The sequence below is a fragment of the Aegilops tauschii genome, chromosome 5 (genome assembly GCF_002575655.3).
Source record: "Aegilops tauschii subsp. strangulata cultivar AL8/78 chromosome 5, Aet v6.0, whole genome shotgun sequence".
In the NCBI taxonomy this organism is placed as follows: Eukaryota; Viridiplantae; Streptophyta; class Magnoliopsida; order Poales; family Poaceae; genus Aegilops; species Aegilops tauschii.
In genome coordinates, this window is record NC_053039.3 from 486,257,478 (window position 1) to 486,329,566 (window position 72,089).

Here is a 72,089-nt window from a genome sequence, read left to right on the forward strand (position 1 = left end):
TTTGACTCGGGGTGCATTGTGAAGCAAGTCACTCGGAAGCATAGCTTCAGCCCCATAGACTAAGAAGAATGGAGTTTGGCTAGTCGACCGATTAGGAGTTGGCCTCAATCCCCAAAGCACTGATGGAAGTTCATTGACCTAGGCGCCTGTTGCATGCTTGAGGTCACGCATCAATCGGGGTTTCAGTCCTTTGAGAATCAATCCGTTTGCTCTTTCAACTTGTCCATTCAACTGGGGATGGGCGACTGAAGCGTATAGTCGACCCGAGTGCCTTGGGAAGCGCAAAAGGCTCTGAACTCATCAGAATTGAAGTTCGACCCATTATCTATGATGATGCTGTGCGGGACACCATATCTGAATGTTAACTCTCTGATGAAGCTGACAGCAGTACTTGCTTCGAGGTTTTTGATAGGCTTGGCTTCAATCCATTTGGTGAAATTGTCGACTGCTATGAGCACATGAGTGAAGCCACTCCTGCCAGTCCTCAGAGGTCCAACCATATCTAATCCCCAGACAGCAAAAGGCCAGACGAGTGGAATGGTCTTCAGGGCAGATGCAGGCTTGTGAGACATGTTGGAGTAGAACTGGCAACCTTCACATTTGTCGACTATATCTTTTGCCATTTCATTCGCTCGTGGCCAATAAAACCCCGCTGGGTATGCTTTGGCCACAATGGTCCGAGAGGACGCATGGTGACCACAGGTCCCCGAGTGGATGTCGTTGAGGATCACTCGACCTTCTTCCGGTGTTATGCACTTCTGAGCGACTCCGGTAACACTTTCTCTGTAAAGCTGTCCACCCATTACTGTGAAGGCTTTAGATCGACGGACAATCTGAGGGGCCTCTTCTTCATCCTCTGGGAGCTCTTTCCTGAGAATATATGCAATGTACGGCACTGTCCAATCGGGTATGACGACCAAAACTTCCATGACCAAGTCGACCACGGCTGGGATTTCAACTTCAGTCGGATCAGTAGGGCTCTTAGGTTGTGGGGGCTCCTCCGTGAAGGGATCCTCTTGGACAGACATCGTGTGAATATGCTCCAAGAACACATTACTGGGAATAGGCTCATGCTTGGAGCCTATCTTTGCCAAATCATCAGCTGCTTTATTTTTCAGTCGGGGTATATGATGGAGCTCTAACCCCTCAAACTTCTTCTCTAACTTTCTCACTGCATTGCAATAGCCAGTCATAGCCGGGCTCCTGACGTCCCACTCCTTCATCACTTGATTAACCACCAAATCCGAGTCGCCAGACCATTAGGCGACGGACGCCGAGTGAAATGGCCATCCGCAACCCGTACAAAAGTGCTTCGTATTCAGCCTCATTGTTGGAGGAATCAAAATGAATCTAAAGAACATAACTGAGCCTGTCTCCTCGGGGGGATACCAATACCACCGCAGCACCAGAACCATTTAACATCTTGGATCCGTCAAAGAACATGGTCCAATGCTCCGAGTGAATCTGAGTCGGTTGTTGCTGCTCAACCCACTCGGCGAGGAAATCCGCTATTGCTTGGGACTTGATAGCTTTCTTTGCCTCAAACTTGATATCCAATGGAAGGAGTTCAATTGCCCGCTTTGCCACTCGACCAGTTGCATCTCTATTGTTCAGAATTTCTGACAATGGTGCGTCACTGACGACTGTAATGGAATGATCTAAAAAATAATGTGCAACCTTCTTCGTGGTCATGTAAATTCCATAAACAAGCTTCTGATAATGCGGATATCTCTGCTTGGACGGAGTCAAGACTTCAGAAATATAGTACACTAGGCGCTTAACTTTATAGGCTTTTCCTTCTTCTTCCCGCTCGACCGTGAGTACTGTATTGACAACTTGTCCAGTGGCTGCAATATAAAGCAGTAAAGGCTCTTTGCTGATTGGGGCAGTAAGCACCGGCTGGGTGGAAAGCAGGGTTTTGAGCTCTGCAAACGCTGCATCAGCTTCAGGAATCCACTCAAACTTATCAGATTTCTTCATCAGTCGGTAAAGAGGCAATGCCTTTTCACCGAGGCGAGAGATGAATCGACTCAAGGTGGCCAAACAACCAGTAAGCTTCTGAACGTCATGCACACACACAGGGCGTCTCATCTGGAGTATGGCCCCAACTTTCTCTGGGTTCGCGTCGATCCCTCGTTCGGAAACAAGGAAACCGAGTAACTTTCCTCCTGGAACTCCAAATGTGCATTTTGACGGATTAAGCTTGATATCATACCTTCTCAGGTTGGCAAAGGTTTCAGCAAGGTCAGTCAGCAGGTCAGAACCTTTACGCGACTTGACCACAATGTCATCCATATATGCTTCCACATTCTGACTGATTTGAGTGAGCAGGCACTTCTAAATCATCCTCATAAATGTGGCATCAACGTTCTTGAGACCGAATGGTATGGTGACATCACAAAAGCACCCGAATGGAGTAATGAAAGCTGTTTTTATCTCATCGGGTCCATATAGTTGGATCTGATGATACCCGGAATAGGCGTCCAGAAAAGACAAACGCCCACACCCTGCAGTTGAGTCGACGATTTGGTCGATACGGGAGAGGGAAATGATCTTTCAGGCAGGCCCGATTGATATGCTTGAAGTCAATGCACATAAGAAGCGAGTCGTCCTTCTTGGGGACCATGACAACATTGGCGAGCCACTCGGAGTGGTAAATCTCTCGGATGAACTCAGCTGGCAGGAGCCGAGCCACTTCCTCGCCAATTGCCTTTCTCTTCTGTACGGTGGACCGTCGAAGATGTTCCTTGACTGGTTTCACTTTCGGGTCGACTCGCAAACGGTGCTCAGCCAGTCCCCTGGGTACACCCGGCATGTCAGAAGGTTTCCATGCAAAGATGTCCCAGTTCTCACGGAGGAACTAGATGAGCGCTTCTTCCTATTTGCTGTCGAGTGATGTCGAGATATGTGTAGGAGCAGCATTAGGATCGGTCGGGTGAATATGAATCGGCTTTGTTTCACCGGATGACTGAAATGCTGAATCTGTGGCTGGCTCCTTGGCTCGCAACAAATCACTCGGATCTGCATTTTTCTGATACTCTTGCATTTCAACTACTGCCATTTGTGCATCGGCAATTTTAGAACCCTTCTGGAAGCATTCCTCTGCCTTCTGCCGATTGCCAGTGACCATGATCACTCCTCTGGGACCAGGCATTTTCAGTTTGAGATACACGTAACATGGTCGAGCCATAAAGCGTGCATATGCAGGCCTCCCCAAAATAGCATGATAAGCACTCTGGAAATCCACTACTTCAAATGTCAACTTTTCCTTACGGTAATTCTTTGAATCACCGAAAACCACGTCAAGGGTTATCTGGCCGAGTGATTCAGCCTTCTTGCCAGGGATGACGCCGTGAAAGCTCATGTTGCTCTCACTAAGCTTGGACATCGGAATACCCATCCCCTTCAAGGTTTCAGCGTAAAGGATATTCAAACCGCTACCACCATCCATCAACACTTTAGTCAATCAAGTGCCCCCAACGACTGGGTCGACCACCAACGCTTGCCTCCCTGGAGTGGCTATGCGAGCAGGATGATCAGACTGGTCGAATGTGATAGCTGTTTGTGACCACTTCAGGTATGTTGTCGTTGCCGAAGCAACCATATTCACTTCTCTATTTTATCACTTTCAGTAAAATTTTGCTCTCAACATCAGCAAAAATCACCAGGGTGGAATTGACGTTGGGAAAACCATCATCTTCCTCTTTGTCCTCATCTTTGTCCGACTCCTTTTCCTTCTCATTAGGTTGCTTCTCTCGGAACTGCTGGATCAGAACTCGACACCGTCGAGTGGTATGTTTAGGATAAATCAGATTACCTTCTTCATCCTTCTTGGTGTGAATGTGGCATGGTAAATCCAACACATCATTTCCGGCTTGATCTTTCACTTTATTGGGGGTCCAGGGCCCCATAGGATTCCCTTTAAACTTCCCTCGAATCACTGTCGTAGTTTCACCAGGCCCTGGAGGCTCGGCTTTACGCTTCTGTTTCTGTTTGGAATTGCCTCCACCGGTGTCCTGACTAACTGGTTTGCTCTTTCCACTGCGGAGTCGATCCTCTTCTTCTCCGTTAGCGTACCGAGTGGCTATTTCCATCATCCGAGTCAGAGACATATCTCCCGTCCGACCGAATTTCAGGACCAGCTCTCGATACTTAACGCCTTCCTTGAAGGCACAAACTGCTTGATGCTGGGACACAGTTTCCACTGTGTGATGCAAAGTGGTCCACCTCTGAATGTAATCTCTCAGAGTCTCATTTGGTTTTTGCACGCAATGCTAAAATTCCGTCAATCCTGCTGGCCGCTTGCAAGTACCCTCAAAAGTTCTGACAAACACTCGGGCAAGTTCCTCCCAACGGAATATACTGCATGGGGTCAGTTGATTCAGCCATGCTCTGGCCGAACCTTCCAACATCAGAGGAAGATGCTTCATGGCCACTTCATCATTGCCGCCACCAATGTGCACAGCCACTCGGTAATCCTCAAGCCAAGTGTCAGGCTTGGACTCACCAGTGAACTTGCTGACTCCATTCGCCAACCTGAAGTTGGGAGGAATCTCCGTGGCCCTAATGGCTCTGTTGAAACACTCTGGACCTGAAGCATGGACTCTGCTGCCAGTCGGGTGATCTCTGTCAAGGCTCTCTCTGTGTGCTCTGTTCCTGTCGACTAGACCTTGAACGAGAATAGATCTCGCATCAAAGCCTGGCTCTCTTGGGTCGACCGGTATCCTTTGTTCGCCACTGTGCGGGCGTCTGTCATCATACTGCCGGGACACATATGACCCACTCTTCGGAGGAGGTGTGGGCACTCGACGACAGTCATCACGACCGAGTCGGTGATCGTGCTGCTCGTGGTTCCGTCCCATGTACTGATCCTGCCGGCCCACTTCCCTCACGCTGCGGAGGCGATCTTGGGCCATGGGCCGACTGAACTGTATCTGCCATCACAAATCTGCTATGAATCCTATTCCGTGACTGAGACACCGCTGAGTTCTGCTCTCCAGCTGCCCGGAGTAAGGCCCGGATCTGCATCAAACCCCTACCAGCCTCCGACTGGGAAGGTTGAATTGACTCCGCTATACGGGCCGCAGCTGTGAGATTCTGAATTGGAGTGCGGTATACCTGAGGTTGAGGCGGAAAAAGCTGTCGTCGACTGGACTCGGGAATCCGCTGCCGAGCATGCTCGTCGAGTGCATGCTGAAGGTTCTCCAGCCGAGTGCGCTCAGCCAAATTGGCCAGGCGCACCTCCTCTAATGCCCGAGCCTCGGAGGTTTCCCCAATGATGGGCGTGTGGAGCGCATCCATGTTGTGGCGGCGAAGCTCTTCTCTCTGCTGCGAAGAAAGGGGTTCGGGGCGGTACTCCTCGTGAACGCGTGACGGATCACCGCCACCATCACCGCCGTCGTCGCGGCGGAAGTGTCACATCCCTAGTTCTGGTAATGCCTAGTGCTAGCATCTGGTGTTGCATCATGTCTACTTTACTCAGAAAGTTGAAATGGGGACTAATAAACCCTAGCAGCAAATGAAATTCAACTAGGGTCAAAACAAAATCATTTTCAATGAACCCAAAATGCCCTATGAAAATGTTTATAATTTCTGATAAAGGTGAAAACCTCTACCAAAAATGATGAACATATTTCTAGGTCATTCCTAGATTTTTGAATTAAATCATAAGTATTTGAATTTGGACATTTAAATTATATAAAATATTTTAATTGTCCAAATAATCTTGAAAGCATTTGAGGGCTATTAGAGATATTTTCAAAGTGCCCACAATTATTTTCAGGATTTTACAAAATGAATTGGTATTTTTGCTAATTCAAAATAGAACAAAATAAATAGAAAACATGAAATAAAAGAGAGAGAGAGAGAGAGAGAGAGAGACTTACCTGGCCTCACCTGCGCGGACCACCTGGCCGGCCCAGCTGGCAGCCCAGCCAACTGGCCCAGCCCACCACCGCACTGTCTCCTTCCTCCTCGCACCAGTAGGCAAGGGCGCGCGACCGGCGTGCGAAGCCACACGCCGCGCCACCTCCTGCTTCCCGCCGCTTCCCCAACGCGGCTATAAACGCCACGCACTCTCCCTCGACCCCCTCGACCTCTCTCGCTCTCCCAGTGCCTCTCCCCCTCCCCTGGCTCTCTCCCTCGCATCACCCGAGAGCCACCGTCGCCGTCGCTCACCGTTGCCGCGCCCAAAGCCACCCCCTCGCCCCTCTGACGTGCCCATGAGCTCCGCCTCCGTCGTCTACGCCTCCTTGACGAGCCAAGCAACCGAGGATGCGCCGTATCGCTGCCATCAACATCATCTTCAACCTCGGGCGCCACCGATCGCCGTCACCGATTCGTCGTCCACAACCCGTCCCCGAGCCCACTGAGACCGCCGTCCGACTCCCTGTTAGCTCCGTCGTTGCTACCCACTCTTCCCCGCGTCGATTCCTTGCTCTAGCACCGTTCCCCGCCGTGACCGAAGCTTATCGCCGCCGGCCATGTCGGCACCGCGGCTACGGCCGTGCAAGGACGCGTCTGAGCTCACCACTGAACTGACTGCACTCCCAGGAGCATAACGCACACATCCATTCATCTCCCCGTGCTCTGTAGCTCCGTCTCTCTCAACACCCGAACGCTGGCTGCCGGCACGAGCTCGACTCCGGCGAGATCGCTCCACCCCAGCTCCTCCCACTTGCACTACCAGATGTGCATGACCCCCAGCTACGCGTAGCACCAATCCGCCGTCCAAATGGTCATCTGTGGGCGAAAACCGATGCGCTCCGCCGCCACTGACCTCGCCGGCGACGAGCCGCCGGCCTAATTCCGGTTTAGTTAGCACTTATGACCCCGCTAAACCCCCCAGAGCCACTGCCATGTGGGCCCCTGTGCCTATTTAGGTTAGTTTAATTCCTGTTAAGATTAGTGCTAATCTTGCGAACCCCACGTGTCAGCTTTGACTTTGACCAAGTCAGTACTGGCCGGTCCCACCTGTCATCCACCCAAACCAGCCCTGAGACACTGACATGCGGGACCCACATGTCAGGTTTGACCTGGGACGGTTAGTTGACCGCTGACGTCACAGTGATGCAATGCTGACGCAGTAATGCATTTTCTGGATTTATTCTTATTCAGAAAATTCCAGAAATTGTTACAAACTTCAAAAATTCATAGAAATTAATCTGTAACTCAAAATGCATAGTGTTATATATGAAAAATGATCAGAAAAATCCAATCTATCCATCTGTACTGGTTTCATGCATGTTAAAGCAACTTAACCCTGCTGTTTATAGCAAAACATGATAAAGCACTATTTGAATTCATAGTTTGAGTTTGGGGTTGAACCTTTGGTTCAAAATGACCCAAACCCATCTGGTTGTAGTTGCATTAGCCCAACACACTCATATTGCCATGTCATGATCATGCATCATATTATGCATTGCATTGATTGTGTTCTTCCTTGTTTTCCGCTGTTTGTCCCCTCTCAGTAGACGACGTACCGACGATGAGTTCGATGACACCGATGAAGAACTATACTATCTTCAGAAGTGGCAGGCAAGCAAAACCCCCTTGTTCATTCTGATACAATCCCACTCTCTCGCTCCTGCTCTCTTTTACTGCATTAGGACAACAACGATTCAACTGTTACATGCTGCGGTAGTTGAACCCCTTTCCTCTGCATGACCTGTCATTGCCACAGTAAATAGATGAAACCCACTAGTATGAGTAGGAGTTGTTTGAGCCCTGATGTGCCTACTCATTCATGCTTGTTTGTCATGCCTGCTACTACTTAGAGTTGAGTCAGGTCCGATTCATCGGGAATGAATTGGAATGTGGTGAACATGTCCTACTGTTGAGAGCTAAGTGTGTGAACACGATTTGGTAAAGGTAGCGGTGAGAGGCCATGGAGGAGTACATGGTGGGTTGTCTCATTGAAACCGTCCTCAGGAACTGAGTTCCGTGTTTGTGATCCACGAACAACTACTACCACACATTGGGATCCTTAATTGACTCTCTCGACTTATTAATCGCCTTGATCTCTATCCAGGAGTTGCAACTAGTTTCTGGTGTTTGTAGGATATGTGTTGGAGGCCGTGCGTAGTGCTGACCTTAGGGGTGGGCTATGATGCGGTAGATACACCGTGGCCCGGTGTACCGGGCGCCCGTTTGGTGTCTCGGGAACCCTGCACACATCATTTGGGGCTGTGAGCGAAACCCCGGCCGGATCTCCTCGCGGATGGAACCCGAATAGGCGATAAACCCGGACTAGAGACTTGTGTGGTTAGTCAGGTCGTGGCCGACTCCCTCGCCAGGCTTCCGCTTGATGGTTGCCGAGATACACGATGTGTACATGGTGGTAAGTGGCGAGAGCGTGTGTGAAGAAGTGCACCCCTGCAGGGTTATAAATGATCTATTCGAATAGCCATGTCCGCGGTAAAGGACTTCTGGGTTGCATGTACAGTTCATAGACAAGTGAAAGTGGATACTCTAAAATATGCAAGATAAGCGTGAGTGCTATGGATGGCGTCCTCGTAAGGAGACGGGAGCGGATCCATAGTGGTGTATTGATATGGTGAATATGTGGACTCGTGTGCGCCACCTTAAAAGAGTTATTTGCAGTCGTAGTTCAGGATAGCCACCGAGTCAAAGCTGGCGTGCTGCAGTCAAACTCCACCACCCCTTTATTGATACCGATGCATATGTAGTTAGTTCTGATGTAAGTCTTGCTGGGTACATTTGTACTCACGTTTGCTTATTTTATGTTTTGCAGAGAGACTTCAGTCTCACTAGTAGTTCCGCGTGGACTTTGACGTTTAGCTTGTTACCTCAGCTACGATCTTGTGCCCTTGGCAGGATCTGGTAGATAGTCAGGCTTCTCAGCCTTTTTCATTTGTAGATGTCCGTACTCAGACATGTTAAGCTTCCGCATGTGCTTTGACTTGTATGCTCTGAATGTTGGGTCATGAGACCCATGTTTGTAATATCTCGCTCCTCGGAGCCTAATGAATAAATACTTGAGTCGTAGAGTTATGCTGTGATGCCATGTTGTATTTACACATATCGAGCATATTGTGTGTATGATTGAAATGCTTGGTATGTGTGGGATCCGACAACCTAGTTGTTTATCCTTGGTAGCCTCTCTTATGGGGAAATGTAGTCTTGTGCTTCCATGAGCCATAGTAGTCCGCTACAGCCCGGTTCACCGGAGTCTTGCTAGCCCAGCACTACTGCTCCAAAACACTTGACTAGACGGCATGTGATTCACTTCGTTCCTGTGTCTGTCCCTTCGGGGAAATGTCACGCGGTGACATCCGGAGTCCTGCCTAGCCTGCTACAGCCCGGTTCACCGGAGTCCTGTTAGCCCAGTGCTACAGCCCGGATTTGCACGCTGCTGACCGACATGTTCGATGTTGATTCATGTATGCCTGTCCCCGTAAGTTAGTGCCACTTTGGGTTCACGACTAGTCATGTCGGCCCGGTTTCTCTGTCATATGGATGCTAGCGACACTACCATATACGTGAGCCAAAAGGCGCAAACGGTCCCGGGCCATGGTAAGGCGACACCCGTGGGAATACCGTGCGTGAGGCCGCAAAGTGATATGAGGTGTTACCGGCTAGATCGATGTGACTTGGAATCGGGGTCCTGACAGCTTTGGTATCAGAGCCTGACTGCCTGTAGGATTACCAAGCCAAACTGGTCGAAGTTGTGTCTAGAAATGCTTTAGTTATGTAAGGGAATTGATTGGGGAAGGGAACGTAAGGCTCTTTTTACTCCTTATACCTTATGCCCTTCTGATCTGAGTCAGCCTCTTGTTTTCTACGGGGATTAAGAACTAGGCTTCTCGTCTTTCTATCAGGATCACGTGTTACTAATCTGTAGACTCTTAGGATTGTTGGAATTAAGCCTCGGTTCAGTTCCTACTACTTCCGTATGTTAACTATTGATCTCGAAACCTTGGTATTGTGCTTCTGAGTGGTTATGCCAACATTTTTGTAGCATGTCTCAAATCTTTTTGAGCATTTACAGCCGTTATGCTATCCGAATCATCCCAGGCTTCTAGTAGTCTGATGCACTTGCAAATCTTTCTCCATGTTCCCGTTGTCCTTTTGGGCCAGATTAAGCACACTAATCGGTGTGTTGAGGTACTCCATTGCCTCGGCATATATGTTGAAGCCATTATTATGACTCTAGGTGTCTTAGAGGACCACCTAGTAATCCAGCCATATTTTGTGTTCCCCGTGTGATGATTCTGGCCATCATTCTGGAAAGCATCCCGTGAAGTTATTAGTTAGTAGGTATTCTATTCCTGGGTTCTTGAACCCGAGATTCACCCTACTTACCTCATGTTGATAGTGTTGCTAGTTCCTTTAGGATATTAGTAACCTTTGCGATAGTCCTTGAGGTCCGTGGTATTTCCTTCTTCGAAATACTATGAACCACTTATGGCAGAAGTTTATTGGATCAAAGGATCACAACAGGAGTGCTCTCGATGAGTTCTCCATGCTATATTGTGAGTCTGCCAGTTCAACCTTTCTGCATGGGTTATCCGGAAGAAATATGTTGAACTCCTTCGACATGCTAATCCATGCCTCCATAACTCAGAAAATTATATGTTCTTTGAGTTGTCCCTCTTTAGTTTTATTCTGACCCTCGTGTATCAGTTGATAGTTAGGAGTAGTCGTGCATTCGAGTTCATCGATGCCTATTATTCTTGTGGTCCATCAAGTCGTTCTATTCCGGAATGACTAGGAGAAACAAACTCCAGTACCTCGTCCATTTCCAGGATTTGGTCAAAGTAGTTGTGCTCTGCAAATCAAATGCCAATCCAGCTTTTGCTCTGTTCCACCCTGGAGTATTACCCCCTTTATGTCAGGATTGTCATGAGCATTGCACCATCTCTTATGAATTCTTGACGCAGTGATACTTCTCGCCATCATTGTTTCATTCCTTGGTTCCGTGTTATTGTAACTGGAATGCCGACAAGTGGACTGTGATGCGTGAATTCAATATTCCTAGCAACTCTATTGCTTGGTAGCTAATGGACAATAATTTCATTCTTAGAGTGTTGGTTATTGAATCATCATCCTAAGATTGATCGTGCTACCTAGTCCATATTTCCCGGTGCACTCTCCGATCAATGAGTTTGGATTATGTTAATTCCTTGCTCTTTTGATCATATCGTCTTGCCTGAAGAGCAAGATTGTTCTCGAGCTTAATAACATATCGGTGGTTCGTGATTTTCTGAATATCCTCCCGGAAGTATCACCAGGTTGTCCCCTGACCGTTATGTTGAGCTCGTGATCAAGTTGGTTTATCCCTCTAAACCACCCTTTCTCCAAGAATCTGTGTCGGATACCCTGAGCTAGTTGGTTAAGCTAAACAACAACTTGGAGAGTTGGAAGATAAAAGCTTGTCCGACTTAGCTCATGTTAAGGGATATCTTGTATGTGTCTTGAAGAAAGATGGTATTTTCATTGACTGACCCTCATGATCAGTTAATGGACCTGTCATCTTCTGCAAACTTTGATTTGAGTATGGGCTATCACCGAATCAAATCAGTACCAACGATGTTCGTAATGTTGTCTTACTCGTGGTTGATCCCTCAAGCATACATCATTACATCTTTTGGTCTGACCAATGCTATCATCTTGTTCACATAATCATGTAACCCCATCCGATGGAAATCTTGATAAATTGTTGTTGAGCCCATCAGCAACATTTTTATCTTGTCCATGATTCATGTTGAACATTTAAGTTAGTATTGGAAACTTTTGTAAGCATTTATTCATGTTAGCTCATGAACCATATGTCTGGATGAAAGTAGTGACTTCCTCTGATTCATGTGCATTCGATGCAAGTTGCCGCCGTGAATTTGAGAAAGTGTATTTCTGCCTCCTCTGGAATCATCCCAAGTCAGTCATGCAGGTGCGAAGTATACATCGGTTTGTGAGATTAGCTACCTCCGTTCCACATGTATTTCCTAGCACACCAAGCCACTGACTGATTTGTTCAAGGAAGAGAAGTCTATGCTTGGGATCTAATCCATGGACTTGCGTAAAGACTTCGAAATCCTTGATGATGGATCCTAACCAGAAGTCGGTAGTGTTTTGTTGTAAGACTACCTTGTGGTCATGCTTGTTTGCTACAGTGCGTTCACATGTGTGTAGCAGAACCAGCTCATGTTTTGGAGCTTGCTATCATAGTTCATCTCCCGAGAATCTCACAACTTCATCTCGTCGGTTTGTGATGCAAACTTTCTTTCAAGACATGCTGTCTGAAATATGATGTTATCAACCAGATCTGAATCTCAGGCAGATATGATGGTTGGAACATTCCCAATATTTGCATTTTGTTCCTAGCTTGCACCGCCTTGTGCCAATTTCCCATGGGCTGCCCTTCTCAGCAACTGCTGCTCAGGATCATCTTCAAAAGTGGTCCTACCATGGGTCCCATCCATTTCTGATGATAAGCAAAAATCATCCATTACGTTGTCTTCAACAAGGTAGTCCACATCATCCACTCTAGTATGGGTATGCCATTCCTTCAAACTCTTTCAAACAACCGATTGTGAATTGCCTTAGGTGGTATGAAGAGTTTCAATGATCTTTGTATCAAAAGTAATTCTTTTTACCACTTAAGAGAATAATTTTACGAGTCACCTTCCCTAAGGTGCCCGTTTACGGAATCATGGCAATCAACTCCTCGCTGCTCTGAAACTCATTCACCATCTTTTTAAGCATGGAATTGTTGTCTACCAAATTGAACCTTCGTCATCTGTTTCTTCCATCACCCTGATGTGTGTTTTGTGTCTCAACTCGCGAGATGTTACCATGTCTCACTCTATGAGTTGATCGTAAGTCGATCTTCGAGGAGATCGTTCCTTTTAGAGTTTTCCTTTCCTCTCATTGTCATGTTGGTTGGAGTTCTCAGAGAAAGACATCGAGACAAAGATGGTGATCGAATCAATGTTCTTATGAAGTGCAACCTGGATCGTGAAGATTGTGTTAGCTTTGTGCCCCCTATGTCTTCTTACCTCACGTCTTGAATCTCGGGACGAGATTCTTGTTTAGTGGGGGTGAGTTGCCACATCCCTAGTTCTGGTAATGCCTAGTGCTAGCATTTGGTGTTGCATCATGTCTACTTTACTCAGAAAGTTGAAATAGGGACTAATAAACCCTAGCAGCAAATGAAATTCAACTAGGGTCAAAACAAAATCATTTTCTATGAACCCAAAATGCCCTTTGAAAATGTTCATAATTTCTGATAAAGGTGAAAACATCTGCCAAAAATGATGAACATATTTCTAGGTCATTCCTGGATTTTTGAATTAAATCATACGTATTTGAATTTGGAATTTAAATTCTATAAAATATTTTAACTGTCCAAATAATCTTGAAAGCATTTGAGGGCTATTAGAGATATTTTAAAGTGCCCACAATTATTTTCAGGATTTTACAAAATGAATTGGTATTTTTACTAATTCAAAACAGAACAAAATAAATAGAAAACAGGAAATAAAAGAGAGAGAGAGACTTATCTGGCCTCACCTGCGCGGACCACCTGGCTGGCCCAGCTGGCAGCCCAGCCAACTGGCCCAGCCCACCACCGCACTGTTACCTTCCTCCTCGCACCAGTAGGTAAGGGCGCGTGCCCGACGCGAGAAGCCACCCGCTGCGCCACCTCCTGCTTCCCGCCACTTCCCCGACGCGGCTGTGAACGCCACGCACTCTCCCTCGACCCCCTCGACCCTCTCTCACTGTCCCAGTGCCTCTCCCCCTCCTCTGGCTCTCTCCCTCGCATCACCCGAGAGCCGTCGTCGCCGTCGCTCACCGTTGCCGCGCCCAAAGCCACCCGCTCGCCCCTCTGACGTGCCCATGAGCTCCGCCTCCATCGTCTAAGCATCCTCGATGAGCCAAGCAACCGGGGACGCGCCGTCGCCGCCATCGACATCATCTTCAACCTCGGGCGCCGCCGATCGCCGTCACCGATTCATCGTCCGCAGCCCGTTCCCGAGCCCGCTGAGACCGCCGTCCGATTCCCTGTGAGCTCCGCCGTCGCTACCCACTCTTCCCCGCGTCGATTCCTTGCCGTAGCGTCGTTCCCCGCCGTGACCGAAGCTCATCGCCGCCGGCCAGGTCGCCACCGCAGCTACGGCCGTGCGAGGACACGTCTGAGCTCACCACTGAACTGACTGCACTCCCAGGAGCAAAACGCACACACCCATTCATCTCCCCTTGCTCTATAGCTCCGTCTCGCTCAACACCCGAACGCCGGCCGCCGCCACGAGCTCGACTCCGGTGAGATCGCTGCACCCCGGCTCCACCCACTTGCACTACCAGATGCGCGTGACCCCCAGCTACGCGTAGCACCAATCCGCCGTCCAAATGGTCGTCTGTGGGCGAAACCTGATGCGCTCCGCCGCCACTGACCTCGCCGGCGACGAGCCACCGGCCTAATTCCGGTTTAGTTAGCACTTATGACCCCGCTAACTCCCCCAGAGCCACTGCCATGTGGGCCCCTGTGCCTGTTTAGGTTAGTTTAATTCCTGTTTAGATTAGTACTAATCTTGCGGACCCCACGTGTCAGCTTTGACTTTGACCAAGTCAGCGCTGGCCGGTCCCACCTGTCATCCACCCAAACCAGCCCTGAGATACTGACGTGCGGGACCCACACGTCAGGTTTGACCTGGCACGGTCAGTTGACCGCTGACATCACAGTGATGCAATGCTGACGAAGTAATGCATTTTCTGGCTTTATTCTTATTCAGAAAATTCCAAAAATTGTTACAAACTTCAAAAATTCATAGAAATTCATCTGTAACTCCAAATGCAAAGTGTTATTTATGAAAAATGATCAGAAAAATCCAATCTATCCATCTGTACTGGTTTCATGCATGTTAAAGCAACTTAACCCTGCTGTTTATAGCAAAACATGATAAAGCACTATTTGAATTCATAGTTTGAGTTTGGGGTTGAACCTTTGGTTCAAAATGACCCAAACCCATCTGGTTGTAGTTGCATTACCCAACACACTCATATTGCCATGTCATGATCGTGCATCATATTGTGCATTGCATTGATTGTGTTCTTCCTTGTTTTCCGGTGTTTGTCCCCTCTCAGTAGACGACGTACCGACGATGAGTTCGATGACACCAATAAAGAACTATACTATCTTCAGAAGTGGCAGGCAAGCAAAACCACCTTGTTCATTCCGATACAATCCCACTCTCTCGCTCCTGCTCTCTTTTACTGTATTAGTACAACAACGATTCAACTGTTACATGCTGCGGTAGTTGAACCCCTTTCCTCTGCATGACCTGTCATTGCCACAGTAAATAGATGAAACCCACTAGCATGAGTAGGAGTTGTTTGAGCCCTGATGTGCCTACTCATTCATGCTTGTTTGTCATGCCTGCTACTACTTAGAGTTGAGTCAGGTCCGATTCATCGGGAATGAATTGGAATGTGGTGAACATGTCCTACTGTTGAGAGCTAAGTGTGTGAACACGATTTGGTAAAGGTAGCGGTGAGAGGCCATGGAGGAGTACATGGTGGGTTGTCTCATTGAAACCGTCCTCAGGAACTGAGTTCCGTGTTTGTGATCCACGAACAACTACTACCACACATTGGGATCCTTAATTGACTCTCTCGACTTATTAATCGCCTTGATCTCTATCCAGGAGTTGCAACTAGTTTCTGGTGTTTGTAGGATATGTGTTGGAGGCCGTGCGTAGCGCTGACCTTAGGGGTGGGCTATGATGCGGTAGATACACCGTGGCCCGGTGTACCGGGCGCCCGTTTGGTGTCTCGGGAACCCTGCACACATCATTTGGGGTTGTGAGCGAAACCCCGGCCGGATCTCCTCGCGGATGGAACCCGAATAGGCGATAAACCCGGACTAGAGACTTGTGTGGTTAGTCAGGTCGTGGCCGACTCCCTCGCCAGGCTTCCGCTTGATGGTTGCCGAGATACACGACGTGTACATGGTGGTAAGTGGCGAGAGCGTGTGTGAAGAAGTACACCCCTGGAGGGTTATAAATGATCTATTCGAATAGCCGTGTCCGCGGTAAAGGACTTCTGGGTTGCCTGTACAATTCATAGACAAGTGAAAGTGGATACTCCAAAATACGCAAGATAAGCGTGAGTGCTATGGATGGCGTTCTCGTAAGGAGACGGGAGCGGATCCATAGTGGTGTATTGATATGGTGAATATGTGGACTCGTGTGTGCCACCTCAAAAGAGTTATTTGCAGTCATAGTTCAGGATAGCCACCGAGTCAAAGCTGGCGTGCTGCAGTCAAACTCCACCACCCCTTTATTGATACCGATGCATATGTAGTTAGTTCTGATGTAAGTCTTGCTGGGTACATTTGTACTCACGTTTGCTTATTTTATGTTTTGCAGAGAGACTTCAGTCTCACTAGTAGTTTCGCGTGGACTTCGACGTTTAGCTTGTTACCTCAGCTACGATCTTGTGCCCTTGGCAGGATCTGGTAGATAGTCAGGCTTCTCAGCCTTTTTCATTTGTAGATGTCTGTACTCAGACATGTTAAGCTTCCGCATGTGCTTTGACTTGTATGCTATGAATGTTGGGTCATGAGACCCATGTTTGTAATATCTCGCTCCTCGGAGTCTAATGAATAAATACTTGAGTCGTAGAGTTATGCTGTGATGCCATGTTGTATTTACACATATCGAGCATATTATGTGTATGATTGAAATGCTTGGTATGTGTGGGATCCGACAACCTAGTTGTTTATCCTTGGTAGCCTCTGTTATGGGGAAATGTAGTCTTGTGCTTCCATGAGCCATAGTAGTCCGCTACAGCCCGGTTCACCGGAGTCCTGCTAGCCCAGCACTACTGATCCGGAACACTTGACTGGCCGGCATGTGATTCACTTCGTTCCTGTGTCTGTCCCTTCGGGGAAATGTCACGGGGTGACATCCGGAGTCCTGCCTAGCCTGCTACAGCCCGGTTCACCGGAGTCCCGTTAGCCCAGTGCTACAGCCCGGATTCGCACGCTGCTGACCTACATGCTCGATGTTGATTCATGTATGCCTGTCCCGTAAGTTAGTGCCACTTTGGGTTCACGACTAGTCATGTCGGCCCGGGTTCTCTGTCATATGGACGCTGGCGACACTACCATATACGTGAGCCAAACGGCGCAAACGGTCTCGGGCCATGGTAAGGCGACACCCGTGGGAATACCGTGCGTGAGGCCGCAAAGTGATATGAGGTGTTACCGGCTAGATCGATGTGACTTGGAATCGGGGTCCTGACAGGAAGCCAGGCGGACTACGTGGTCTGTCGACCATCAAGACTTCAGTCGCAGGGTTGCTACCTCTTCAGCACTGCGTTGGATTTCCTTGAAGAGGAAAGGGTGATGCAGTAGAGTAGAGTAAGTATTTCCCTCAGTTTTTGAGAACCAAGGTATCAATCCAGTAGGAGGCTAAGCGCGAGTCCCTCGTACCTACACAAAACAAATAGCTCCACGCAACCAACGCGATTAGGGGTTGTCAATCCCTTCACGGTCACTTACGAGAGTGAGATCTGATAGAGAAAATAGATAATATTTTTGGTATTTTTGCTATAAAGATGCAAAGTAAAATAAAAGGCAAAGTAAAAAGCAAAGCAATAATAAAGTGATAGAAGATTGATATGATGAGAATAGACCCGGGGGCCATAGATTTCACTAGTGGCTTCTCTCAAGAGCATAATTATTCTACGGTGGGTGAACAAATTGCTGTTGAGCAATTGACAGAATTGAGCATAGTTATGAGAATATCTAGGTATGATCATGTATATAGGCATCACGCCCGAGACAAGTAGACCGACTCCTGCCTGCATCTACTACTATTACTCCACTCATCGACCGCTATCCAGCATGCATCTAGAGTATTAAGTTCAAGAAAACAGAGTAACACCTTAAGCAAGATGACATGATGTAGAGGGATAAATTCATGCAATATGATAAAAACCCCATCTTGTTATCCTCGATGGCAACAATACAATACGTGCCTTGCTGCCCCTACTGTCACTGGGAAAGGACACCGCAAGATTGAACCCAAAGCTAAGCACTTCTCCCATTGCAAGAAAAACCAATCTAGTAGGCCAAACCAAACTGATGATTCGAAGAGACTTGCAAAGATAACCAATCATACATAAAAGAATTCAGAGAAGATTCAAATATTGTTCATAGATAAACTTGATCATAGACCCACAATTCATCGGTCTCAACAAACACACCGCAAAAAGAAGATTACATTGAATAGATCTCCACGAGAGAGGGGGAGGACATTGTATTGAGATCCAAAAAGAGAGAAGAAGCCATCTAGCTACTAACTATGGACCCGAAGGTCTGAGATAAACTACTCACACTTCATCGGAGGGGCTATGGTGATGATGTAGAAGCCCTCCATGGTGGATTCCCCTTCCGGCGGAGCTCCGGAACAGGCCCCAAGATGGGATCTCGTGGGTACAGAAGTTTGCGGCGGTGGGATTAGGTTTTTGGCTCCGTATCTGATCGTTTGGGGGTACGTAGGTATATATAGGAGGAAGGAGTACGTCGGTGGAGCAAAGGGGGGCCCACGAGGCAGGGGGGCGCGCCCTCCACCCTCGTGGCCGCCTCCTTTCTTTCTTGACGGAGGGTCCTAGTCTCCTGGATCATATTCGGTGAGAAAATCACGTTCCCGAAGGTTTCATTCCGTTTGGACTCCGTTTGATATTCCGTTTCTTCGAAACACTGAAATAGGCAAAAACAGCAATTCTGGGCTGGGCCTCCGGTTAATAGGTTTGTCCCAAAAGTAATATAAAAGTGGAAAATAAAGCCCAATATGGTCCAAAATAGTAGATAATATAGCATGGAGCAATCAAAAATTATAGATACTTTGGAGACGTATCAGGCATCCCCAAGCTTAATTCCTGCTCGTCCTCGAGTAGGTAAAAGATAAAAAAAGAATTTTTGATGCGGAGTGCTACTTGGCATAATTTCAATGTAATTCTTCTTAATTGTGGTATGAATATTCAGATCCGAAAGATTCGAGACAAAAGTTCATATTGACATAAAAATGATAATACTTCAAGCATACTAACTAAGCAATTATGTCCTCTCAAAATAACATGGCCAAAGAAAGTTCATCCCTACAAAATCATATAGTTTAGTCATGTTCCATTTTCGTCACGTAAGAATGCTATCATCATGCACAACCCCGATGACAAGCCAACAAATTGTTTCATACTTTAGTAATCTCAAACCTATAAACTTTCACGCAATATACGAGCGCGAGCCATGGACATAGCACTATGGTGGAATAGAATATGATGATGGGGGTTAAGTGGAGAAGACAAAAAGGAGAAGGTCTCACATCAACGAGGCTAATCAACGGGCTATGGAGATGCCCATCGATTGATGTTAATGCAAGGAGTAGGGATTGCCATGCAACGGATGCACTAGAGCTATAAATGTATGAAAGCTCAACAAAAGAAACTAAGTGGGTATGCATCCAACTTGCTTGCTCACGAAGACCTAGGGCACTTGAGGAGGCCCATTGTTGGAATATACAAGCCAAGTTCTATAATGGAAAATTCCCACTAGTATATGAAAGTGACAAAAAAAGAGACTTTCTATCATGAAGATTATGGTGCTACTTCGAAGCACAAGTGTGGCCAAGGATAGTAACATTGTCCCTTCTCTCATTTTCTCTCTTTTTTTTGGTGGGCTCTTTGGCCTCTTTTTTTATTTGGGCTTCTTTGGCCTCTTTTGTTTAGCCTCACATGGGACAATGTTCTAATAATGATGATCATCACACTTCTATTTATTTACAACTCAGTATTACAACTCGATACTAGAACAAAGGTATGACTCTATATGAATGCCTCCGGCGGTATACCGGGATATGCAATGAATCAATGAGTGACATGTATGAAAGAATTATGAATAGTGGCTTTGCCACAAATACTATGTCAACTAAATGATCATGCTAGCAATATGACAATGATGAATGTGTCATGATAAACGGAATGGTGGAAAGTTGCATGGCAATATATCTCGGAATGGCTATGGAAATGCCATAATAGGTAGGTATGGTGGCTGTTTTGAGGAAGATATAAGGAGGTTTATGTGTGAAAGAGCGTATCATATCACGGGGTTTGGATGCACCGGCGAAGTTTGCACCGACTCTCAATGTGAGAAAGGGCAATGCACGGTACCGAAGAGGCTAGCAATGATGGAAGGGTGAGAGTGCGTATAATCCATGGACTCAACATTAGTCATAAACAACTCACATACTTATTGCAAAAATCTACAAGCCATCAAAAACCAAAGCACTACGCGCATGCTCCTAGGGGGATAGATTGGTAGGAAAAGACCATCACTCGTCCCCGACCGCCACTCATAAGGAGGACATTCAAAGAACACCTCATGTTTCAAATTTGTTACATAACGTTTACCATACGTGCATGCTACAGGACTTGCAAACTTAAACACAAGAATTTCTCAAATTCACAACTACTCAACTAGCACGACTTTAATATTATTACCTCCATATCTCAAAACAATCATCAAGCATCAAACTTCTCTTAGTATTCAACACACTCATAAGAAAGTTTTTACTATTTTTGTATACCTAGCGTATTAGGATTTTTTAAGAAAATTACCATGCTATTTAAGACTCTCAAAATAATCCAAGTGAAGCATGAGAGATCAAAAGTTTCTTTAAAACAAATCCACCACCGTGCTCTAAAAGATATAAGTGAATTACTAGAGCAAAACTATATAACTCAAAAGATATAAGTGAAGCACAAAGAGTATTCTAATAATTTCCAAATCATGTATGGCTCTCTCAAAAGGTGTGTATAGCAAGGATGATTGTGGCAAACTAAAAATCAAAGACTCAAATAATACAAGACGCTCCAAGCAAAACACATATCATGTGATGAATAAAAATATAGCTCCAAGTAAAGTTACCGATGGAAGTAGACGAAAGAGGGGATGCCTTCCGGGGCATCCCCAAGCTTTGAATTTTTGGTGTACTTGGGTTATCTTGGTGGTGCCACGGGCATCCCCAAGCTTAGGCTCTTTCCACTCCTTGTTCCATAATCCATCAAAAAAAATTCACCCAAAACTTGAAAACTTCACAACACAAAACTCAACAGAAATCTCGTGAGCTCCGTTAGCGAAAGAAAACAAAAGACCACTTTAAGGTACTGTAATGAACTCATTCTTTATTTATATTGGTGTTAAACCTACTGTATTCCAACTTCTCTATGGTTTATAAACTATTTTACTAGCCATAGATTCATCAAAATAAGCAAACAACACACGAAAAACAGAATCTGTCAAAAACAGAACAGTCTGTAGTAATCTGTAACTAACGCAAACTTATGGAACTCCAAAAATTCAGCCAAAATAGGACGACCTAGGAAATTTGTTTATTGATCAGCAGAAATTGGAATCACTATTTTATCACGTTCTGGTGATTTTTAATAATTGTTTTCGTGAACAGAAAGTTTGTGGAAATTACAGCAAGATCAAATAACTATCATCCAAGAAGATCCTATAGGTTTAACTTGGCACAAACACTAATTAAAACATAAAAAACAAATCTAACCAGAAGGTAGATGGATTATTTATTCCTAAACAGAAACAAAAGCAAAAACTAAAAATAAAATTGGGTTGCCTCCCAACAAGCGCTATCGTTTAACGCCCCTAGCTAGGCATAAAAGCAAGGATAGATCTAGGTATCGCCATCTTTGGTAGGAAATCCATAAGTGGCTCTCATAATAGATTCATGTGGTAGTTTTATTTTCTTCCTAGGGAAGTGTTCCATGCCCTTTTTTAACAGAAATTGGAATATAATATTCCCTTCCTTCATATCAATAATTGCACCAATCATTCTAAGGAAAGGTCTACCAAGAATAATAGGGCAAGAAGGATTGCAATCTATATCAAGAACGATAAAATCTACGGGCACATAATTCCTATTTGCAACAATAATAACATCATTAATTCTTCCCATTGGTGTCTTAATAGTGGAATCTGCAAGGTGCAAGTTTAGAGAGCAATCATCAAAATCGCGGAAATCTAGCAAATCACACAAAGTTTTGGGAATAGTGGAAACACTAGCACCCAAATCACATAAAGCATAAAATTCATGATCCTTAATCTTTATTTTAATAGTTGGTTCCCACTCATCATAAAGTTTTCTAGGGATAGAAACTTCCAACTCAAGTTTTTCTTCATAAGATTGCATCAAGGCATCAACGATATGTTTAGTAAACACTTTATTTTGACTATAAGCATGAGGAGAATTTAGCACGGATTGCAACAAGGAAATACAATCAATTAAAGAACAACTTTCATAATTAAATTCCTTGAAATCCAAAATAGTGGGTTTAGCAACATCTAGGGTTTTATTCTTTTCAATCCCACTTTTATCAATTTCATCATCAAGATCTAAAAACTCTGAATTTTTGGAACGCCTTCTAGGTAAAGGTGGATCATATTCAGTTTCATCAAGATTCATATTGCAAAACAAAGATTTAATAGGAGACACATCAATAACTTTTAGATCTTCATCTTAATTTTCATAGGAATTGGAAGAACACGCTTTAATAAAGGCATCTTTCATAGCACGCATCCTAGCGGTTCTTTCCTTGTACTCATCAATGGAAATTCTCATGGCTTTGAGAGACTCATTGATATCATGCTTAGGAGGAATAGATCTAAGCTTTAAAGAATCAACATCAAGAGAAATTCTATCAACGTTCCTAGCCAATTCATCAACTTTTAGCAATTTCTCTTCAAGCAAAGCATTGAAATTCTTTTGCGAATTCATAAACTCTTTAACATTAGTCTCAAATTTAGAGGGCATCTTATTAAAATTTCCATAAGAGTTGTTGTAGGAATTTCCATAATTATTAGAAGGATTACTAGGATAAGGCCTAGGATTAAAGTTCCCTCTATACGCGTTGTTACCAAAATTATTCCTACCAACAAAATTCACATCCATAGATTCATTATTATTCTCAATCAAAGTAGACAAAGGCATATCATTAGGATAAGAAGAAACACTCTTAGTAGCAAATAATTTCATAAGTTCATCCATCTTTCCACTCAAAACATTGATTTCTTCTATCGCATGCACTTTTTTATTAGTAGATCTTTCAGTGTGCCATTGAGAATAATTGACCATAATATTATCTAGGAGTTTAGTAGCATCTCCTAAAGTGATTTCCATAAAAGTGCCTCCCGCGGCCGTATCTAAAAGATTTCTAGAAGCAAAATTCAATCCGGCATAAAATTTTTGTATAATCATCCACAAATTCAAACCATGAGTAGGGCAATTACGTATCATTAATTTCATTCTCTCCCAAGCTTGTGCAACATGTTCATGATCAAGTTGCTTAAAATTCATAATATCGTTCCTAAGAGAGATGATCTTAGCGGGAGGAAAATACTTAGAGATAAAAGCATCTTTGCACTTGTTCCAAGAATCAATACTATTTTTAGGCAAAGACGAAAACCAAGCTTTAGCACGATCTCTAAGCAAAAAAGGAAATAGCTTCAATTTAACAATATCATTATCGACATCTTTCTTCTTTTGCATATCACATAAATCAACGAAGCTATTTAGATGAGTAGCGGCATCTTCACTAGGAAGGCCGGCGAATTGATCTTTCATAACAAGATTCAACAAAGCAGTATTGATTTCACAAGATTCAGTATTGGTAAGAGGAGAAATCAGAGTGCTAAGGAAATCATTATTGTTGGTATTGGTAAAGTCACACAATTTGGTATTATCTTGAGCCATCGTGACAAGCAAGCAATCCAACACACGAGCAAACAAAAGGCAAGCGAGAAAAAGGCAAACGGAAAAGAGAGGGCGAATAAAACGGCAAGGGTGAAGTGGGGGAGAGGAATACGAGAGGCAAATGACAAATAATGTAATGCGAGAGATAAGGGATTGTGATGGGTACTTGGTATGTTGACTTTTGCGTAGACTCCCCGGCAACGGCGCCAGAAATGGCTCGTTGTCGGGAGTCCAAATCTTGACTTAACTTTTGCGTAAGCCTCCCCGGCAGCGGCGCCAGAAATCTTCCTGCTACCTCTTGAGCACTGCGTTGGATTTCCTTGAAGAGGAAAGGGTGATGCAGCAGAGTAGAGTAAGTATTTCCCTCAGTTTTTGAGAACCAAGGTATCAATCTAGTAGGAGGCTACGCGCGAGTCCCTCGTACCTACACAAAACAAATAGCTCCACGCAGCCAACGCGATTAGGGGTTGTCAATCCCTTCACGGTCACTAACGAGAGTGAGATCTGATAGAGATAATAGATAATATTTTTGGTATTTTTGGTATAAAGATGCAAAGTAAAATAAAAGGCAAAGTAAAAAGCAAAGCAATAATAAAGTGATAGAAGATTGATATGATGAGAATAGACCCGGGGGCCATAGATTTCACTAGTGGCTTCTCTCAAGAGCATAATTATTCTACGGTGGGTGAACAAATGTTGAGCAATTGGCAGAATTGAGCATAGTTATGAGAATATCTAGGTATGATCATGTATATAGGCATCACGTCCGAGACAAGTAGACCGACTCCTGCCTGCATCTACTACTATTACTCCACTCATCGACCGCTATCCAGCATGCATCTAGAGTATTAAGTTCAAGAAAACAGAGTAACGCCTTAAGCAAGATGACATGATGTAGAGGGATAAATTCATGCAATATGATAAAACCCCCATCTTGTTATCCTCGATGGCAACAATACAATACGTGCCTTGCTGCCCCTATTGTCACTGGGAAAGGACACCGCAAGATTGAACCCAAAGCTAAGCACTTCTCCCATTGCAAGAAAAACTAATCTAGTAGGCCAAACCAAACTGATAATTCGAAGAGACTTGCAAAGATAACCAATCATACATAAAAGAATTCAGAGAAGATTCAAATATTGTTCATAGATAAACTTGATCATAAACCCACAATTCATCAGTCTCAACAAACACACCGCCAAAAGAAGATTACATCGAATAGATCTCCACGAGAGAGGGGGAGAACATTGTATTGAGATCCAAAAAGAGAGAAGAAGCCATCTAGATGAAGGAAATATGCCCTAGAGGCAATAATAAAGTTATTATTTAATTCCTCATATCATGATAAATGTTTATTATTCATGCTAGAATTGTATTAACCGGAAACATGATACATGTGTGAATACATAGACAAACCTAAGGTCACTAGTATGCCTCTACTTGACTAGCTCATTGATCAAAGATGGTTATGTTTCCTAACCATAGACATGTGTTGTCATTTGATTAATGGGATCACATCATTAGGAGAATGATGTGATTGACTTGACCCATTCCGTTAGCCTAGCACTTGATCGTTTAGTATATTGCTATTGCTTTCTTCATGACTTATACAAGTTCCTATAACTATGAGATTATGCAACTCCCGTTTACCGGAGGAACACTTTGTGTGCTACCAAACGTCACAACGTAACTCGGTGATTATAAAGGAGCTCTACAGGTGTCTCCGAAGGTACATGTTGAGTTGGCGTATTTCGAGATTAGGATTTGTCACTCCGATTGTCGGAGAGGTATCTCTGGGCCCTCTCGGTAATGCACATCACTATAAGCCTTGCAAGCAATGTAGCTAATGAGTTCGTTACGGAATGATGCATTACGTAACGAGTAAAGAGACTTGCCGGTAACGAGATTGAACTAGGTATTGGATACCGACGATCAAATCTCGGGCAAGTAACATACCGATGACAAAGGGAACAACGTATGTTGTTATGCGGTTTGACCGATACAGATCTTCGTAGAATATGTAGGAGCCAATATGAGCATCCAGGTTCCGCTATTGGTTATTGACCGGAAACAGTTCTAGGTCATGTCTACATAGTTCTCGAACCCGTAGGGTCCGCACGCTTAACGTTACGATGACCGTTTTATTATGAGTTTATAAGTTTTGATGTACCGAAGGTTGTTTGGAGTCCCGGATGTGATCACGGACATGACGAGGAGTCTCGAAATGGTCGAGACATAAAGATTGATATATTGGACGACTATATTTGGACACCGGAAAAGTTCCGGGGGTTATCGGATATATATCGGAGTACCGGAAGTTACCGGAACCCCCCCGGGAGGTATATGGGCCTTGTTGGGCCCTATTGGAGAGAGAGAGGGGCCGGCCAGGGCAAGAGGCGCGCCCCCTCCCCTTGAGTCCGAATAGGACAAGGAAGGGGGGGGGGGGGGCGGCGCCCCCCTTGCCTTTCCCCTCTCCCACTCCTTCCTTCCCCCTCCTTCTTGGACTAGGAAAGGGAGGGGCAAACCTACTTGGAGTAGGTTTCCCCCTCCTAGGGCGCGCCACCCCCTTGGCCGGCCCCCTCCTCCTCCCCCCCTTTATATACGGAGGAGGGGGGCACCCCATAACACACAAGTTGATCTTCACGATCGTCCCTTAGCCGTGTGCGGTGCCCCCTCCACCATATTCCACCTCGGTCATATCGTAGCGGTGCTTAGGCGAAGCCCTGCGTCGGTAGAACATCATCATCGTCACCACGCCATCGTGCTGACGGAACTCTTCCCCGCCACTTTGCTGGATCGGAGTCCGGGGAACGTCATCGAGCTGAACGTGTGCTAGAACTCGGAGGTGCCGTAGTTTCGGTGCTTGATCGGTCGGGCCGTGAAGACGTATGACTACATCAACCGCGTTGTTATAACGCTTCCGCTTTCGGTCTACGAGGGTACGTGGACAACACTCTCCCCTCTCGTTGCTATGCATCACCATGATCTTGCGTGTGCGTAGGAAAATTTTGAAATTACTACGTTCCCCAACAGTGGCATCCGAGCCTGGTTTTATGCATAGATGTTATATGCACGAGTAGAACACAAGTGAGTTGTGGGCGATACAAGTCATACTGCTTACCAGCATGTCATACTTTGGTTCGGCGGTATTGTTGGATGAAGCGGCCCGGACCGACATTACGCGTACGCTTACGCGAGACTGGTTCTACCGACGTGCTTTGCACACAGGTGGCTGGCGGGTGTCTGTTTCTCCAACTTTAGTTGAACCGAGTGTGGCTACGCCCGGTCCTTGCGAAGGTTAAAACAGCACTAACTTGACGAACTATCGTTGTGGTTTTGATGCGTAGGTAAGAACAGTTCTTGCTAAGCCCGTAGCAGCCACGTAAAACTTGCCACAACAAAGTAGAGGACGTCTAACTTGTTTTTGCAGGGCATGTTGTGATGTGATATGGTCAAGACGTGATGCTATATTGTATTGTATGAGATGATCATGTTTTGTAACCAAGTTATCGGCAACTGGCAGGAGCCATATGGTTGTCACTTTATTGTATGCAATGCAATCGCCCTGTAATGCTTTTCTTTATCACTAAGCGGTAGCGATAGTCGTAGAAGCATAAGATTGGCGAGACGACAACGATGCTACGATGGAGATCAAGGTGTCGCGCCGGTGACGATGGTGATCACGACGGTGCTTCAGAGATGGAGATCACAAGCACAAGATGATGATGGCCATATCATATCACTTATATTGATTGCATGTGATGTTTATCCTTTATGCATCTTATCTTGCTTTGATTGACGGTAGCATTTTAAGATGATCTCTCACTAATTATCAAGAAGTGTTCTCCCTGAGTATGCACCGTTGCGAAAGTTCTTCGTGCTGAGACACCACGTGATGATCGGGTGTGATAGGCTCTACGTTCAAATACAACGGGTGCAAAACAGTTGCACACGCGGAATACTCAGGTTAAACTTGACGAGCCTAGCATATACAGATATGGCCTCGGAACACGGAGACCAAAAGGTCGAGCGTGAATCATATAGTAGATATGATCAACATAGTGATGTTCACCATTGAAAACTACTCCATCTCACATGATGACCGGACATGGTTTAGTTGATTTGGATCACGTGATCACTTAGATGACTAGAGAGATGTCTGTCTAAGTGGGAGTTCTTAAGTAATATGATTAATTGAACTTAAATTTATCATGAACTTAGTACCTGATAGTATTTTTGCTTGTCTATGTTTATTGTAGATAGATGGCTCGTGCTGTTGTTCCGTTGAATTTTAATGCGTTCCTTGACAAAGCTAAGTTGAAAGATGATGGTAGCAACTACACGGACTGGGTCCGTAACTTGAGGATTATCCTCATTGCTGCACAGAAGAATTACGTCCTGGAAGCACCGCTAGGTGCCAGGCCTGCTGCAGATGCAACTGACGATGTTAAGAACGTCTGGCAGAGCAAAGCTGATGACTACTCGATAGTTCAGTGTGCCATGCTTTACGGCTTAGAACCGGGTCTTCAAAGACGTTTTGAACGTCATGGAGCATATGAGATGTTCCAGGAGTTGAAGTTAATATTTCAAGCAAATGCCCGGATTGAGAGATATGAAGTCTCCAATAAGTTCTATAGCTGTAAGATGGAGGAGAATAGTTCTGTCAGTGAACATATACTCAAAATGTCTGGGTATAACAATCACTTAATTCAACTGGGAGTTAATATTCCTGATGATAGTGTCATTGACAGAATTCTTCAATCACTGCCACCAAGCTACAAGAGCTTCGTGATGAACTATAATATGCAAGGGATGGACAAGACTATTCCTGAGCTCTTCGCAATGCTAAAGGCTGCGGAGGTAAAAATCAAGAACTCGGAGGTGCCGTAGTTTCGGTGCTTGATCGGTCGGGCCGTGAAGACGTACGACTACATCAACCGCGTTGTTATAACGCTTCCGCTTTCGGTCTACGAGGGTACGTGGACAACACTCTCCCCTCTTGTTGCTATGGATCACCATGATCTTGCGTGTGCGTAGGAAAATTTTGAAATTACTACGTTCCCCAACACTAGATACTAACTATGGACCCGAAGGTCTGAGGTAAACTACTCACACTTCATCGGAGGGGCTATTGTGATGATGTACAAGCCCTCCGTGGTGGATTCCCCTTCCGGCGGAGCTCCAGAACATGCCCCAAGATGGGATCTCGTGGGTACATAAGGTTGCGGTGGTGGAATTAGGTTTTTGGCTCCGTATCTGATCGTTTGGGGGTACGTAGGTATATATAGGACAAAGGAGTACATCGGTGGAGCAAAGGGGGGCCCACGAGGTAGGGGCGCGCCCTGGGGGGGCGCCCTCCACCCTCGTGGCCGCCTCCTTTCTTTCTTGACGGAGGGTCCAAGTCTCCTGGATCATATTCCGTGAGAAAATCACGTTCCCCAAGGTTTCATTCCGTTTGGACTCCGTTTGATATTCCGTTTCTTCGAAACACTAAAATAGGCAAAAAGCAGCAATTCTGGGCTGGGCCTCCGGTTAATAGGTTTGTCTCAAAAGTAATATAAAAGTGGAAAATAAAGCCCAATATGGTCCAAAACAGTAGATAATATAGCATGGAGCAATCAAAAATTATAGATACGTTGGAGACGTATCAAGGGTCGCTGCTATCGCACTCAGATGCGGTCTCGACAGGTCAAACAGGCCATACAGAGTTTCGCCGGGCTCGATTGCCGCGACTTGTGGGGTGGCCGACTGACGAGCCACCGCGTGTTTCACCCACCACTGAAGCCGCGACCGACCGGATCGCTTGCGTCGGCGCACCGCGGGGAGCGAGGACACCACGGGAGCCGACCGATACTGGGTCAACGGCTGCCGGAGAAGGGCACCATGAACGCACGCGCGAAAGTGCGTCGCCCCACGGACGGGGAGCGTCTCGACGTCAAGGGGAGCTTCCTGAAGCCAGGCGGAGTCGTCGGAAATGAAGACGAGCGCGCCGAGACGGATCTCGCGGCCCTCAGCCAATCCACCGCCGGAAACCATGATGACGGGAATCGGAAAAATCGCAGCCTCACCAAAAAGTCGCTAAGACACCTACCCCACGGTGGGCGCCAACTGTCGTGGTTCTAAGACTGACAGTAGAATGGGGGGTAGGTATGAGGAGGCAAGATCCCAGCTGTGGTGAAGTTGTACACACAAGGTTTACGAGTTCAGGCCCTTCACGGTGGAAGTAATAGCCCTACATCTCGGTGCCTGGAGGCGGTCGACTGGATTATATATGTGTGGAGTTACATGGGGTGCGAATCCTTGTCCCTGAGGAGGGGGGTGGCTTATATAGAGTGCGCCAAACCCCTCCGGCCCTCAGTTACACAAGGTTTAAGGTACATAAAGAGGGGGCATTACTGGTAATGCCAGCAATAAAGATACATGAATGACCATTAAGTCTATAGAGTAACGTCTGACCGTTGCCATACAGAGTGGCTTTAGATCTTCTGTCCGTCGAGTGATTCTTGTCATGGTCGAGTGAGTACTATCTCTTGGTCGAATGAACTCGAATCTTCCGAGTGGAATGCTTCTGGTCGAGTGGATGATGGTATCCCTTGAATGTTTCTGACTTTAGGGTGATGTCCTAGGGGAGGGTGTCTAGGTCAGGCCTATGACCCTACCCTAGGTACATAGCTTCATCAGCCCCCGAGCGCCCCCAGTGCGCTGGGTTCGGCCTGGGATCGCCGGGCCCAAAAACGGGCCGAGCCGGCGGATTTCGGCGTCTTGGGGGCGCGACTGGGTTTTTTTTCCGGCGCTGGCGTGAAAAAATTCGCCCTGAGGGGCATGTTAGGGGCGCGGCTGGAGATGCTCTAAGAAGCACCGACACGCACTCGCTAAAGCTGCTCTGAAATGCTATCTTAGAGCAACTCTAGCAGACCCCGCATCCAGCCGGCCCGCAAAACGCGTTTGCAGTTCGCGGAAAACATCCTTTGCGGGCTGGCAAGGACGGCCGCAGATGGAGACCCCCCAAAAGTACCTGTATAAAAGTATATTCGTTGAATATGCTTTTATACGGGTCGGCTTTGCGGTGTCTGCTCTTGCACCGCTGCATCCCGCATCTCATCGGCCTGCAAAAATCAAATCCAACAATACAACAAATGGAAGCAAACTAAACAATTATTCAAATCCAACATAATACAACAATCATCCACATTACAAATAATTATCCAAATGACCGAATCAAACTTAAATAATACAATACAAAACTTGTGATGAATACAAATACAAATGAATACAAAAATGAGTCACTGTCCAGCCCTTTGCCAATGGTGCTCAATGAGATCCTCCTGAAGTTGAAAGTGTGTGTTTGCATTTTCAATCTCCTTGTATGTCTGAAGAAAAGCTCTAATGCGGTTAGGGTCTCTAGCTGGTTTGACACGGCTACCCACATTGTCGTAAAAGAATTCCAAGTTCATTCCTCTCTCATCTTCAAGAATCGTATTGTGAAGGATAACACATCATGTCATGATATTTTTCAAGGTTCTCTTATCCCAAAAACGAGCAGGACCACGGATAATGGCAAACCTAGATTGCAAAACACCGAATGCTCTTTCAATGTCTTTTCGGGCTGCCTCTTGCACCCTTGCAAATTCACACTGTTTTTTAGTTTTGGGATCTTTGATGCTCTTGACAAATGTGCACCAAGGAGGGTATATTCCATCTACAAGATAGTACCCTTTTGTGTATTCATGCCCATTGATAGTGTAGTTGCAAGCAAGAGCATCACCACTAGCAAGCCTAGCAAACAAATGAGATCGTTGCAACACATTGATATCATTGAGAGTGCCCGACATACCAAAGAAGCAATGCTAAATCCATAAATCCTCAGATGCTACGACCTCTAGCACAATTGTTGCATCACGAGACTTGCCATAATACATTCCTTGCCATGCCTTTGGGCAATTTTTCCAAGTCCAATGCATACAATCAATGCTACCTAGCATGCCAGGCCAACCTCTCCTCTCATTAGATGCCATCAATTTCTTTGTGTCATCCTCGTTGGGTGCCCGAAGATACTCAGGACCAAAGACACGGATGATCACTTTTGCAAATCTACGCACTGACTCAATTGTAGTATCTTCACCAATGCGAAGGTACTCATCGACATAGTCAGCCGGAACGCCATATGCAATCACCCGCATAGCTGCAGATATTTTTTGATATGCACTAAATCCCTTTAAGCCAGCATCATTTCTTTTTTGAGTAAAATACCGGCAATTTGCCTCGCAAGCTTGCACAATTTTCACAAAGAGGGATTGGCGCATTTAGTACCTTCTCCGGAAGAGGTGCGGTGGATATGTAGGATTCTCCGTGAAGTAGTCTTGCATCAACATCTCGTTACCAAGATGGCGATTTCGAGGAATGCAAAGACGCCCGACGATCGATCCTCGCCTCCTCTTCCGGTTCTCGTATTCGTGCTCCTTCACGGCAAGTGCCATCACTAATGTCTGCTGCCAAAAGTTCGCAAGCATGGTCTCAACATCCGAGCCGTCCTAATCGGACGAATCGGAGAGCAAGAACTTCTCGCACGGGCTCAATTCCATCTACATGCATACCGGCGCGTCAATCAACTATACCGCTCACAAATATCACAAAACAAACACTAACCTGCGGCGGATGCGGCGGGGTGATCCCGGGCGGCGACGAGGGGCGGGCTCGACGGTGGTTGATCCCCGGCGGAAGCAGCAACAAGGGGCGACTCTTCTCGCCGGATCCGGGGGGAGGGGGTCGGTGCAGCGTATCGGCGCGGGAGGGTGGGGGACGGCCCCGCGGCGTGATTTCGCCCGTAGATTTGGCCGGAATCGCCAGCGGCGGAAGGGGGTGGGGAAAAGAGCGCAGGCTGAAATGTCCCTCCCGCAAACTGCTTCTCTCTGATGCAGGGCACCGCAGCGGCGATGGGGAAACCCGCATATTCGCGGGTTGGGGCCGAGATTTTGCCGCGCCCCTCAAATTTTTTTGCGGGCCGGGGCGGGAGGCGGAGTCTGATCGGGCAGGTTTTTCCGCCCCGCGTTTTGGCGGTTATTTTGCAGGTCGGGGCCGGATGCGGGGTCTGCTAGAGTTGCTCTTATGCTATTTATTTCATATACCATGCAGATTCTGTGATGTAGTTTGTTCCTTATTTATTTACAAGCCATGTTTTTTTTTGCGCAGAAACATAGGGTTTATTACTCCAAGGTTACAGGTTTACAATCCTCAGCGATAAGCATGCTGACACATGGTGGAGAGTATCTCAGCCAACATGCTGTGCTCCCCACATCTATCATAATTTGCTAACAAATCTGCAACCCTGTTTTGCTCTCTATGAATTTTAACTGGAATAACAACTACGTTTACAAGCCACGTTTACCCATCTAACCAGTGGCTTACCTATAGGGAAAAGTTTGGGCGCGGTGCACCGGCCGAACTTTCGGCCGGCTCGCTCGCCACGCTGGCCCAACGCGCAATACGTAGTGGTCCCCGCGCACCCCGCCTCCATCCCCTACCTCCATCCCTCACGCGCACATCCCCTCTCCCCTCCTCGGGCTGCGACGGGGGCCACCACGAGCTCCATCGCCGGCGGCCAGGCGCTCCCTCGCGCACCCGCCATGGCTGCCTGCTGCCATGGCCAGATCCATCGGGCTGCGACTCGGCCACCATAGGCTCCATCCTTCATGTGCGCACATCCCCTCTCCCTCACCTATCGGGCTGTAACTGCGCCATCACAGGCTCCATCGCCGACGATCAGGCGCTCCCTCGCCGGCCGCCATGGTTGCTTACCGCCATGGCCAGATCTACCCGCGTATACAAGTGTTGCAACCGTCACCTAGAAAAGCTTCAACAGCTATTGAAAAAAGCTTCAACCATAGACACAGAAAGCTTCAATGGCACTTCATAACAAGGGGAAGCTACAACCGTAGTTGGATTTTGCTACTACCAGCTAAGCTTTTTGCTACATCCATCAGCGGAGCTGCGACCTCGCGACGACGACAATGACGACTTTTGCTGCAATCGTAGTAGATTTTTGCTACTACCGCTGAAGTTTTTTGCTACATCCATGTAAGACGGAGTTGCGACCTCGCGAAGACGGCGACGGTGTTTGATTTTTGCTGCAACCATAGTTTATTTTTGCTACTACGGGTGAAGTTTTTTGCTACATCCATTCAAAAGGCGTTGATTGACTGACGGCCGCCATCGACTTAATTTCCTGCAGCAAGCATCAATGGCGAGGGGCGGCGGCCGAGCTACAACCGCTGCCGTCAAGAGCTGCAACGCAGGTGGAGTTGTTGCATGGGGACCGGCGACGAGGACGGCCGACGACGGCAGGGACCGACGACGAGAACGGCCGGCAAGGGCGGGGTCCGGCAGCGACGAGGAAGACCGGCGAGGGTGGGGACCGACGACCACCGGAGGGAACAGTAGGCGCGACGTCGCGCTCCCCCGAACAGGACTGCCCGAGGAAGAGGAAAGAGAGCTGGGGGGTGATTCTTTTTTTTGCTTGGATCCAATCAAACGGCTGTGCGCACATGCATCGGGCGGTTGCGGTGCGACCGGCCGAAACTTTCGGCCGGCGCACCGGCGCCGAGTGCTGCCCTTACCTATAGGGGTGGGCCGGGTGTGCCATGGCACAGCCAGAATTATTTTTACCATGTAATAATTGGCTAATTTTCCTAACCCATCCAAGCCGATTGAAATAGACCTCAATTTTGAAAAGTGTGCACATCTTCTATTTTATTTCTGGGTCCACCACTGCATGCAACTATCTATATATGTATGTCTTACTTTTCTGAGCTGGGGTAGCAAAGGAGGGAAATTTCACATTGTAGGAGAGGAGGGAAATTCAAATAATACTCAGGTGAACTTTGTACAACAGAATTCTCTTCTTTACATGTTTGGTCCTATATTGTCCTAAAATACACTTTTGATTTCAGTATGGATCTGCCCAGACCTAAAAAATAAGTGTACTTTGAAAACCTTGATATATTAGTATGTAACTGAAGGAGACGACATCTTGGTCATCACAGATTTCCTTTATCCCATTTAAAAAGGAGGTGGATTGCAGTTCTCCGGGAACAATGCTGCCAAGTTAGCCACTCATGGTCGAATTCACTGTTCTGACCCTTTTTAAAAACTTTAGCACGATTTGATCCTAGTTTGAAAAAATTTCATGATCTGACCATTTTCCTACCGCCATTGTCTTTGGCGGTAGGGTAACACAGCCTATCGCGTGGGCTATGGCGGTAGGATTTGACGGTGCCGTCACGGTCATTCGACGGTGAAAATACCTTACTGTCGTAGTCTATGGCGGTAGGGTAGCGAAGGTATATATTAGGCGTGACGCCTAGTACTATTGAATCACTTTGCTGGAAAGTTGGCTAGTGTGTGCGCGCTAGGTATGGTCAGTCGTGGGTTCGAGCCTTCATAAGATTTTTACTTATTTGTGAAAGTAAATTCAGTCCAGTTTGTTCTGAATTATGTTCATCCTTCCATTGAGAATGTTAAATGGAAAACAAAACACATGTGAGATGCCTGAGAATTCTGTTCAATGGCCTGGACAAACCTGTCGGTGTGCCATCTAAACTGAATTGGAAAATGACTCCAGCCTACATTATATTCTCCTTGCAATCCGGCAAGAAGCACCAGGTGCAGTTTCACCAAATCAAAAGAGACCAAAGTCCAATTTGCACATGAGGTTGCAGATTGTGCGCTTGCCTCTGGAAGAGAAGATAACTGGAATGTGCAACTTCCCAAGAGAATTATTAGCTCATGCAGTTGTTGTTGATTATAACTTTGTACTCTCAGTTAAATGAATTTGTGCGGTTGTAACTCCGATCTTATCAATAAAATCAAGGTTGTCTAATAAAGTTTTGGAAAAGATTGAAAGATTGTAAAGCATGTGACTTGTATGTTGTAATCATCATTTTTCCAACTAGGATCATGAGAAAGAAACATGTCTGCTAGAAACATCCTTATATATTACACACTCTGTCTATAGGATAATAAGACGTTTTGGCAGGCAGTTTAAATTAAACTGCCAAAAGGAACGGAGGCAGTACTATTCTGCAATTGATTACCAAGAATGACAAACAAAGATCATCAAGCTGGGGATAGTAGCATGGTGATGCTAATGCTTTACACAAGATTGACATGGAAGAGCCATCTTACATTACACTACATAATCCTAAAGCACATGAAAAAGACGGGCATGTACAACCTGCTTGTACGATGCACAACTACAACTTGAAACAAACAGTTGGAATAGAAAGCTCCAAGTCATATGCACATATGTCATATGTTTGAACTGGAAGCTCTTAATCACGGGGGTTAACTAGCGGCAATGTGCACACACGCATATCCTTGGAAATTTACAAATGTATACTAATTTTGTAATCAGCTATAGTACTTCATGGAGAGACCAGAAGATAAAACATATTGGAGAGATCATATTCGTTTATATATTTGCGGGAATTTTATAAAGAAGTTACAAATAAGTAAAAAAATATTTTTATCAGTAATCCATATCCTCAAATTAACTGGACAAATTGCTTATTTTTATTGGGAAAAATAAAAATAAACAAAAAATATGACCTTATGAAGGCTCAAACTCAAGACCTACCAAAGCAAGGCTAAATTTCATGTTTTGACCCTTTTGTAAAAGTTAAACGAGATTTGACCCTACTTTGATAAAATTTTGAGATCTGACCCTTTTTCTACCGCCACGGTCGCTGGTGGTAGGATAAGTCGTTCTACCGCCGTAACTGACAACGTAGGCAAAGGTAAAACGCTGGCAGACCATGCTGATGTGACCAAAACGCTACCGCCAAAGCAGCTGGCGGTAGCACATACATACCTATCGCCATGCTTGTTGGCAGTTTGGTTTTGTACGTAACGCAAACTTACCGATTTAAGTAGCGTGCGTCGCTATATAGAAAATGGCTGGAACGTTGGTTCATTGGTTAACGAGGGTTGCTTCCTGGTAAGAGGGCTTGGGTTCGATTCTTGTTTTTATGCATTTTCGATTTTTTATTTGTTTTGTTTTTTCCCAAAAAAAAACACTTTTAGTATCCAATTAATTTGAATATGGATATTGTAAAAAAACATTGTATACTTTCCTACTTCTATTTTTTTTACCTATCTAGAGTAACATCTTATCTTTACCCATTTTCCATTTCTTATTTGTTTTGTTTTTTCCCAAAAAAAACACCTTTAGTATCCAATTAATTTGAATATGGATATTGTAAAAAAACATTGTATACTTTCCTACTTCTATTTTTTTTACCTATCTGGAGTAACACGTATGATGCCTAGGATAACAGGCGTATATAGGTTTGTTTTGTTTTTCCCAATAAACATAGACACTTTATTATCCAATTAATATTGAATATGGATATTGTATAAAACTATTTTTACTTACTTGTTTCTATTTTTTACCTATCTGGAGTAACATATATGATGCGTGTGATTAAAAGCATATGGTATTATCTAATTGACGATGTAGCACGTGCTTGCTTCTTCGGTATATACCTAAATAGTTAATTTATAGTATGTTTTCTTTGTTTCTTTTCAAGAAATTTTTTGATCTATTTATTTTCAATTATGACGGTACAATGAACGTAAGAAAAAAAATTACATCCAGATCTGTAGACCACTTACCGACAACTATAAGCACTGAGGCGAGCCGAAGGCACGTCGCCGTCATCGCCACTCTCTCGCCGGAGTCGGGCACAACTTGTTGTGGTAGACAGTCGGGAAGTCGTTGTGCTAAGACCCCACAGGACTAACACACCAGAACATCAACCACCGTCGATGAAGAATAACTTAGATCGAAAGGATTCAACCCGAAGACACACAAACATGGACGAACAACAACCAGATCCGAGCAAATCCATCTAGGATACATCCGTCAGACATACCTCCACACGCCCACCACCGATGCTAGACACATCACCGAAACGGGGTTAGGTGGGGAGAACTTTGTTCCATCTTCAGGAAGCCGCCGCTGCCTTGCCTTCCCGAGCAGGACACAAACCCATACAAAACTCAAAGGAACGACTAACAAATAGAGCCCTCCCTCCGGCCCTTGTAAGGATCCATCGCCGCCGCTGCCGGCCCTTTGTATCATCTAGTATCTTACACAAACCATCTCATTTTATATCTACACGAGCCAAAGCATATTTTTCAGCTATAAAAAATGAAAGGCACCGTGAAAGATTGCTAAGAAATAATGACAGACACATCATCTACTTCGTGACATATTTATACATCTCATGCCAAATAATTTATCACAAGTTGAATGTCTAAATATATTTTAAAAAATACATGAAAGATACTTAAAATCTTGCCTGAATAGAGTGACTCCCCCATTATATATGCATAATTATGCATGTGGTCGATTTATGGCACGCTCCTCATGATTAATTACTATATATATGCCTTTGAAAATAACTTTTTGACGATTGATGTTCAAGATTGTATGCCTTTTACCTAGAGACATATTTATACAAATTGCCTTGCATGTTTATATGTTTATGAGATTTTTTAAATAGTTACAGACAGGTAAAATTACTTTTTGCATTAATTTATATTTACTATCAGCTGGACAAATTATTCTTTTTAGAAAACAAAAAGATAAAAAATAAACGTCGGTAGGTATAGAACCCAAGATATAATACGTTCAATCGTTGCTGCTAGTCACCTAGACATCAGCCTGTTTGTGCTCTACAAGACAACGCCAACTAATTGTAGCTGGGATGCGGCTGAGCTACACTAGACGAGCTACCGCCGATGTGCATGGCGGTACGTATGTATGTGCTACCGCCGGCTGCTTTGGCGGTAGCCATTTTGACACATCAGCACGGTATGCCAGCGTGTACTTTTGCTTACCGTTGTTAGTTGTGGCGGTAGAACGTGATACCCTACCGCCAAGCACTATGACGGTAAGAAAAAGGATCAGATCCTGAAATTTTATCAAAGTAGGGTCAAATCTCGTTCAACTTTTGTAAGAGCATCTCTAGCAGACCCCGCATAAGTGGTCAAACCCGTAATTTTTTTGCGTTTTACAGTTTTGGGTGAAAAAAGTGTCCAGAACAGAAACCGTAAAAGTGGTCCAACCCGTAAAATTTTTAAGGGCCACCGCAAATGCACACCCGAAACCGTTATCTTTGGAGGTTGGAAGGCCGAATTTAGGGGGCCCTGTATACCGGTCAAATCTCGTCGGAGCAAACACGCCGCCGCGGAGTTTGCCGGAATCCGCCCTAAACTCGTCGGAATTTATCACCGAACATCGGAAAAGGCCGCTAGACGCCGCAATCGATCGCCGCCGGTTCGAATTGGACGAGCTCGCCTGGCAATAGAGCAAGGCGCGGACGACGAAGGTGACGGGGCGTTGCCGGCAAGGCTGGGCGCGGACGACGGAGGCGACAGGGCGTGGCTGGCGAGGCTGGGCGCGACCGGCGCGGTGATGGGGCGTGACCGGCAGGGACGGGGCGCGACCGATGGGCGATGGGGCGCGGCCGACGGGCGACGGGGCATGACCTGCGGGCGACGGGGCGCGGCCGGCGTGGCCGCCGCGGCCGGCTGGAGGAAGGGGCGGCAACGGCCGGACTGGAGGAAGGAGCTCTTTATTCCAGTTTTAAAGTTTGTTTTACAGTATCTGTTTGGCCGCGCTAGTTTTCGACCCGCAAACACGATCTTCGTGAAACTGCAAACGCGTTTTGCGGGTCAAATTTTTACGGGGTCCGCTAGAGTTGCTCTAAAAGGGTCAAAACATGAAATTTGGCCCCAAAGCAAACACACACGAGCTAGCCAACTTTCCAGCAGAGAGGCTCAGTACTACTAGGCGTCACAGTAATATATACCTTCGCTACCCTACCACCATAGATTATGGCGGTGTTGGAATATTAGGCAAGTTCATGATTAATTCCAGTAAATAATTCATGACTAGAAGAGATACTAGCATGCAATAATCTAGCAAACTAGAAAAACAGCAAGACATGCATAACAGCAGCAAACACGTAACAATAGCTGTAGAAACAGACATGAACAGAGGATGTTGGACGTACTGATCGTTAGCTATTATGGGTGCGACAGTGTTGATGACGATGTTGGCGACGATCTGCTGCTGACGGCGATGAATACGACGATGAGTAGCACCGCCCGACTTGGACGGAAGACGACCCGTGATGACGAATTTGAGCAGTCGCGCACAGCGCTTCCCAAAAACCTAATTCGTCCTCTCCCGGTGCAGGATCGCAAAGACGAACGGTTCCGGAGGCCTGCTCTCCCACGCGCCGATGCACGCCGGCGTTTGGGATGGAGTAGACTACGATGGCGGCGCAAGTTGTGAGATGAGGCAAAACCCTAGGTGTTTTTCGGTGTGTCTCTAGCCGCAGCGGTAGCTGTATATATATTAGGACCAGAGGCGGTATTGTGTCGCGACCACAATCCCAAACCGACTCGGTTTCTAATTCGTATACTTACCGGACAAGAAATCAAAAACTTGTCTTCCAAGACATAAAAATAAAACGGCAAAAGGAAGCTGCGCTCCTGCAAGGAGACGGACCGGATTTCGGCGGACCATTCACGCGCATGTCGCATGTACGCGCCGCCTCGCCTCGCCAAGCCAAGCCCCGGCCCGGCCAGGCCAGGCCAGGCGAGCGAGCGCGCGCGTGTGGTTTTCCCTTTCTCTTCTCACACACCACTTAGAGTGGTGGAGAGAACCCACTATATAAAGAGGTCCAACTCTTCTTCAACTTCCAAGGTGGGACTAAACTTAGCACCACCACTTGCCATTTTACACATGGGCTTTGAGATTTCAGAAATTGCTATGGGCCTAGCCCATTAATTCTAACAATCCCCCACCAGATCTCAAATACCCATTTAGACATTTGCCTTCGCTCACCACTTGTTTAATATACCAGTGTTTCAGCAGAGACTGTTAAGTTGAACTTCTACCTAGAACTTTAAGCTACATCCATTCACAACTTGACAATGGACTATGCCTTGAATTGCTAGTTTTGTGTGAACAGGTTTCACTCAAAGTCTTAACCAGTACCTGACCGCCAGTAGGCTACCCCGCGGTTTGGAGCTTATACGTCATACTCCCTGGTCTCTTCGAGAGCTTACTAGAGACCACCCAAATCTCATAGACTGCGACGTTTACAGTCAGAACTCATATAGGTGTGTTCTTTCAAGACTGCTCTGTAGGACAGCATCTTTGCTAATTATAGCCAATAGAACCACATTAAGGCATGTTGCCAACCTGCCTTACAGATCTGAGCCTTACAGCTCTGAGAGTTTTGCATCTTCACTTGGAGACGATCATAAGTTATTACTCTCCTCAGTTAACCAATAGCTTGTTCTTCCCAGATCCTAATTCACGGGATCTCCGATCACAAAGGTTGGGTTACTACTATGGTGTAACATCTATGAGTCTCATACCCATCTCCCTCGATGCAATATCTATCACATTTCCTGATAGTCCCTTTGTAAAGGGATCTGCCAGGTTTTTGTCTGTTTGTATATACGTAACAGTTATTACTCCGGAGTTTCTCAACTTCCTGACAGACTTCAAACGTCTTTTCACGTGTCTTGATGACTTTGCATTATCTTTAGAATTGTTCACTTTAGCGATAACCGTTTGGTTATCACAATTCATAAGAATAGCCGGTACAGGTTTTTCAACAACCGGCAAGTCCATCAAGAGCTCACGCAGCCATTCTGCCTCAACAGTAGCTGTGTCCAAAGCAGTTAATTCTGCTTCCATAGTTGACCTCATCAATATGGTTTGCTTGCAAGACCTCCATGACACTGCGCCACCACCATGAGTAAATACATACCCACTTGTTGCGTAAAGTACATCAACATCGGAGATCCAATTTGAATCACTATATCCTTCTAGCACAGCAGGATGCCCTGAATAAGTAATTCCGTAACTCATAGTACCTCTCAGATAGCGCAAGACCCTTTCTAGTGCATGCCAATGATCATCACCCGGGTTGGACATGAACCTACTCAGTTTGCTCACAGCAAAAGAGATATCTGGTCTTGTAGCGCTAGCTAAGTACATGAGTGAATCGACAATTTGAGAGTATCTTAATTGATCTCTCGCTTCTTTCTTATTCTTTCTGAGTGTCACGCTGGGATCATAAGGTGTTGGAGAAGGCTTGCTATCCATAAAACCGAATCGGTTCAAGACCTTCTCAACATAGTGAGATTGCGTTAATGTAATCCCACTCTCATCCTTAATAAGTTTGATGTTTAGAATTACATCGGCTTCTCCCAGATCTTTCATGTCAAAACTTTTTGATAGAAAAGACTTGACCTCATTAATTGCATTAATGTTTGTACCAAAGATCAGTATGTCGTCCACATACAAACATAATATGACACTATTGCCCCCACCATGGCGATAGTAAACACACCTATCAGCCTCGTTAATGACAAATCCTGCAAAAGTCAGAGTTCTTTCAAACTTCTCATGCCATTGCTTAGGTGCCTGTTTCAGACCATACAAAGATTTTAACAACTTGCACACCTTTCTCTCTTCACCCTTTACCACAAACCCGTCAGGCTGATCCATATAGATCTCCTCTTCCAACTCTCCATTGAGAAAAGCTGTCTTTACATCCATTTGATGAATGATAAGACCATAAGAGGCAGCCAAGGAAAGTAACACTCGAATGGTGGTCATTCTAGCAACGGGTGAATAGGTGTCAAAGTAATCTTCGCCTTCTTTCTGAGTGTACAGCCCACATGTTTACAACCATATGGTCTATCAGTTAGTTCCCAAGTTCCATTAGAAAGAATTGAGTCCATCTCATTATGAACAGCTTCTTTCCAATCATCTACATCCGGAGATGCATATGCTTCTGCAATCGTCTTGGGTGTGTCGTCCACAAGGTATACAATGAAATCATCACCAAAGGATTTTGCAATCCTTTGTCTCTTGTTCCTTCTAGGAACTTCATTGTTATCCTTCTCAAGGACTTCCTCATGTGATTGTTCAAAATATTCATCAGTTGTACTAGATTCAGGAATTATCTCAGAAGAAAATCTAGCAATGCTATGCATATCTTTCATAGGAAATATGTTCTCAAAAAATGTTGCATCACGAGATTCCATTATAGTATCAACATGCATATCAGGTACTTCAGATTTTACCACTAAAAACCTATAAGCAATGCTCCGTTGAGCATACCCTAGAAAGACACAATCCACTGTCTTTGGTCCAAGTTTGCGTTTCTTAGGAATAGGAATATTGACCTTTGCCAAACATCCCCAAGTGCGCAAATAAGAAAGTGATGGTTTTCTCCCAACCCACTCCTCATAAGGGGTTTTCTCTTTATTATTGTTGGGAACTCTATTCAGGACATGACATGAAGTCAATAGAGCCTCCCCCCACCATGCCTTAGATAAACCAGCAGTGTCTAACATGGCATTCACCAAGTCAGTCAATGTGCGGTTTTTCCTCTCGGCCACTCCATTTGATTGAGGTGAATAGGGAGGCGTCCTCTCATGAATAATACCATGTTCCTCACAAAATTCATCAAAAACTTTTGGAAAATACTCTCCACCACGATCGGACCTAAGACGCTTGATCTTTCTCTCTAGTTGATTTTCAACTTCAGCTTTATAGATTTTAAAGTAGTCTAATGCTTCATCTTTAGTTTGCAACAAATAAACATAGCGAAATCTAGTCGCATCATCAATCAAAGTCATGAAATATCTCTTTCCACCTTTTGTCAACACACCATTCATCTCACAAAGATCAGAATGTATGAGTTCTAGAGGTGCCAAGTTTCTCTCCTCGGCAGCCTTATGAGGCTTTCGAGGTTGCTTAGATTGCACACAACTATGGCACTTAGAACCTTTGGCAACTGTGAAGTTCGGAATTAAACTCATGCTGGATAGCCGAGACATTAAACCAAAATTAATATGACATAAACGAGAGTGCCAAATACTTGCATCATCATTAACATTAGCACAAATTTGGTTTATTGGCTTATTGCAAAATCTGAAAGAGAAAAGCGGAACAAGCCTCCGCACTCATAGCCTTTTCCTATAAATTGTCCAAATCTTGACACGATTACTTTATTGGACTCTAAACTACCTTAAATCCATCTCGACATAGAAGGGAGCCGCTAACTAGATTCTTGTTCATAGTAGGGACATGCTGCACGTTCCTTAGTTGCACGATCTTTCCCGAAGTAAACTTCAGATCCACCGTGCCAATGCCACGAACAGAAGCATGTGACCCATTCCCCATTAGGACGGAAGAATCCCTTGCGACCTGATAAGAAGTAAACAGGGAGATGTCAGCACACACATGAACGTAAGCACCCGAATCAATCCACCACGAAGATGATTGAAATACTGAAAGCACAATAGGTAAATTACCATACCCATCAGTATTGCTAGCGGTCACCATGTTGACAGTCTTGGAGCTTGTTTTCCCTCTGCGGTCTGCACGTTCAGGGCATTCCTTGGAAAAGTGTCCAGGCTTCCCACAGGCGTAGCACTCTAGCTCAGCCTTGTTGAACTTCTTCTTCTTGAAGGTAGTAGTCTTGGTAGGCTTGTTGAAAACAGGTTTGTTCTTCCCTTTGTTCTTGTTCTGTGGGTACCTCTGCACCATGTTAGCAGTAGGCTGAACCTCACCTCCTTTTTCAGTGGTATCTTTAGCCCGAGCTTTTTCTTCAACATCAAGAGATGCAATCAGATTTTCAACTGATATCTCCTGTCTCTTATGCTTCAGAGTTGTGGCGAAATTCCTCCATGAAGGAGGCAACTTTGCAATCATGCACCCAGCCACGAATTTGTCGGGTAGAACACATTTAAGGAGTTCAAGTTCCTTCACAATGCACTGTATCTCATGAGCTTGTTCAACCACAGAACGGTTATTCACCATCTTGTAGTCATGAAAACTCTCCATGATGTACAGTTCACTGCCTGCATCTGTTGCACCGAATTTTGCATTCAGTGCATCCCACAGAATTTTTCCGTCGTTTATGTGCATGTACACATCACACAGACGGTCAGCAAGAACACACAGAATGCATCCCACAAACATAGTATTGGCTTCCTGGAATTTTCTCCGATCTTCGTCGGTCATTCCCTCTGGAGAACCAACACTAGCGTGGAAAACTTTCAGAGCAGTAAGCCAGAGCGTGGTCTTCACCTGCCACCTCTTAAAGTGCACACCGGTAAACTTATCTGGCCTCAGTGCATCAGCGAATCCAGCCATAGTTAACTCAGGAAATTGCCTATAATTAGGTTTTTGGATTGTTGGAATATTAGGCAAGTTCATGATTAATTCCAGTAAATAATTCATGACTAGAAGAGATACTAGCATGCAATAATCTAGCAAACTAGAAGAACAGCAAGACATGCATAACAGCAGCAAACACGTAACAATAGCTGTAGAAACAGACATGAACAGAGGATGTCGGACGTACTGATCGTTAGCTATTATGGGTGCGACAGTGTTGATGACGATGTTGGCGACGATCTGCTGCTGACGGCGATGAATACGACGATGAGTAGCACCGCCCGACTTGGACGGAAGACGACCCGTGATGACGAATTTGAGCAGTCGCGCACAGCGCTTCCCAAAAACCTAATTCGTCCTCTCCCGGTGCAGGATCGCAAAGACGAACGGTTCCGGAGACCTGCTCTCCCACGCGCCGATGCACGCCGGCGTTTGGGATGGAGTAGACTACGATGGCGGCGCAACTTGTGAGATGAGGCAAAACCCTAGGTGTTTTTCGGTGTGTCTCTGGCCGCAGCCGGTAGCTGTATATATATTAGGACCAGTGGCGGTATTGTGTCGCGACCATAATCCCAAACCGACTCGGTTTCTAATTCGTATACTTACCGGACAAGAAATCAAAAACTTGTCTGCCAAGACATAAAAATAAAACGGCAAAAGGAAGCTGCGCTCCTGCAAGGAGACGGACCGGATTTCGGCGGACCATTCACGCGCATGTCGCTCGCCTCGGCCAGGCCAGGCGAGCGAGCACGCGCGTGTGGTTTTCCCTTTCTCTTCTCACACACCACTTAGAGTGGTGGAGAGAACCCACTATATAAAGAGGTCCAACTCTTCTTCAACTTCCAAGGTGGGACTAAACTTAGCACCACCACTTGCCATTTTACACATGGGCTTTGAGATTTCAGAAATTGCTATGGGCCTAGCCCATTAATTCTAACAGGCGGTAGGGTATTTTCACCGTCGAATGACCGTGACGACATAGTCAAGTCCTACCACCGTGGCCCTTGGCGGTAGGTTGTGTTACCCTACCGCCAAGGATGGTGGCGGTAGGAAAAGGGTCAGATCACAATTTTTTTTCGAACTAGGGCCAAATCGTGCTAAAGTTCTCAAAAAGGGTCAAAATAGTGAAATCGGCCGCCACTCATCCATCGTGCTTTCTAGAAAGTGAGTATTATTTCTGTCAGTCAGTGATTGTTGAGTTGTCCATTATGTTAAGTTATATAGATGGTTCCTTTCTACTGTCGCCCAGACTGATTTTGGCATGTCCATCGAAGCTCAATTTCCTTATTGAACTTGCACGACCATCCCTTCCCATTCTGCTATTCCATTTATGATATGTTGAAAAGTTACTCTCTGGCCATATTTGCTTGATTGCTTCTACCTATCCTATTGTGTGTCAGCTGTCTGTCCGCCCGACCACCTTATGGGACGTCTCTTAGGTAGTTTTTTTTAAAACATCCTATCAATTATCTTCAACCATGAAAGTACAACGAACATTAAAAATAATAAAATTGTATCTAGATCCGTAGACCACCTAGCGACGACTACACGCACTAAAGCGAGTCGAAGATGCGTCGCCATCATCGCCCCTCCCTCACCGGAGCCGGGCAAAACTTGTTGTAGTAGACAATAGGGAAGTCGTTATGCTGAAGCCTCATAGGACCATCGTACCAGAACAGCAACCGCTGCCGATGAAGAGTAACGTAGATCGGAAGGATCCAACCTAAAGACACACGAACGTAGACGAACTACGAACTATGAACTACGAATAGATTTAAGTAACAATTCATCCAGGCTAAAAATTTAATATTTGCACCCTTTTGATTATTTTCGCAGCATAGTATCTTTAATAATGATGTTGTTAGTACTATGTGTATAATGGCTGGATATCATGAACTCCTGATATGGAAGATAATTTTGTATTTGTGCACTGACATAACAGATATATACCTTCAATTGTGATTGTCTTCATTTCTACTATAGGCTGGAAGACTACACAAGTTCCCATTCAAGGAGCAGTTCGGCCGGTCGATTTTTTTTAGTGCACATCATGTTAGTTCAGGAGCACTCGAAACCGCTGGTTCCACCAGTTACACGAGTGCCTGTCCTTCTTACTAAGTACTCCATCCTCAAACTATAAAACACGTTTGACTTTGCACGGTCTTTAATGCATGACTTTGACCAATAATATATAACAAAATACACGGATTGAACATGTATCAATAGTATCATCGTATTTGTCTTGCAAACCAATTCTATTTTATATGTCTTTATAATAATTTTGAAGGCATATAATAAGTGAAAACCATAGTCAAAGTAGTGTGATGAATACCAAAAAAGTCAATGCGCGCCTTATATTTTGGGAAGGAGGGAGTAAGACTTTTTTGTTCTAATTAAGCTATGCTTTTGACACACTGGTTATTCAGCACATCTCTTTTTTTTGTCTGCTTTGATTTACATCGAGCCTTGCTTCCCATCTATCTCCCTGGTAAGAACAGTGCATGACTATATGGAACATGTAAAAAATTAGAAAATTAATCTGTAGGATAGTATCTATACTTTACTGAGGCAGAATAACTGCTGAAAAATGAGGCTTGTTGTTTGAGACAATGCTTCTACGTGATGAATAAATTTGAGTAATTTCACTCTTGCCTGGTCAAGAAAAGATGGTTTGAACTGAATTCTGATATGTAGTGTTTATTTCATGCGAGAGAAATAGCATATGTTGTTGGGCACACCTCACTTTCGCCATGGCGCCCTCTCTCCTTCACAACGTACTTCTCCAGGGACTGCTTGTGATCTTCAGATATGCATACCTAGCTTAATAAATTGATGACTTGGGATCCTTGTAGAGTTTGCACAGATCGACAACGTGAAGGAGAGCGGTGGTGTGCCGGGGGAACAGTGTGCCGGCTGGTTACTTCGGCAAACGGTTCTTCCCCGCAAGGAGTGGAGATTTGGAGGTTGCGAGCCTAGCAGGCGGAAGAAGAATAGTAAGGCCCCGTTCGGAAGCTCGCTGGCTTCCCAAACAAGCCAGCTTCCGGTGGAGCCAGCGCTAGGTAGCTTTTTTTTGAGCGGTAAAGCCAAATTTATTCATGAAAGTCCACATGGTGTGGGATACCTCTCTGGTCGTGAGACACGCCAAACCAAACGTGGCGTCCCGGACCTCTAGAGAGCGAAAACTTGGCTAAGCTATGTGCTTCATAATTAACAGCACGACTCTTGAAAGAAAAGTTACAATGAAAAATAGATGATCTAAGTTGTATCTCTGTGATGATCGCTCCATACGACCCGTGCGAGTTTCTGTTGATGTCCGAGATGACTTGCTTGCAATCCGGTGCGACAATGAAATTTTGAATGCCCAGATCATCTGCCAGTGACAAGGCTTCCCTGCATGATATAGCCTCAAGAGTGGCCGGATCCACCACTCCTTCTAGAACTAACGCGGAGCTGCCCAGATAGTTGGCCCCTTCATCTCTACATACTGCTGCTGCTGATCCTCCCCTTCTAGTAATCACTCCAGCGTCAACATGTATCTTGCAGTAACCCGCAGGTGGCTTCTTTGGCCTCCGCTGAACCGGCGATGCACCTCCACTGTTTGCGGCCTGACTGCTCTCCTTGCCTTTTATGATGTTCAGATCACCCATGAATCTGCTAATGAAATTATAAGTAGCCCGAGGGCTCTGGAATATGGACTCGTGGATAGCTTTCTGGTGGGCATGCCATATGGCCCATAGTGTGACTGCCATCAAGACAAACTGCTCATGTGTTAATAGCTGCATCAGTGTAAACAGCCACTCTCTTGCACTTGGCTCAATATTGCCTATGATTTTATGTGTAGTCTCCTCCTCAATCAAAGCCCATACACTTCTGGATGCTGTGCACTCCAGCAAGGAGTGGCACCATGAGTCCCTAGAGCCTCACAGCCCGCACTGCTCAGAGTCTGTCATGTGACGATGAGCTCTCACATCGTTGGTTGGCAGAGAGTGTTTGGAAAGTCGCCAGAGAAACATACGAATCTTCCCGGGCACTTCCGTTTTCCACAATCTTTTCCACACTCCTTCTTCTGCAGTAGCGGTAGAGGAGCCAACAAGTAACACCCCGTATGTAACTTGCCATAATTGTAACTCCAACTCTTGCTATTTTCGGCTATGTGTTATGATATTCCTTCGTGGCTGGGTTTTGTCTTCGTTTTGCATTTTGTCCATGTCATGCATTTCATATCATGGCATCATGTGCATCGCATTTGCATACGTGTTCGTCTCATGCATCTGAGCATTTTCCCCCTTTTGTCTCTTTTCGTGTGCGGGCGTTAAACATTCTCGAAATGGACCGAGTTTTGCCAAGGGGCCTTGGTACACCACCGGTAGACCGTCTGTCAAGTTTCGTGCCATTTGGAGTCCGTTTGATACTCCAACGGTTAACCGGGTAACCGTGAAGTCCTCTTGTGTATTGCAGCCCAACACCCCTCCAAAACAGCCCAATAACCCATCTAAACCACTTCCTTGTCCTCCGTTGTCGGATCACGATAATGCGGGCCAAAACCACACCTCATTTGGACACTCCCACCTCCTTCTAGGTATAAATATGTGCACCCCTCCTCCAAATCCGGGTCCAAAACCCTAGGCCCGCTCCCTCTCCGCCGCCGGACATGTCCGGTCCGGTCGGACAAATTCGCGCCGCCACCCCGCGCCTATCGCCGCCTGCCACGTGTCGCTGCCGCCTCCACCCACCGCGCCGGCCCGCCTGGCCCGAGGCCGGCCCTCCCACTCTGCCGACCCGGCCCGTGCCCCGCGCGTCCCCGCGCCGGCCCCGCCACCCGCACCCGCGCGTGCCGGTCGCCGCCCGCCGCGCCGCCTCCCGCCGGCAAGCTCTTCGTCGCCTCCGCCGCCCCCGCAGCTCACCGCCGGCGCCGTCCTCGCCGCCCGCGCGTCATCCCGCGGCCGGATCTGGAGCCCTCGCCGCGGATCCATGTCTCCCTCAATCTCTCTGGTCACCATGACGTATTCCGGCGAGATCCACTCCGGCGAACCTTGGGATCCGCGCCAAGAGCAAACCCTATATCTGGATCCAGAGGTTGACCCCGAAAATCCACTAGGTCCTTTTTCTGTTAAGTTTTTAAGCCCCTGTTCATCATGCCATAACTTGTTGCATACTGCTCCGTTTCGTGCGTGCGATATATCGAAATGTTCATCTTGATGTGCTGTTCATTTTGTTCCATTGTGCCATGCTTGTTTGAGTCCATTTTGATGCCCTAATCATTGATGCAAAAGTGCTATAAAATGTTTCCTGCTGTTACTTATCAGTTTATGAGGATTTGTCATTTTTGTTGCATTTGATGTGTGCATCTTATGGGCATGAGCTCTACATGTGTTTTGGACTATGACATGACATCTCTACAGAGGTGCTTGTCATGTATTTTTGTGATCTATGTGGTGACTAGAACAAGCATGCAAACTAGGCTTCGTGATGTTGCTGATTTCAGTGACTTAGGATTTTGCCAAGTCCTTGTTCTGCTGTTATTTTGATGCCATGTAAACCCGATGCTACAGCAAAATCCGTGCTTGTTTTGGGATACTTCAGTAAGGATGTTTTGAACATACGGTTATTATCCATCCATCCATGCCCTTTTTGGCAATTAGGGAGTGCCCTAGCATGTCTTGTTCTTGCTCTACTTTTGCTATAAAATATTCCTGGCAGATTGTTTACATGTTAATCAATTTTGCCAAGGTTGTTGTAGTTGATCCTTGCATGCTATAAGCTTGTTCTTGCCATGGTTAGTTTCATGAACATGTCTTCTTGCTGATGCTATGCTTATCTTGTCATGCAATGCTTTGTGATGAGTGAATCGAGCTCGCAAAGATGCCTTCATAATTCTGTTAATGCCATGCTCTGTTTTCTGCCAAGTCTGAATCTGGTAACGAAACTTGCTATGTTTACATGGGTTCCATCATATCTTCTGATCCTTTTTGGCTCATGGTAAATAAGGGACTTTTGTTCTATGCATTTAATAGATTTATTCCATGCCTTTGTTTGCTAGGATATGCTCCTGTAGCATGTTGTTTGCTTGCTCTAAACATGGCTTCCTAATATTAATTCTGGCATGTTAGTATTTTCACCAAGTCTGTGAAGCTGATATCTTTTGCACTTTTGCATGCTTGTTTGAACCTGCTCTGGTGTGATTTAGCCATAGCTCAGTGTTCATGTTTTGTCAAGCATCTTGAGTACATCACTTCCATCTGCTTTGTTGTTATGTTTGAGTGCAGTACCTTAGATTCTTGTTGCATACTAAGTGGCGTCACACTGTTAATCGCAGAATTGTGCCATCCTTGTTTTGCTTGTCATTTGCAAACCATGCATCCGATTCCAGTGATCTTTATATTGATTTCAACCGAAATATCTCATCTTTCCAGCGGCATACTTGGTTTGCCAAGTTGATGCCTTGTTCATCTTTTCCCTTCCGGAGCACGCATATGCATTGCATATCACATCTCACATATCATGCCATGTATTGCATCATGTGCTTGTGCATTGCCCGTGATTGATTGTTGGTCCTTTGCTTGTGTTCTTGCTTTGGGTAGAGCGGGAGACGAGTACGTGAAAGAGGAACCTGTTGAGAACGCTTGCGAGGATCAAGCTTTCGACAACACTGAGAACTTTGCAGGCAAGATGACCATACCCTCGAAATCACTTCTATCTTTGCTTGCTAGCTGTTCGTTCTATTTCTATCCCGCGCTACCTACCACTTGCTATATCATGCCTCTCATGTTGCCATGTCAAGCCTCTAACCATCCTTTCCTAGCAAACCGTTGTTTGGCTAAGTTACCGCTTTTGCTCAGCCCCTCTTATAATGTTGTTAGTTGCAGGTGAAGATGAAGTTGGTTCCATGTTGGAACTTGGATATTTTGGGATATCACAATATCTCTTATTTAATTAATGCATCTATGTAATTGGTAAAGGGTGGAAGGCTCGGCCTTATGCCTGGTGTTTTGTTCCACTCTTGCCGTCCTAGTTTCCGTCATACTGGTGTTATGTTCCTTGATTTTGCGTTCCTTACGCGGTTGGGTGATTTATGGGACCCCCTTGACAGTTCGCCTTGAATAAAACTCCTCCAGCAAGGCCCAACCTTGGTTTTACATTTGCCTACCTAAGCCTTTTTCCCTTGGGTTTTCGCGAGCCCGAGGGTCATGTTTATTTTAACCCTCGGACCAGTGCTCCTTCGAGTGCTGGCCCAACCCGGGCGATGTCCGGCGCCCCCTGGGCAACCAGGGTCTATGCCAACCCGACGTCTTGCCCATCCGGTGTGCCCTGAGAACGAGATATGTGTAGCTCCTATCAGGATTTGTCGGCACATTCGAGCGGCTTTGCTGGTCTTGTTTTACCATTGTCGAAATGTCTTGTAACCGGGATTCCGAGACTGATCGGGTCTTCCCGGGAGAAGGAATATCCTTCGTTGACCGTGAGAGCTTATGATGGGCTAAGTTGGGACACCCCTGCAGGGTATTATCTTTCGAAAGCCGTGCCCGCGGTTATGTGGCAGATGGGAATTTGTTAATGTCCGGTTGTAGAGAACTGGACACTTGACTTAATTAAAATACATCAACCGCGTGTGTAGCCGTGATGGTCTCTTTTCGGCGGAGCCCGGGAAGTGAACACGGTTTGGGTTATGTATGAACGTAAGTGGTTTCAGGATCACTTCTTGATCACTTCTAGCTTCGCGACCGATGCGTTGCTCCTCTTCCCGCTCTTTTTTGCGTATGTTAGCCACCATATTTCCTTAGTGCTTGCTGCACCTCCACCTCATTACCCCATCCTTCCTATAAGCTTAAATAGTCTTGATCTCGCGGGTGTGAGATTGCTGAGTCCTCGCGACTCACAGATTCTACCAAAACAGTTGCAGGTGTCGATGATGCTAGTGTAGGTGACGCAACCGAGCTCAAGTGGGAGTTCGACGAGGAACGCGGTCGTTACTATGTTTCTTTCCCTGATGATCAGTAGTGGAGCCCGGTTGGGACGATCAGGGATCTAGCATTTGGGGTTGTCTTCTTTTATTTTGGTTCCATAGTCGGATCTTGATTGTACCCTGAATGATGTATGTTTAATTTATGTATTGAGTGAAGTGGCGTTTGTAAGCCAACTCTCTTTATCCCATTCTTGTTCATTACATGGGATTGTGTGAAGATGACCCTTCTTGCGGCAAAACCTACAATGCGGTTAGGCCTCTAAGTCGTGCCTCGACACGTGAGAGATATAGCTGCATCGTGGGCATTACAAGTTGGTAATCAGAGCCATCCCCGACTTAGGAGCCCCTTGCTTGATCGAATCGCTGGCGTTGTTGAGTCTAGAAAAAAATGTTTTGAGTCTTAGGATTATATATATCAGAGAGTAGGATTCTTTTTACTCCTCAGTTCCTTCGTCGCTCTGGTGAGGCCCCCTGACGTAGAAGTTTTGACTCTCCTCTCCTCAAATTTCACTAAATTTTTTTTAGGATCACGCGAGTATCTTGGAATCGTTCCGATGGTTTTGTGACGAGAACATTGTTCTTGGTGCCTCCTGACATTTAGGGGTTGTGGCAGTGTCCTGGGGAGTTGAGCTCCGAGGTGTTGTCGTCACAATCTTATCGTTGCAGTTCTGGAATACCTGAGTTTCGCCGACATCGAAAATCTCTTTTATGCAATTGTTGGTGAGATAACCTCGACGCCACCCAGTACTGGGGCGGGAGTTCGGGAGTATTGCCATAACTCGTATAACGGATGCTTTTCGAAGGTTGAGGTAAATGATTTCCGAAGGTTTCTTGGTTATGTGTTGAAGGATGGATACAGCTGGATCTAGGTATTGTTAGTTTGGGTGAGATATATTGCGTCACCTGTATCCCCAACACCTGATTGCATAACCAGAAAGTTTCGGGAGTTTATAAGTGGGAATGCAAGTAGCTCCTAGGATATCTTTCCGACAGATGCATGATATGAGATTGGGGTTCGATGTCTAGTGGTCCTCCTATCCACGGTTGGTTTTACAGTGGTCTTGTTGTGTCTTAAAGAGTCCTTGGCTATGCTGACTCGGGGACACTTCGTATGTCATGTGCACTGCCTTGTACATGATGGTGCTGTACGATCGATCCCGTGTGGGCCCCACCACGAAAACTTCGGACGAAATCTCTATCATATGTTTGTTCCAGCTTATTCTGCAAGCCAATCCTTTGTTTTGTTTTGAGTTGTGGTATTCGTGTTGCTTCGAAGTCAAATGTTGATTCCATACTTGTTCTAAGTGGCTTCTCAACTTATATAAGTGTGATGATTTACTTGGGAATTCATTCGTTCATTCTTGTTCGAATGTTAAGGCTATATGTTGCAATTTTGATCCTTTGATTCAGCTTGAATATACGTCTTTCAAGATGCTAACGGATGTCACCCTCTTCAGGATGGCTCCGCCAACGCGTCAGAATCCGGAACGCAATGATGGAGAGCAGTTGAACCCTCCACCTCCGCCTCCGGAGGCATGGCAAGCTATCATGGCAGCCACCAACGCCAATGCCCAGATGCTTTTGCAACTCTTGCAAGAGCGCACCCAAGGCCAAGGCAACCAAGGGAATCAAGGCCAAGGCAACAATCAGCCTCACTTCGCTACCCTCAACCAGTTCCTTGCAAATCAGCCGAAGTCTTTCAGCTACTGTGCGAAGGCCACAGACGCCGATGATTGGCTCATGGACATCAACAAGCATTTTGAATGTAGCAATGTCAGGCCTGAGGACTTTGTCAAGTTTGCTTCTTTTCAACTCAAGGATCAAGCTGCCTAGTGGTATCAACAATACAAAGATTCCAGAGGAGGTCGTGTGATTACCTGGGATGATTTCCGCCGAGACTTCAAAGCTCACCACATTCCACAAAGTGTTGTTGAGAGTAAGCGTGAGGAGTTCCGCAATCTCAAGCAAGGCAGCATGTCCGTGTATCAATACAATACCTAGTTCCAGAAACTCGCTCGCTTCGCTAAACAAGACGTCCCTGATGAAAAGAGCATGATTTATCAATTCAGAGGTGGCCTCAGAGAAGATCTGCAATTAGCTCTCGTGCTTTTTGAGCCGACCAAGTATGATGAATTCTACAACATGGCACTGAAACAAGAAGCTGCTCAGCTCAAGTGTGAGGCTTCTAAGAAGAGAGTCAGGGACGCAGTTCAGTCTTCTTCTTCCTCACTAGTGGCAGCTAAGCAACAGAAGTTCTGGTTGCCTCCTCCTCCTCCATTTCGTCAGCCTTACCAGCAGAAGAACAAAGGTGGCCATGGATCTTCCCACCCACCCAACCCAGGCTATCAAAACAAGTCTCAGAATCAAGCTCCAAGGTCTAATGCTCCTTATCATCGTCCGCTCTCAGAGGTGACTTGCAACAAATGTCAGCAGAAAGGTCACTATGCGAACAAGTGCTTCAACCAAAGGCGCCTTCCTCCTCCTCCTCCCGTGAGATCTTCAAGGAATGCAGTGGTCACGCATAATCCCAAGTTTTCAAAGGTGAACATGATGAATACAGCTCAAGCGGAGGAATCTACTGATGTGATAATGGGTAATCTCTCAGTTAATGATATTCCTGCAAAAGTCTTGTTCGATACTGGTGCATCTATTTCTTTCATATCAAGACCTTTTGCATCCATGAACAATTTGCATACTGTCGATCTGCCTAAGCCGATAGTGGTTTCCTCTCCGGGTTTGTTCATGAATACCAAAATGATGGCTCCGGATGTTTCTATCAAGATGGGCAACTATAAATTTCTATCTTCTCCAATGGTTCTTGGCGACTCTGATATTGATCTAATTCTCGGCATGGACTGGCTTTCTAAGGACAAGGCTCAACTTGATTGTGCTACCAGGGAGATTCAATTGACACACTCTTCTGAGGATGTGATCATCTATGCCGCTCGTGACGAAACCATTCGGTTATTCTCTCTCAATGAGAAGGGCGAGCTAGACGCAATCTCTCAGATTCCAGTCGTTTGTGAGTACCAAGATGTCTTTCCAGAAGAGCTTCCGGGTATGCCTCCTCACCAGCCAGTTGAATTCGTTATCGATCTTGAGCCTGGCACGGAACCCGTTTGCAAGCGTCCATACAAGCTTGGACCAAAGGAGTTGAAGGAATTGAAGAAACAACTCAATGAACAAGAGCGTCTGGGTCTGACCAGACCGAGTTCATCTCCATGGGGTTGTGGTGTTCTTTTTGTCCAAAAGAAGGATGGCACGGACCGACTTTGCATCGATTACCGTCCGTTGAACAAGAAGACAATAAAGAACAAGTATCCACTTCCCAACATCAATGAGCTTTTCGAGCAACTTAAAGGTGCTAAAGTGTTCTCCAAGCTTGACCTTCGTATGGGTTATCATCAGATTCGCATTCGTGAAGAAGATATTCCCAAGACAACATTCAGAACAAGCTTTGGTTCTTATGAATATACTGTCATGTCTTTCGGCCTTGCCAATGCTCCTCCAACATTCTCTCGAATGATGAACTTCATCTTCAACCCCTACACCAATGAATTCGTCTTGGTGTATCTCGATGATATCTTGGTCTTCTCCAAGAATAAGAAGGATCATGCCAAACATTTGCGATTGGTGCTTGACAAGCTCAGAGAGTATCAATTCTATGCGAAGTTTTCCAAATGTGAGTTTTGGCTTGATGAAGTTCTTTACCTTGGTCATATCATCTCTGCCAAGGGCATCGCTGTTAATCCCGAGAAGGTGTCTGCAGTTGTGAATTGGGAACCTCCTCAGAATGTCAAGCAGCTTCGCAGTTTTCTTGGACTTGCAAGCTATTGCCGAAGATTCATTGAGAATTTCTCAAAGATTGCAAAGCCTCTTTCCAACCTCCTCCATAAGCATGTGAAGTATGTCTGGACTCTTGAGTGTGACGTTGCTTTCAACACTCTCAAAGAGAAACTCATCACAGCTCCTGTCTTGACTCCTCCTGATGAGTCCAAGCCATTCGAAGTTTTCTTTGATGCTTGTCTTCAAGGTCTCGGTGCTGTGTTAATGCAAGAGAAGAAAGTTGTGGCCTATACCTCTCGTCAGTTGAAGCCCAACGAAAATAACTACCACACTCATGATCTTGAGTTGGTGGCAGTTGTCCATGCATTAATAACATGGAGACATCTCTTGTTGGGAAGGAAGGTGGACATATTCACCGATCACAAGAGTCTCAAGTATATCTTCACTCAACCCAACCTCAACCTCAGGCAAACTCGATGGGTCGAAATGATTCAAGAGTACAACCCGAGTATTGAATATACTCCTGGCAAGGCCAATGTCATTGCTGATGCTTTGAGCAGGAAGGCTTATTGCAACAGCTTAATCCTCAAGCCCTTCCAACTGAATCTTTGTGAATCTTTCCGCAAACTGAATCTCGAAGTTGTTCCTCAAGGCTTTCTTGCCAACCTCCTAGTCTCTCCTACTTTGGAAGATCGGATTCGTGAGGCACAACTCCTGGATACCATGGTGAAGAAGGTGAATCGTGGTATTGCCAAGGGCCTCTCCAAATACAAGTGCTACCGCATTGATGACAAAGACACTTTATTCTTCAAGGACCGGATTGTGGTTCCTAAAGGTGATCTAAGGAGGGTCATAATGAATGAAGCGCACAATTCTCTTCTTTCCATTCATCCTGGAAGTACGAAGATGTACCATGGCCTCAAGCAGTCGTATTGGTGGACTCGAATGAAGCGAGAAATTGCTCAATTCGTGAATGAATGTGATGTCTGCAGAAGAGTGAAAGCAGAACACCAACGACCAGCTGGTCTCCTCCAACCTCTTGCTATTCCAGAATGGAAGTTTGATCATATCGAAATGGACTTCGTGGCTGGATTTCCAAAGTCCAAGCGTGGAAATGATGCTATCTTCACTGTCATCGACAAGCTTACTAAAGTGGCTCATTTTCTTCCTATCAAAGAATCTATCACAGCAGCTCAGCTGGCAGAGCTATACACCTCCAGGATTGTCTCCTTGCACGACATTCCACAATTGATATCTTCAGACCGTGGAAGCATCTTCACTTCTAAATTCTGGGACTCCTTCCAGAAGGCCATGGGCACCAACATTCGCTTCAGCTCAGCTTTCCATCCTCAAACTAGTGGCCAAGTCGAGCGAGTCAACCAAATCCTTGAAGATATGCTCAGGGCTTGTGTCATTTCCTTCGTTATGAAGTGGGAAGATTGTCTTCCATATGCCGAGTTCTCCTACAACAACAACTTCCAAGCGAGTTCGGGCAAGGCCCCATTTGAAATTCTCTATGGCAGAAAGTGCCGTACTCCTCTAAATTGGTCAGAGACTGGTGAACGCCAACTTCTTGGCAACGACTTAATCACAGAGGCTGAAGAAATGTGTAAAGTCATCCGTGAAAATCTCAAAGCCGCGCAATCGTGTGAAAAGAGTTACTATGATAGCAAGCACCGTGATTTGGCTTTCGAGATCGGAGACCATGTCTACCTCCGCGTCTCTCTAATGAAAGGCACTCGTCGCTTCGGTATCAAAGGGAAGCTTGCCCCTAGATACGTGGGTCCTTTCAAGATCATTGGCAAAAGAGGCGATCTCACCTATCAACTTGAGCTTCCGTCCAACTTCGCAAATGTGCACGATGTGTTTCATGTGTCATAGCTTCGCAAGTGCTTCAAGACTCCTGAGCGCACCATCAACTTCGAAGAGATTGATCTCCAAGAAGACCTGTCTTATCATGAGCCTCCCATTGCTATTCTTGAAGAAACTGAGCGCAAGACTCGCACAAGTCTATGAAATTCCTGAAAGTGAAGTGGTCACACCATTCCGACTGAGAAGCCACCTGGGAACGCGAGGACCACCTCCGTTCCGAATATCCGGAGTTCTTTCAGTCCTAGATCTCGGGACGAGATCCTCTCATAGTGGTGGAGTGTTGTAACACCCCGGATGTAACTTTCCATAATTGTAACTCTAACTCTTGCCATTTTCGGCTATGTGTTATGATATTCCTTCGTGGTTGGGTTTTGTCTTCGTTTTGCATTTTGTCCATGTCATGCATTTCATATCATGGCATCATGTGCATCGCATTTGCATACGTGTTCGTCTCATGCATCTGAGCATTTTCCCCGTTGTCCGTTTTGCAATCCGACACTCCCACTTGCACCGGCTTCCCCCTTTTGTCTCTTTTCATGTGCGGGTGTTAAACATTCTCGAAATGGACCGAGTTTTGCCAAGTGGCATTGGTACACCACCGGTAGACCGCCTGTCAAGTTTCGTGCCATTTGGAGTCTGTTTGATACTCCAACGTTTAACCGGGTAACCGTGAAGTCCTCTTGTGTATTGCAGCCCAACACCCCTCCAAAACAGCCCAATAACCCATCTGAACCACTTCCTTGTCCTCCGTCGTCGGATCACGATCGTGTGGGCAAAGACTACACCTCATTTGGACACTCCCACCTCCTTCTACGTATAAATATGTGCACCCCTCCTCCAAATCCGGGTCCAAAACCCTAGCCCCGCTCCCTCTCCGCCGCCGGACACGTCCGGTCCGGTCGGACAAATTCGCGCCGCCGCCCCACGCCTATTGCCGCCTGCCACGTGTCGCCGCCGCCTCCACCCACCGTGCCGGCCCGCCTGGCCCGAGGCCGTCCCTCCCGCTCCGCCGACCGGGCCCGTGCCCCGCGCCTCCCCGCGCCGACCCTGCCGCCCGCGCCCGCGTGCGCCGGTCGCCGCCCGCTGTGCCGCCTCCCGCCGGCAAGCTCTTCGTCGCCTCCGCTGCCCCCGCAGCTCACCGCCTGTGCCGTCCTTGCCGCCCGCGCGTCATCCCGCGGCCGGATCCGGAGCCCTCGCCGCGGATCCACGTCTCCCTCAATCTCTCCGGTCACCATGACGTATTCCGGCGAGATCCACTCCGGCGAACCTCGGGATCTGCGCCAAGAGGAAACCCTATATCTGGATCCAGAGGTTGACCCTGAAAATCCACTAGGTCCTTTTTCTGTTAAGTTTTTAAGCCCATGTTCATCATGCCATAACTTGTTGCATACTGCTCCGTTTCGTGCATGCGATATACTGAAATGTTCATCTTGATGTGCTCTTCATTTTTTCCATTGTGCCATGCTTGCTTGAGTCCATTTTGATGCCCTAATCATTGATGCAAGAGTGCTATAAAATGTTTCCTGCTGTTACTTATCAGTTTATGAGGATTTGTCATTTTTGTTGCATTTGATGTGTGCATCTTATGGGCATGAGCTCTACATGTGTTTTGGACTATGTCATGCCATCTCTATAGAGGTGCTTGCCATGTATTTTTGTGATCTATTTAGTGACTAGTACAAGCATGCAAACTGGGCTTCGTGCTGTTGCTGATTTCAGTGACTTGTTATTTTGGTGCCATGTAAACCCGATGCTACAGCAAAATCCGTGCTTGTTTTGGGATACTTCAGTAAGGATGTTTTGAACATACGGTTATGCTCTATCCATCCATGCCCTTTTGGCAGTTAGGGAGTGCCCTAGCATCTCTTGTTCTTGCTCTACTTTTGCTATAAAATGTTCCTGGCAGATTGTTTACATGTTAATCAATTTTGCCAAGGTTGTTGTAGTCGATCCTAGCATGATATGAGCTTGTTATTTCCATGGTTAGTTTCATGAACATGTCTTCTTGCTGACTCTATGCTTATATTGTCATGCAATGCCTTGTGATGAGTAAATCGGGCTCGCAAAGATGCCTTCATAATTCTGTTAATGCCATGCTCTGTTTTCTGCTAAGTCTGAATCTGGTAACGAAAGTTGCTATGTTTACATGGGTGCCATCATATCTTCTGATCCTTTTTGGCTCATGGTCAGCAAGGGACTTTTGTTCTATGCAGTTAGTAGATTCATGCCATGCCTTTGTTTGCTAGGATATGTTCCTGTAGCATGTTGTTTGCCTGCTCTAAACATGGCTTCCTGATGTTATTTCTGGCATGTTAGTATTTTCACCAAGTCTGTGAAGCTGATATCTTTTGCACTTTTGCCATGCTTGTTTGAACCTGTTCTGCTATGATTTAGCCGTAGCTCAGTGTTCATGTTTTGTCAAGCATCTTGCGTACATCACTGTCATATGCTTTGTTGATATGTTTGAGTGCATTAGCTTAGATTCTTGTTGCATACTAATTGGCGTCGTGCTGTTAATCGCAGAATTGTGCCATCCTTGTTTTGCTTGTCATTTGCAAACCGTGCATCCGATTCCGGTGATCTTTATATCGATTTCAACCGAAATCATCTCATCTTTCCAGCGGTATACTTGGTTTGCCAAGTTCATGACTTGTTCATCTTTTCCCTTCCGGAGCACGCATATGCATTGCATATCACATCTCGCATATCATGCCATGTATTGCATCATGTGCTTGTGCAATGCCCGTGATTCATTGTTGGTCCTTTGCTTGTGTTCTTGCTTTGGGTAGAGCCGGGAGACGAGTACGTGAACGAGGAACCTGTTGAGAACGCTTACGAGGATCAAGCTTTTGGCAACTCTGAGAACTTTGCAGGCAAGATGACCATACCCTCGAAATCACTTCTATCTTTGCTTGCTACCTGTTGGTTCTATTGCTATGCCATGCTACCTACCACTTGCTATATCATGCCTCCCATGTTGCCATGTCAAGCCTCTAACCATCCTTTCCTAGCAAACCGTTGTTTGGCTAAGTTACCGCTTTTGCTCAGCCCCTCTTATAGCGTTGTTAGTTGCAGGTGAAGATGAAGTTGGTTCCATGTCGGAACTTGGATATTTTGGGATATCATAATATCTCTTATTTAATTAATGCGTCTATATACTTGGTAAAGGGTGGAAGGCTCGACCTTATGCCTGGTGTTTTGTTCCACTCTTGCCGTCCTAGTTTCCGTCATACCGGTGTTATGTTCCTTGATTTTGCGTTACTTACGCGGTTGGGTGATTTATGGGACCCCCTTGACAGTTCGCCTTGAATAAAACTCCTCCAGCAGGGCCCAACCTTAGTTTCACATTTTCCTACCTAAGCCTTTTTCCCTTGGGTTTTCGCGAGCCCGAGGGTCATCTTTATTTTAACCCCCGGGCCAGTGCTCCTTCGAGTGCTGGCCCAACCTGGGCGATGTCCGGCGCCCCCTGGACAACCAGGGTCTATGCCAACCCGATGTCTTGCCCATCTGGTGTGCCCTGAGAATGAGATATGTGCAGCTCCTATCGGGATTTGTTGGCACATTCGGGCGGCTTTGATGGTCTTGTTTTACCATTGTCGAAATGTCTTGTAACCGGGATTCCAAGACTGATCGGGTCTTCCTGAGAGAAGGAATATCCTTCGTTGACCGTGAGAGCTTATGATGGGCTAAGTTGGGACACCCCTGCAGGGTATTATCTTTCGAAAGCCATGCCCGCGGTTATGTGGCAGATGGGAATTTGTTAATGTCCGGTTGTAGAGAACTGGACACTTGACTTAATTAAAATACATCAACCGCGTGTGTAGCCTTGATGGTCTCTTTTTGGCGGAGCCCGAGAAGTGAACACGGTTTGGGTTATGTATGAACGTAAGTAGTTTCAGGATCACTTCTTGATCACTTCTAGCTTCGTGACCGATGCATTGCTCCTCTTCCCGCTCTTATTTGCGTATGTTAGCCACCATATTTGCTTAGTGCTTGCTGCAGCTCCACCTCATTACCCCATCCTTCCTATAAGCTTAAATAGTCTTGATCTCGCGGGTGTGAGATTGCTGAGTCCTCGTGACTCACAGATTCTACCAAAACAGTTGCAGGTGTCGACGATGCCAGTGCAGGTGACGCAACCGAGCTCAAGTGGGAGTTCGACAAGGAACGTGGTCGTTACTATGTTTCTTTCCCTGATGATCAGTAGTGGAGCCCAGTTGGGACGATTGGGGATCTAGCATTTGGGGTTGTCTTCTTTTATTTTGGTTCCGTAGTCGGACCTTGATTGTACCCTGAATGATGTATGTTTAATTTATGTATTGTGTGAAGTGGCGATTGTAAGGCAACTCTCTTTATCCCATTCTTGTTCATTACATGGGATTGTGTGAAGATGACCCTTCTTGCGGCAAAACCTACAATGCGGTTATGCCTCTAAGTCGTGCCTCGACACGTGAGAGATATAGCCGCATCGTGGGCATTACACAAACACCCCTTCCAACCAAGCCTCCCTTCACTGTTTGGTAGCCACGAGCATTTTGTAGGCTGACTTCACAGAAAAAGAGCCATGTTTCTCATAGTGCCATGCCCAAAAGTCAGCTATGTTCCGAGTGCACAAAGGATTTCCATAATAACCTGTGCATCTATTGGCATGAAAGTCTGTTGGATCAGCGGCCTGTTCCATGATGATGTGGTGCTTATAATGAGCTCGGATACTTTGATAGGGGGGTTCGGTGCAATACTACCATACGCCGAAACATACCTTCCCTGGGCAGCCAATTTTGTGTCCATATATTTGTTAAGACTCCATTACCGATGCGCTTAATGAGGCCTTGCTTAAGTGTATCGCTACCTTCAATAATGGCTCTCCATACTTGGCTCGGGTGACCCCCTAGTTCAGCCTCGAGGATGTCTGTATTTGGATAATAAATGCTCTTTAACACATGAGCACTCAAGCTGTCCGTATTCTGTAATAACCTCCATGCTTGTTTCGCAAGCATTGCTAGGTTGAAGAGCTCAAAGTCTTTGAAACCCAGGCCTCCCATACTCTTAGGTTGTGTCATTGTTTTCCAAGATACCCAATGAGGCTTCCTTTTTCCTTCCTTGCTCCCCACCAAAACTTTCTGATAAGCATGTTGAGGTGTTCGCATAATCCTCTTGGTAACTTGAAGCAGGACATGGAAAAGACCGGAACACTTTGAGCGACAGACTTGACTAGCACTTCCTTTCCCACTGAGGAGATGGTACAGTCAATCCAACCCTGGACCTTGCTCCACAACCAGTCCTTGAGGTACTTAAAAGCACCATTCTTAGAGCTTCCTATGTCGGATGGCATACCCAAGTACTTCTCATTGAGAGTTTCATTAGGTACATTGGGTACATCCTTTATCTCTTGTCTCACCGAGTCAGGGACCCCCTTACTAAAATAAATTGATGATTTTGCATGGTTGATGCACGGACCTGTCGCTTTACAGTAGGTTTCCAGGACATGGTGCACCTCATTTGCACCCATACCATTTGCCTTGAAGAACAACAGGCTATCATCTACGAATAAGAGGTGGCTTACCGGTGGCGCCGTAGGGGCAACCTGTAGTCCACTTAAGTTGGATGACTCACTTTTTGATTTTAACAGGCTCGAAAGGCCCTCTTCTGCTAGCAAGAACAAGTATGGGGATATCGGGTCCCCTTGTATGATATCTCTTGAAGGTTTAAACTGTTGCAGTTTCTTCCCATTGAACAACACAGAAAAACTTACTGTCGTTACCAGGCTCATAACAATATCCACCCATCTGGTGTTGAAACCCAGTTTAAGCATTATAGCTTTGAGGTACTGCCACTCCACCCTATCGTAGGCTTTCATCATGTCGATCTTGAGAGCGCAGGACTGGTGTTTCTTAGCTTTATTCCTCTTCATAAAATGCAAACACTCATAAGCTGTGATGATGTTGTCTGTAATCAACCTGCCTGGCACAAAGGCTGACTGCTCCTTTGATATTATGTCAGGTAGCACTACCTTCAGTCTGTTAGCGATCACCTTCGAAGCAATCTTATACAGGACATTACAAAGGCTGATTGGACGAAATTGGGACAAGAGCGTGGTTTTTTTTACCTTTGGGATAAGAACCAAGACAGTGTTGTTTATGCACTCAGCGGACTCCGTTCCTTCAACAATCCTCAGAACTGCCTTAGTGACGTCCTCCCCATAAGTATCCCACTGATGCTGAAAAAAATGTGCTGCGAATCCATCCGGCCCCGGTGCCTTTGTGGGGAACACCTGAAAGAGAGCTTTTTTACCTCATCTTGACTATATGGAGCATTCAACGTTTCATTCATAGCTGCAGTTACTTTGGTTGGAATGGTATCAAGGACCAGTTCCATCCCCTGGACTCCCTCTGATGTGTACAGATCCCTATAAAAATAATTGGTCATGTTCTCCATCTCCGACACATTGTCCGTTACTTGACCATCCGGTTTTTGCAAAGCTTTAATCTGATTCTTCCTTCTTCTCCGCTAGCTCTGAGATGGAAGAAATATGTATTCTTATCCCCGTGCATTAGCCACTCAAGGCGAGCATGCTGACGCCACAAAATCTCCTCTCTGTGGTATAATTCAGTCAACCTGTCAACTATTTTTGTCTCGACGTGCATGGGCCCGGATCTGTTTGGGGGTTCGCGTAGCTCCTGTAGCTGCCTTTTTAGCTGCTGAATCTCGCACCTGACGTTGCCAAAATGTGTCCTATCCTAGTTTGTCAGGTCCGATGAGAGAGACTAGAGCTTTGCACTGGTTTCAATGACCGAATCTGCCGCTGCAGCGGACCATGCTGCATGCACCACCGGCTGCAGCCCAGGATCACGTTCCCACGCCAACTCATATTTAAAAGACTTCGGGGCCCGCCTACATGCAGCTTCATGCACAACCTTTACGTAGATTGGCACGTGATCGCTGGAGGCTGCTGTTTTCTGCTCAAGAGTGGTTGATGGAAAAGCTATGGACCAGGCCGGGTTCACCACCCCACGATCAAGTCTGACTCGTGTATAAGTACCTCTTGCTACTTTTTCTCAAATGTCCAATCCGTTCCAGTGTATCCTATATCCATCAGGCCACATGTGTCAAGTGCATCTCTAAACGCGTCCATCTGCGCTTGGCTTCTATTACCCACTCCATCATGTTCGTGAGCGTGTAGCACTTCATTAAAATCTCCTAGTACTAACCATGGCACGTCACTTGCACCCACGATTCCACGAAGCATGTCCCATGTCTTGTATCTTTCACTTACTTGAGCTTCCCCGTACACAAACGTAACCCTTATTTTCACATCAACAAGTTCATGAATAAGTGCATCAATATGGTACTACGAATAACCAACAATCTCAAGCTTTATTTCATCGTTCCAGAAAATACCTAGGCCACCACTTCTCCCCGAGCTACTAACAGCAAAGCTCTTATTAAAACCAAGGGATCCCACCATATTCTCAACTCTCGTTCCCTCTATTTGAGCCTCAAGAATGCAAAGTACAGAGGGGGCATGTTGCTTCACTAGGTCGCGAAGCTCTTGAACTGTCGCGGGTTTGCCAGCCCCACGGCAGTTCCAACAAAGTAGACTCATTGCGCCTGGCGCGACCCCACATGGGGGCCCGCCAATCGCGCATCAGTGTTTTTTGGTAGGGTTGTGTTCTTTCCATTGGTCTTGTTCCTCTTCGGATCCTGCTTTGAGGAAGGGCTGGGTGGAATTTCATAAGTTGCTGGTGAGGTGGTGCCTGAGTCGACGGTAGGTGCCAGCAGTAGCATGAGAGCCTTTGGGGTCTGCGGATGCAGACACCCTCTTCCTGTTTCTGTCTACCTCCTCCATAGTCACATCCGTGGGAGCAGCAAAAGCCTCTTTCTCCTTGGGTGCGGCCGTGTTAAGATTAGATCCACGGCCATGCCCTCTCCCTGGATGACCTCCACGGCCTCCTCCGCGTCCTCCTCTTGCTCCATAGCCCTCGGCTGATCCTCGGCCTTCTCCTGGACCGCTCCCCGGTCCTTTGAACCAAGAAGCTTTCAGATCTTTGAAAACCAGAGCCTTTGGTTGATGAACTCCGTCGCCACACTCTTTGAAGAGATGTCCAATGTAACCGCAAACGGCACACCAGTCAGGGAGCCGTTCGTACTTGACTCTGAATATCTCCCTATGCATGGTATCCTTATTTTTCACCACCAAGGAGACATCGTTTTTGAGGGGCTTGGTGACATCTATTTTCACATGAACATGTGCAAAATTACCTTCAAAGTCTTGAGATCTTGGTTTGGCATAGATGAACTCTCCCACAGTTGAAGACAATGCTTTGATCTTTGGGAAAAAGCCATCTGGGAAGTCATGGATCTGAATCCACATATCAACCTTGTTGAGCTCAATGGTCGACGGTTTTGTATATCCATCATACGGCGCAAGAATCACCGCTTTCCCCTTGAAACTCTAGGGCCCCTCCTCCATCACGCGCTCCCAGTCGCCCAAGCATTCAAACTGCAGCGTATAGAGGTTATCTTCAAGTGGTCTGATCTTCACTTCCTTTGCCAAATCCCAAGCGACCCTCATATTGCTGTAAAACCAATACTGGCTATAGGCCTTCTCCGTGTGAACCCTGGCTATGGCCATCCACCGAGTCTCCTCTTCTGGCAACTCATCATCCTCGATCACCACGTCCTGGAGATCATCCTCCTTCAGACCTAGTTTGTCCATCATTGCTTCCAGATCTGTCATGCCACTCCCCGATCCTGAAGCAGAGTCCTCCATATTCCCCTTGCCCGAGGTGTTGGTCCGCGGGCGGTACAATCCCTACTGGTCCTTCCCCGCACCGATGGCAGACCCGAGATCACGACCGGACGGTATGGAGTGAAGGAGAGGGGAGGCGAGGTCTCTACGGTGGCGTGATGGATCGCCGCCGCCGAGAGGAACGAAATCCTAACACCAGTGCTAGCTAGCTTCTCGGGGAGCCAGTGAGCGTTCGGCACGCTCGGCCCAGCCTGTAGTCGGAGAAAATGATTCGTACTAGGCTGTAGCGAGAAAACGATTCGTCCATGGCACTCCGGGAGGGCATTCATCTGTAATTTTGAGCAACTCCTACTTCACGTTTTCACGAACCTGGGCTTCGGCTGCTTCAAAAAATTACAATGTGGCGTTCTCGTTCTCCCGGAGCTGGCTTCTCGGAGCTAATGCGTTCGGTTAGCTTCACTTTGCTATTTCAGGAAGCTGGCTCTTGGAGAGCTTCCGAACAGGGCCTAAATGCCTGAGCGGTGGGGATAGATTCAGGAGGGTGGGGTGGCGTGGGGATTAACTGGTCAAAATGAGGGCAGAAAACCGATCTACTTGATTGCACGGGGTCTGGAACAGTGGCATAAATGTGCATGTGGATGTAGGTGCTGGAGGGCCAGGGCGTGTTTATCTTTACCTCTTTACTCTTTATCTTTACCTAATACTGAAGGGGCTATTGCTTCTGCCTGTCCGTCACTAAAATTACCTCCAAAGTTGTCATAAATTACCCACTATGCCACTTATAAGTGAAGAAAACGATTCAACTTTTTTTAAAGTCGCCGTGGGGCTTGATTCTTATATGATTTTACCTGTTAGGACTGAGAGTATATCGACCAAAGGGGGTGAATGGGATATTCAAAAGTTCTTGCGAATATTTTGAACTGATCCCAAACACAGCAGCAGAAATAAAATTCGGTAGATATGAAATCAATCAAGCTCGCTATTGAGGAACAAAACCTTCAAGGTAGGATGCAATAATGGTTTGAGCGTATAATACAACAGGCTTGATGATGAGAATGGTGACACAATATGCCAACAGAACTAATATCATGAAAGAGAGCTAGAGTTGAACTACGATGGATAACTATGAAGAAGAGCAATACTGATGTAAGAGATTACAACACGCAGGATAACGAGAACTATGATAGCATGACAGAATGATGAGGGTGCAACAAAGTGAGCATTGAATGATAACAGTCACAGTGAAAGTGGAGCTGAATGAAATGCAACAGAAGATAGATGATCAGATAACTATCGACATGGAGCACATATGAAAACTACCGAAAGTAATGCAGTAAAGAAAATTTGAACCAGTGGTGCTCGATGGCGGCAGAGAGATTTGGTAGACTAGTTCACCCTTCTGCCAAAGGGCTACGTCTGATTGGAGGGGCTGTGACTTAACAAAGAAGATAAACTCTCTTCACCCTATCCTCACTTGGCTGATCAGACTTCAGTTGATTTCACTCGTGGTAGATCCTTGTCGGTGATATCCAGACTTTCGGTGGACCTTCGCAAACCACAATGACTCTTGGTTGCTAAAGATCTAGCTCGGTGAAGACAACAACTCTTCAACGCTCGAGCATAAACCTATCCATCTAGAGAGTGCGCAACTCTCAAGAGTAATAGGTACAAGAACTCTAACTCAGAACTACTATGATGGTAACCACTGTCTAAGGTTGGGCTCTTGATTTTTCTCTCGGTGGATCTTAAACTCAAATCACTCGGAGAGGGGGTGCTCAAATCAATCTTCTCAGAAATCTTAAGCAGAGTAGCCACCGAACAAAGTCGGTGTGGGGTGGCTATTTATAGCCGCAACCTTCCCTAATGGGAAATGACCAAATTGGACATCGAAAGCAGCCAATGGCTGAAAGATTTGAGTCCAACGGTCGGATTTTGAGCACAATCGGTAACATTACTGTTGGGAATCGTTGCATGGAAAACAAAAAAATTTCTACACACACGCAATGATCTATCCATGGAGATGCATAGCAATGAGGGGGAGAGTGTGTCTACATACCCTCGTAGACCGTAAGCGGAAGCATTTCACAACGCGATTGATGTAGTCAAACTTTCTTCGTGATCCAACCAATCTAGTACCGAACGTACGACACGTCTGTGTTCAACACACGTTCAGCTCGGTGACGTCCTTCGCCTTCTTGATCCAGCATGATGGCGAGGTAGTCGATGAGTTCCGTCAGCACGACGGCGTGGTGACGGTGAAGTGATCTCCGCAGGGATTCGCCTAAGCACTATGAAAATATGACCGGGGGTGTAAACGGTCGAGGGGGGTGCCGCACACGGCTAACAATTGATCTGGTGTGTTCTAGGCGCCCCCTCCCACACACACACACACACACATATATATATATATATATATATATATATATATGGGAGGGAGGGAGGAGCAGCCAAGGGGGGCGCCCAAGTAGGAGGAATCCTACTTGGGGTCTCTCCGAAGGTGGCGCCCCCTGCCATGTATAGAAGCGGGGAAAAGGCAGGGGAGGGTGGTGCCCCCCTTTCCTTTCTCTCATGAGAGGGAAAGGTAGGAGGTGCTAGACCTCCCCTTTTTCCTTCCCTAGGGCTGTTCGGCTAGGGAAAGGGGCGCACCAGCCCCCTGTGGGATGGTTTGTCCCTCCCATGGACCATTAAGCCCATATACATGCCGGGGGTGCCCGGAACCCCTTCCAGTGACCCGATTTCTTCCCGGTACGTCCCGAAACACTTCCGGTGTCCAAATACCATCGTCCTATATATCAATCTTTACCTCTCGACCATTTTGAGACTCCTCATCATGTTTGTGATCTCATCCAGGACTCCAAACAACATTTGGTCACCAAATCACATAACTCATATAATACTATATCGTCAACGAGCGTTAAGCGTGCGGACCCTACGGGTTCGAGGACTATGTAGACATGACCGAGGCACCTCCCCGGTCAATACCCAATAGCGGAACCTGGATGCCCATATTGGCTCCTACATATTCTACAAAGATCTTTATCGGTCGAACCGTTATGACAACATACATAATTCCCTTTGTCCATCAGTATGTTACTTGCCCGAGATTCGATCGCCGGTATCTCTATACCGGCAAGTCTCATTACTCGTTCCATAATACATCACCTTTGTAACTAAATCCTTAGTCATTTGCTTGCAAGCTTATGATGTGTATTACCGAGACGGCCCAGAGATACCTCTCCGATACTCAGAATGACAGATCCTAATCTTGATTTATACCAACTCAACATACACCTTGAGAGATACCTGTAGAGCATCTTTATGATCACCCAGTTACGTTGTGACGTTTGATAGCACACAAGGTATTCCTCCGGTATCCGGGAGTTGCATAATCTCATAGTCGAAAGAATATGCATTTGACATGAAGAAAGCAATAGCAATAAACTGTACGATCAATATGCTAAGCTAACGGATGGGTCTTGTCCATCATATTATTCTCCTCATGATGTGATCCCCTCATCAAATGACAACTCATGTCTATGGTTAGGAAACCTTAACCATCTTTGATCAACGAGCTAGTCTAGTAGAGGCTCACTAGGGACAAGGTATTTGTTTATGTATCGACACATGTATTTAAGTTTCCGGTCAATACAATTCTAGCATGAATAATAAACCTCTATCATGATTTTGGAAATATAATAATAACCATTTTATTATTGCCTCTAGGGCATATTTCCATCAGTTTCCCACTTGCACCAGAGTCAATAATCTAGTTCACATCGCCACGTGATTAACACCTGTAGTTCACATCACCTTGTGGCCAACACCCAAAGAGTTTGCTAGAGTCAATAATCTATTTAACATTGCCATGTGATTAATACCCAAGGAGTACGAAGGTGTGATCATGTTTTTCTTGTGAGAGAAGTTGATGAGAAGCGAACCTCGAGTCGAGAGTCGATCCGTTGATGGCCCGATCTTTCACAACACAAACCTCCATCGCAGCAAGAACTAGTCGCGGGTTTACGAAGATGTTCGCAAATCCCACGAAAACAACACGCCAACCCCTCAATCTGAAGAAATAACATGGACGAACCGTATAGGCTCAGCTTGTAATCTCCTACGCGTCGTGTCGCAGGAACCCACACGCCAGTAGAGATATTTTGACAAGAATTCTTTAAACTCAATAATGGCCGACGGCCGAAACACATAACGGTGTAGAATTCATCTGAACACAACCTGACTATTCATGACCGTACCATGGCTATTTATATTAGTATAGCCGTGGTTTGACCAACACGCTGGTTGCACCCCTAACTCAAAGAAAAACAAATTCGACTTGCCTACACATAACAACCGACTTGAATTTAATTTAAATCTCAAGAGATAAAAGCAACTACGACTACTAAACTTTGGATGGTGTGTCCTCATACAATATGCAGGTGGACCCCACCCAATCTATTCAAAGATAGCAGGTCTCTGATCCCCGGAGACATCCACGAGTACGCCAGCTTCTCTGGTGGCCGTGCTTGATGAAAATAGTAGTTGATCAGGACACCTAGCTCATGCAGACACGTCCTCCTAATTTCCATTGGCTCAACTGAAAATAGATCAAACGTTCTAGTCTAGGAGTCTTTCCTTCCATGCACGCTC